Here is a 60,948-nt window from a genome sequence, read left to right on the forward strand (position 1 = left end):
CCCATGAGAATAAGGCAGTTTCTGGTGGATTCAGCACATTTCTTTGCCCTCAGGGTACTCTGGGAAGAGCCTGGGATTCAGGATCAGAAGAGTGGGTAGCATCAACAGATGACTGGGACTTCCCTGGTGGCGCGGTGGTTAAGAATCTGCCTGCCAGTGCAGGGGACACGGGTTCGAGTCCTGGTCCAGGAAGATCCCACATGCCGCGGAGCAACTAAGCCCGTGCGCCACAACTACTGAACCTGCGCTCTAGAGCCCACGAGTCACAGCTACTGAAGCCTGTGTGCCTAGAGCCCGTGCTCCACAACGAGAGAAGCCACCGCACTGAGAAGCCCATGCACCACAATGAAGAGTAGCCCCCGCTTGCCCCAACTAGACAAAGCCCGTGCACAGCAACAAAGACCCAATGCAGCCAAAAATAAAAATAAATAAAAATTTAAAAAAACCAGATGACTGGATAAAGAAGACGTGGCACATATATACAATGGAATATTACTCAGCCATAAAAAGGAACGAAATTGACTTATTTGTAGTGAGGTGGATGGAGTCTGTCATACAGAGCAAAGCAACCCAGAGAGAGAAAAACAAATACCATATGCTAACGCATATATATGGAATCTAAAAAAAATGGTACTGATGAACCCAGTGACAGGGCAAGAATAAAGATGCAGATGTAGAGAACAGACTTGAGGACATGGAGGCGGGCGAAGGGGAAGCTGGGACAAAGTGAGAGAGTAGCATTGACATATTTAAGCTACCAAATGTAAAGTAGATGGCTAGTGGGAAGCTGCTGCATAACACAGGGAGATCAACTGGATGATTGTGTGATGCCTAGAGGGCTGGGATAGGGAGGGTGGGAGGTAGTCACAGGAGGGAGGGGATATGGGGATGTATGTATAAATACAGCTGATTCACTTTGGTGTACAGCAAGAACTGGCACCACTGTGTGAAGCAATTATATTCCCATAAAGAGCTTAAAAAAAAAAAAGACGTGGGCATGACCTTGAACGCTTCTTGTCCCAGGGAAAATTAACCTCTCTGCTCTCCCTGTCAGTTCTGTCCTCTGCAAAAGGAGAATGATGACAATGACAATGACAACAGTGATAACACCAGTGCAGCAGCAGCGGGGCGGACACCTGCTCCTGTCCTGCCTCGCGAGGTGAGGGTGGGGGTGAGCCGAGCACGTGGAGATGCTCTCACCACATAAGCCATAATATTCTGGCAGGTTGTCTTGTTTTCATTCATTCCACAGATATTTATTGAACATCTACCATGCTCTGGGCTCTGAAGTAGTCCCTGAGGATTCAATGATGAAAAAAAAAAACCCGTGGCACCCATGACACGCGTCCCTGTGGGTCTGTCTGCTGTGCCCCTCACTGCCCCTGCTTTGGTCCTGCCAGCCTATGGAGCAGAGCAGGCCATCTCTTTAGGCATCAGGGTCCTTAGCTGATGTGGGAATTAACTGACTTCAGTTACATGAAGCATCTACCTCTAACCCTGTGCCTATCACAGAAGGAACGAACACGCCATAATTGTTTTCTCCAAAAGCACCCTTTAATGTCACATCTCTGTCTGAACAAGAAGATTAGGATTCTTGTGCCCTGAGCTTAGTCACCAGCTAAAAGACTTCCCTTTGCCCACACCACCCCCCAACACCCTCATGCAGATGAAGGCAGCTCTCAGAACTCCGATGCATTTGTTCAGTCTTGGTGGGGGGTGTATGTGTGTGTGTGTGTGTTTCTTCGTTCCTTACTTCTCCAAATAGAACGCAGTTCCTGGGACCCCTCAACCAGCCCCTTCTCCTTCCCCCCTGGGGGAACCACCGGAAGGACGGAAGGACGGACAAGCTGTCCATCTTACCAGGTCAGTGAGAAATCCCTCACAGCTCCAGTGCCATTGATTTTCTTTCCGGCTCATTGAAGAGTGAAGTGTTCTGACAGCACGGCAAGGACGTGTCAGGAAGTGCCTGCGACACTGAAGGCGAAGGCAGGATAATTTAATAATCTAAGGAACACTCGCTACTCTGTTTTCTCAGACACCACCAGTCCAGGGGTAAAAAAGGGCCACAGACACTATAAAATGACCAGTATTTCTCTGGCTCCCTGCTCCCCTGGCCCCGTCCTCCTGGAGTCCCAGTCTATAACCAAGGAGTGTGCCGTCCGCTCACCTGCCCTGGTGCTGGCCCAGGTGTCACCTTCGTGCTAATTAGTACCTCTTGGTCTGGGCAGGCCACGCCCACACCAGCTTAACCTCCCCAGCTGTGCGTGGCTCTCCAGGTTCCTGCCGCGATGGCCGCTGCTCCGTGCTGTTGATGCCGCTGTCTGCAGTGCTACTCTCTGACCTTGACGGCGCCCCTGGCCATCGCAACCTCAGCCACTGATGCTCCCTGCTCTCTTGGTGCCTAGTGTCTCTTTTTGGTGTTATTTTCTTAGTGAGTCAGGCCTCTCTGTATGGGAGCTGGGCCACAGCACAGCCTTGGAAACAGATACTTGCTGGCTTCAGATTTGAAACTTCTCTCTGGCCTTGGCACCTTGTTCTAGAACCTGAGAGATGTGCATGGTTCTATCCTGCCTTAGGAAGAGTTTCCTGCCGGGAGGCTCCTGGCTTCCCTCTGTTAGATCTGGGTCCTGGTGGAGACACCGTCTGGCTACAGGCAAAGCCCGGCCCACAGTCTCTAGGGCTTTATTCTAACTGCCTTCCATGCCTGCAGACCCACCTGTAGTGCCTCTGTTGAATCCCTGCTGTGATAGATAGGCCCTCCTGGGGCCATCCATCTGATCTTTTAAATTGCTTTCACTGCTAGAAAGTTCTTCTTATGTTTATTTGACAAATTTTTATAGAAGCCATTCCTAAATTCCAGACCCAGCCCTGTACTCTGGGGACAGGCCAGATGGGGGTCCCTGCTCACACAGAGCTTCAGCTTAAGTTGGGGGGTAGGGGCAGGTAGAAAACGCGGAGTACTATATACAAATAATAATGAGATGGTTGAGGAAAACTGAGCTTGACAATGAGCTTGCCTCCAGGAGGCAGAGGGTGGTGCCCCTGAGGCTCCTCTGAGGAGGTGATCTTCAGGGTGGAGACCTGGGGACCAGAGGGGTCAGCCATGGGGATCGTGAGGGCAGAGGCTCCAAGGGCAGAAGAGCGAGGCTGGGAAGGATGGCCCGTGGGGCTGGAGCAGGTGCTGGGAATGGACCTTTGCCTCCACTAAACGAAGGAGGTAGGAGAGGGGGAAGGAAAGAAATGGGGATTCAGGCCTCATTTTACAAGGAATCCTTCCTTTTTTAGGGCAAAAACTGCCACCCCCCCACCCCCACCAGCAACACAAACCTTCCATCATCACCCCGACTCCCTCACGTGCAGCCACTTCTCACCTCTCACCTGCTGATCCTTCTGCCCAGCACGCCCTTCACCCCACCCTTCAGGCCCTGGCAAACTCCTCCTTAACCGTTGAGATCCCGCTCAAAATTCCCCTCCTCTGAGAAGCTTTCCCAGACTCCCACCTGCAGGCGGAGGTGACCGCTCTTCCCTGTCCTCCAAGGGGCTTTGTCCCCTCTGCCGGACGCTTCTCCCACTCCCCAAGGTGACACTAAGAGAGTGGGCTCGGGAGGCAGACCCAGCCTGGTTCCACTTCACCAGGTGTGATGTGGGGTATTCATTTTCCAGGGCTGCTCTAACAAAGGACCACAACCTGGTGGCTTAAAACCACAGAAATTTATTGTCTCACAGTTCTGGAGGCCAGAAGTCTGAAATCAGGGTGTTGGCAATGTTGAATCTTTCTGGGGACTCTAGGGAAAACATGGCCATGGCTCTCAACTAGCTTCTGGTGACAGCTGGTGGCCTTGGCCTTCCTTGGCTGGTAGACACATGCCTCCAATCTTTGCCTCTGTCTTCAAGTGCCATCTTTTCCCTGGGTGTCTATCTTCACCTGGTGCTCTCCTCTCTGTCTCTCTCCTCTGCTTAAAAGTATACCAGCCACATGGATGCCCATCCTATTCCAGTGTGAACTCATTTTAACTTACCTAATTACATCTGCAACGACCCTATTTCCAAATAAGTTTGCGTTCTCAGATACTGGGGGTTAGGACTTCAACATATCTTTTTGGGGAACACAATGCAACCCATAACACCTGGGTACGTTTAAACTGTTGCCTCCTCTCTAAAACACATGAAAAAAAAATCTTCCTTCTATCGTGAAAATTAAATGAGCTAATGGGTATCTCAGGCTTGTTGTCATGGTGCATGATAAACCTTCAAAAAAGGTAGCTACCAATGTTAATAATAGCTGGCTGGTCCATTATGAGTTCTTCCAGGGAGACATCACGTCTTATTCCTTTTTCTTTTTAATCCTCAGTGCCTAGCACAGAGTCTGTGCTCAAAACCTTCTGCTGTCTGAATGAGATGCTGCCCTTTTACAGGCAATGTTAAGATCAAAGGAGTGATTTTGAACATCTCTGTCTCCATCAAAGAAAATGGATAGAGAGAGTTAGGCAATGGTTCAAACTTTCTTGGATAAGTTTTTAATGAGCTCTGAATGCCTAAAAGGCATCTCAAAACATTAAATTATTGAATCAAAAAAATGCCTCCAAATTATTCTCTCAAAGTATCTGCAAATTATTCTCAAAAAGCCTTCTTAAAAATTCTATGAGGGGCAGGGAGAAGTATGTTAATTAATCTTTTAATTAATGCTTATCATAAGCTATGTATCAGTCCTAGGGAAAATTTGTGAGGCAGCACAATGCTGTGTTTTTCATGTGCTGCCTGTACCTTTTATGGTTCACTGAGGCCCTTTGTGTAATTGATATAATCGGTACATTTATGTACATTTGTAAAACGCTTTGGAGTAGAATTTTATTATTTTAAGTGATTATAAAGGTTTATGGTTCTTTGCTCTTGTGACATCTTCAGTCATATCTGTATATTTTTAGGCCAAGTCTTTATTTCAGAATATAACCTCCAACTGCAGCGTTATTGGTATGGAGAAAATGTGATCTGCTCTACAATGACTCACTTTATGGTTAGTTTTTCAGGGGCAGAAAGTAGAGAAAAGTGATGAATTGTCTTTCAAAACTTAAGTCCATCCCACCTGCTCTCTCTTACCTTCCTATCCCCCCCATCCCTGCCGTCTCTGGGTGCAGGCTGAATTAACTGAAGTAGGATGCATCTCAGCCCCATCCCAAGTGAGAGCTCTTTTTGAGCGGGATTCAAGGTTTCTGTTATATTCATCTTGAGGTCCAGTTTCTGTCACAGCCTGTGCACATAGTGGGCTTAGTAAATGTTGGATTTTAATTGAGGGCCTGCTATATTATTGACCATCCCAGGCAAAGTCAATCCATAAAAAAACATATATAATATATATGATGCATATTTTACATAATTTAGCTATGATACATATAGCTAATATATTTGTATAGCTAATATATACTTAATGTTTACACACACATATATGTAATATATATTATAGCCAAAACATGTTATTTTTTTTCTTGCAAACATATCTCTGGAAGAATATGAAAGAAAGGAATAGCGTTGGTTGTCTGTGGGGAGGGGGATGAGTGGCGGGGGAGTGGGTGAGAAAAGTAGTCACTCTATTCCATTTAGATTTTTTATTTATTTTATTTTTTAAGCTCTTTATTGAATATAATTGCTTTACACTCTTGTACCAGCTTTTGAGGTACACCAAAGTCAATCAGCTGTATTTATACATATATCCCCATATCCCCTCCCTCCTGCAACTCCCTCCCGCTCTCCCTGTCCCGGCCCTCTAAGGCATCACCCATCATCGAGTTGATCTCCCTTTGTTATACAGCAACTGCCCACTAGCTATCTATTTTACAGTTGGTAGTGTATATATGTCTATGCTACTCTCTCACTTCGTCCCAGCTTCCCCTTCACCCCCCGCCCCCCCCAACCCCATGTCCTCCAGTCCGTTCTCTGTATCTGCATCCTTATTCTTGCCCTGTCACTGGGCTCATCAGTACCATTTTTTTTTTAGATTTCATATATATGAGTTAGCATAGAGTATTTGTTTTTCTCTTTCTGGCTTACTTCACTCTGTATGACAGACTCTAGGTCTATCCACCTCATTACGTATCATTTAGATTTTTTGAATCATGTGAACTGTTACCTATTCCAAAAAATGTTTTTAAGTGCATCTATGTCCAGAATCGATAGCTAGATATGCATTTTTTGCCCTTGCTGATGTGTCTCTTCATAAAGCCATATGTTAAGGGTGCACAGAGGGTTTCCCAGTTATATCATAATCTTCCAAAAGCCTAGGATTACCATTTTCACTCATTCTTTATCTTCCAGGAACCCAACTAAGTGTGATGCTTGCGCTGGTCCCCAGAATTGCTTCAGACAGAAGCCACCACCTTAGGGTGCATCATTTTTTCAATCAGCAAACATTCGTGGAGCCTCTTCTAGGAGCTGGGAGAAGGCAATGAATATAAGGTGACACCCTCCCTCTAAAGCAAGGGCACAGATGGGGGTGTGGGTGGGACAGACTCAGGTGCCACCACTTATCATAGTTTGGCAACAGCCCAAAGGCGGTGTGAATCAAGTGCCACAGGGGAGAAAAACTCAGAACACAGGCTTCACAGATGGGGTGCTTTTGAGCTGAGCCTTGAAGAATAGAGGATGCTCAGGCAGAGACGGCTTTCACTGGAAGGGTGCATCTCTTCCTGCTAGCTGAGCGGAATGGTTAAGAGCGTGTGCAGTTGACTGCTGGGGCTTTGAAGACCAGCACTGCCACTTCCTAGCTGTCTGCCTCTAGGCAAGTTATTAGGGTTGTTTTCTTAAATGTAAAATAGGAAGAAAATGGTTTTTTCCTCACAGGTTTGTTACAAAATATTAGATAAGAGAATGCTTGCAAAGCATTTCAAACATGGCCTGGCACAAAGTAAGTGCTCAGCAAATCTTAGCTATATAATTATAATCGTTAAGCTTACCTGGCACAGGAAGAACACATCTTCAAGGACTGAGTCCTGGATTAGAAGTCTGGGCAGTTCCAGGCTCGCTGACTCTCTGTAGCCAGAGGAGTCCTTCTGTGTTCAACGCCTTATAGTTCCCAAGGAAAACCTTGCTGCCTTGGGGGCATTTTTGGTTTCAAAAGTGAAGAGGATTTCCAGACTTTGTGATGATGGCCGTTCTGATTGGTGTGAGGTGATACCTCATTGTGGCTTTGACTTGCATTTCTCTGATGATTAGTGATGTTGAGCATCTTTTCGTGTGTGTGTTGGCCATCTGTATGTCTTCTTTGGAGAAATGTCTATTTAGGTCTTCTGCCCATTTGTGGATTGGGTTATTTGCTTTTTTGGTATGAAGCTGCATGAGCTGCTTGTATATTTTGGAGGTTAATCCTTTGTCCGTTGTTTCATAGGCAATTATTTTTTCCCATTCTGAGGGTTGCCTTTTAGTCTTGTTTATGGTTTCTTTTGCTGTGCAAAAGCTTTTACGTTTCATGAGGTCCCATTCGTTTATTCTTGATTTTATTTCCATGATTCTAGGAGGTGGGTCAAAAAGGATGTTGCTTTGATGTATGTCATAGAGTGTTCTGCCTATGTTTTCCTCTAGGAGTTTTACAGTGTCTGGCCTTACGTGTAGGTCTTTAATCCATTTTGAGTTTATTTTTGTGTATGGTGTTAGGAAGTGTTCTAATTTCATTCTTTTACATGTTGCTGTCCAATTTTCCCAGCACCACTTATTGAAGAGGTTGTCTTTTTTCCATTGTATACTCGTGCCTCCTTTGTCAAAGATAAGGTGCCCATATGTGTTTGGGCTTACTTCTGAGTTCTCTATTCTATTCCATTGATCTTCCTTTCTATTTTTGTGCCAGTACCATACTGTCTTGATCACTATGGCCTTGTAGTATAGTTTGAAGTCAGGAAGCCTGATTCCACCAACTCCATTTTTCCTTCTCAAGATTGCTTTGGCTATTCAGGGTCTTTTGCATTTCCATACAAATCGTAAGATTTCTTGCTCTAGTTCTGTGAAAAATGCCATTGGTAATTTGATCGGGATTGCATTGAATCTGTAAATTGCTTTGGGTAGTACAGACATTTTCACGATGTTGATTATTCCAATCCAGGAACATTGTATGTCCCTCCATCTGTTTGTGTCGTCTTTGATTTCTTTCATCAATGTGTTGGAGAGGGTGTGGAGAAAAGGGAACTCTCCTGCACTGTTGGTGGGACTGTAAGTTGGTACAGCCACTATGGAAAACAATTTGGAGGTTTCTTAAAAAACTACAAATAGAACTACCCTATGATCCAGTCATCCCACTCCTGGGCATATACCCAAAGAAAAACATAATCCCAAAAGAAACTTGTACCATCATGTTTATTGCAGCACTATTTACAATAGCCAGGACATGGAAGCAACCGAAATGCCCATCAACAAATGAATGGGTACAGAAGATGTGGCATATATATACAATGGAATATTACTCAGCTATAAAAAGGGATGAGATGGAGCTATATGTAATGAGGTGGATAGAACTACAATCTGTCATACAGAGTGAAGTAAGTCAGAAAGAGAAGGACAAATATTGTATGCTAACTCACATATACGGAATCTAAAAATGGTACTGATGAACTCAGTGACAAGAATAAGGATGCAGATACAGAGAATGGACTGGAGAACTCGAGGTATGGGAGGGGGCGGGGGGTGAAGGGGAAACTGAGACGAAGCGAGAGAGTAGCACAGACGTATATATACTACCAACTGTAAAATAGTCAGTGGGAAGTTGTTGTATAACAAAGGGAGTCCAACTCGAGGATGGAAGATGCCTTAGAGGACTGGGGCAGGGAGGGTGGGGGGCACTTGAGGGGGCGGAGTCAAGGAAGGGAGGGAAAATGGGGATATGTATGTAAAAACAGATGATTGAACCTGGTGTACCCCCCCCCAAAAAAAAAAAAGTATAAAAAAGAAAAAGAAAAAGAAAAAAAATATCAAATTGTACACTTTAAATATAAGCAGTTTACTGTATGTGAATTATATCTCAATAAAAATTCTTTAAAAAAAAAAAAGTGAAGAGGAAAATGCTGATGGGTTACTGGAGGAAAATGAGGAGACTGACCTTGGGGGTGGTCCTCAGTGTCAAGGCCTGGGGCTTGGGGATGAGGGGGGATGGGGCAGAAGGGGGAAGCCTAGGAGTCAAGGTCTATGTATTTAGTAGCAGTCGGAACACAGCACTCAGCAGCTGCAGAGACAATGCAGCCTTTTGATCCCATAGGAGGTGACTGCTGTTAGAAAGGCCCCGTTAGTCATTGGAAGGTGACAGGGGATGCTTTTTGTGACAGATGTTCTGACTAACCTTGGGCCCAGGCTTTCCTCTGAAGAATCTGAGCTCTTTTACCCGGTAAGCTCACAGGCTCGGTAGGACTCAGGGGCAAGGACTCCTTGGACACAGTGACTGTGAAAGCCTTCCTGAGAGGTGAGGAAACCTGTGACATTCATTCTCCTGGGGCTTCCTATGAAAGAGAGGGAGAACGCTGTCTCATTCAGAAGGAACTAGGTGTAGTCCTACCTTGGGACAGAGGGACAAACCTCTGGGTCTTTTTTTTAAATACTTTTAATTAATTAATTAATTTATTTATTTATTTATTATTTATTTATTTATTTCTTGGCTGTGTTGGGTCTTCATTGCTGCGCATGGGCTTTTCTCTAGCTGTGGTGAGCGGGGGCTACTCTTCACTGCAGTGCTCAGGCTTCTCATTGCGATGGCTTCTCTTGTATGGAGCACGGGCTCTAGGTGCATGGGCTTCAGTAGTTGCGGCATGCAGGCGCAGTAGTTGTGGTGCACGGGCTTAGTTGCTGCACGGCATGTGGGATCTTCCTGGACCAGGGATCGAACCTGTGTCCCCTGCATTGGCAGGCGATTCTTAACCACTGCACCACCAGCGAAGCACCAACTTCTGGGTCTTGACCGTCACACCCTCCTACACCAGACACTATCTCCAGGTCTAGGAGGTGGACCCAGGGCTCCATTAAAAACAACACAGAAAGTGCATGTATAAACTGTCCCCCAAAAGTTCAAAGGTTTAAAACAATCTTGAGGCGCTCCATGGTATAACATGGAGTTTTCATTCCTGGAGTTAAATGATTCACCCCATCAACCTGTGCAAAGTCCAAGAGAGACTAAGTAAATAATAATAAGGAGTAATAGCTATAAAAAGTGTTGTATTTTTCAAACCTCTTCCATTTTTGCCTCCAGAGTTTTGAAGCATCTCTGAAAAGGAGTTAGGGCTGATATTTCCCCCCATTTTACAGATAAGGAAACTAACACTTCCTGATCAGAGAGTTTCCTGATATCATGAGCTAGTTGCTGATAAAGAATAGAAACACAACTTTTTGTTTTTAAATTATCTCTGGAATTTGATTCGTTTAGCCAACCAGTATTTATTGAGCACCTACTACAGCCAGGCACCGTGCTAGGCCCTGGGATGGAAGAGTGATCACAGAGAGTGGCCCATGGCCTCGTGGAGCTTTGAGTGTAGTTGGGGAATCCAGAACTGCACACAGAGAAATAAATCTAGAAATGCACGAACCATCCCTGCAATGAAGGAAGAGGAGTCAGGAGAGAACTCCTTAAGTGCTAGGATTCTCTGAACCTGGGATTTTATTCAAGCCTCTGAGCTACATGATTGTCAGGATTCTTTCCAATTTGAGCAGAGGGCTTTGCACTGCCTCCCTGCTGCACAGAGGCAGACCCTACAACCCCAGCTGTGTAAGTGTTATCAGAATGCCCTGGTGACAGAGGAAGAACAATGCTTCAGAGGTTGATGAGGTCATGGGAACCTCCAGAACTACATCCCAGCCCCATTCCGTGGCTGTCTTTCAACCTTATCTGGCCGGCTTGTTTATCTTTGCGGGTCTGCAGTCCTGTCCCCATAGTTTTACTCATCTCTTTAGCAAGGAAGAAGGACACCTGGGCTAGATACCTTTCCCCTAAACCTAAGTCCCCCCCAAATGGAGTGTGTCCCCTAAGAGCAGAAGTAATAATAAGATTAAACCTGGGTTTTGTGAATCAAGCTACCAGGAAGAGTGAATAAAAAACTTTAACAAATACCAACCAGTTAAAGCAGTTTGGAAGATCCTTGGGAAAGAGAAAGGGAGAGTTGGGGAGCAGTGGTATAAAAACACTGGGGGTGGGACAGCAATTCTGATTTTTGCAAATGAAGCAACCAGAGAGATGAAGAACCTGGTGATTAAATGAAAAGTTCTTGCACGTGTTTAACTTAAATGGAGTGCGTGGTCTATAGCTCATGTGTATTGTATAATGAGGTTTCAGTAACAGAAAACTGTGAGGCTAAGTCCATGTGCATTTTTGTTTGAGTTGGGTGGGCTTCTCTGGGGATACAGGGAGTCTGGGTTTTGACCAGGGTAGGAAGGATCGTGCGGTGAACAGATCGTTTCCTGAATTGAGAAAAACACTAGTCACCTGTTACGTCTGCATTGTATGTCTTAGATTGCTGCTGGGGCAGATATTTCATCTTAACCGTGTTTATGCGACACAGCAGGCAAAATTACAGTACAATGAGTGTCACCCTTCATTCACGTGTCATACACTCTCCGAAAGTGCAGTGATTTTAGGAGTCAGGCTGCTGGATCTGAATCCTGACTCTACTGCTTAATAGCTGTGTGATCTTAGGCCAGTTACTTAATTTCCATGAACACAGTTTCCTTATCAATAAAATGGGATACATAACACCGCCTCACGAGGCTGTTGAAAAGACTAACTGGGGCTATGCATGTGAACCCCTAGCTCAGTGCCGGCACATGCGGTAAGGGTCCACAAACTCTACATATTACATTGTTTTTATCATCAAAAGCCCACTTCAACCATGCTGAGTATAGAACTGACACACAAATAAAATGAGGTTCTTGCCCTCAAAGAAAGAACTCATGGTGTATATGTATATAACTAACAAAAGACATGTGAAATCAGACAGGGAATTAAGGTACTAACGCCAGGCAAGAGGAACGGAGAGGAGGAGGTGATTATGACCTGAGAGGCGGAGGCCGGATCTGAATCGCCTGCATCAAATCTGAGCCTTCAATCACCGAGAGGTGGAAAGTAGGTTAATTCCAGGCACAAGGAGAAGCAAAGGCAAAGACTTGAGCGTGAAAGTGTCAGAGTTGAATCTAAAGAGCCTTCTCCCTCTCTGTGGGAGAAGATGGAAAGGTTCGTTGGGGCCAGAATTTGGAGGCCTTGAATGCCAGGTTTGGGAATTTGGGCAACACGAAAGCAGATGAGAGCTTGAACAGGTGAGGGACAGGTTCTATCACATCTGATTCTATGGATAACACTCTGGTGGCAGGTGGAGGGATGGCAGGAGAGGAGGGAGGAGACAAGATGCTGAATCGGGACCCACCAAGGGTACAAAGCTGAACCAGACACAGCTTCTCCCTCAAGGAGCTCGGGGCTTAGGGGAAAATTAGACACACACAAGTCAACATCCTAAGAGGAGGGACATGAAACAAAGCAACATCTACCTTCAGGTGGATGCAGGGAAATAAGAGTTTATTTCCTCATCTGTAAACTGGATTAATGGTCATACATTTACCTCTCCGGGTTGTATGAGGATTAAACCATTTGAGGAAAGTAGTGTTCAGCACATGCCCAGAATACGGGCAAAGCTCCATGCCGTCCTACTGGAGCATACATTCTGGCCCTGGTCAGCCTCCAGGTGGAAGAAGCCAACTGGGTGCTGTTTTATGGCGCCAGGCAGAGGAATTAGCGGGAGGGCGAAGGATGGTCAGGGGCTAAGGGAGATGAGACGGGAAAGCAGGTTGGCCACACAGATCAGGAAGATTGAGCCAAAGGCCATGTCCTGGGCTGCTTTTATTTCAACTTAATTAGGAATTGATTCTTGTCTCCCTCCTCCAGCCCCATCTCCAGGGCACATCTCCTTTCGTTCCTGCCGTGGCACCTGTGGTTTTTTGACCCAACTGCACAAACGTGGATAATTCACGCCTAGGCCATGGGCCACGTTAGAACAGTGGCTGGAGTTCGAGACAGGATCTGGAACCAATGCTGTTTACCAGCTGTGTGAGCAGCGACACGTGAGCTCAACTTTCCAGAACTCAGTTTCCTTCCTATGTGATGAGGGTGTTCGGCCCATGACCTCTAACATCTACCGAGCCCCAGGCTCTCTCTGAATCTGAGGTGTCTGGGAATCCTGAAGATCATGGTTAGGGAGTAGGCCCTGGCTGAGTGTCCTCGTACAAGCAGTTCCATTGCACTTGATGAGGAGAGACAGCCTGATTTTGCAACCCACAGCCCTGGCCTGCATAGAGGCAGCCATAGTGGGAAAACCTGCCGTTCTGGGGCACAACCTGTTTTTCTGACCCAGAACCAGGGCTTCTTAGAGGGGAAATGCCTGCTGCAGAGTTGCAACAGGAAAGAGCACAGAGTAATTGTCCTGTTGCCCCTGCTCCTCACAGGAGAGGTGGGCAGTGGAGCGGTTCTTTTGTTGACAAAAGAATAAGACCCTCCGTGTGTTGAGTGTCAACTAGGCATTGTGCACTCCCTCACGTTCTCACAGTGATTCTGCAAGATTCATGCGATTATTTATTTTACAGAGGAAGAGGCTCTGGCTCAGAGAGGTTAAGTAAAAGCCCAAGGTCACACAGCTATTAAATCACAGAACAAAGATTCAAATTCCAGCTGACTCACTCCAAGGCCATTCCTCACCTGCCGTGACAGAGAGCATCCCAATCCCACAGCTTCAGCGACAAAGTTCTTCTGTCCTTCCATCTCTGCTTCACATCCCATTTCCTGTAACTTCTCCCTTTCAACTGGCTTCTTTCCCTCCGCTCACACTCCTGGATGCCTCTCCAATTTTACAATGAACCAATACATACAAACCTTTCCCTCGACCTCCGCTTTCCCTCCTTCTTTTCACACCCACATTCAATGCCTCTGTCTCCTCATCTCCATACACTCCCCCAAATTACTGCACATCATTAAAATCACTCTGGGTATAATTCCCAGTGACCCTCTCATTGCCAGATTCAATCAGTAGATTTCAGTTTCTGCAGCAGGTGACACTAGACCACCTCCTTCTTACTAAAACATCCTCCTCCCTCTGTTTCCATGGCACCCTTCTCTCTTGGTTACCTCCTCATTCTCCATCTCCACTTCCTCAGCCCGTTCTGTGAATGTTGAAAGGCTCTGCCTCCAGCCTATTCTCACTGCAGAGCACCCAGGCTGGTCATCCACCACCATGGCTACACCCCTGCCCCCACACGGATGGCTCTCCAATCTCTATTTCCTGCCCTGACCTCAGATCTGAGCTTCAAAGTCACAGATACAGCTTCTAGACATGGCCCCTGCGTGCCCCATGGGTCTTCAGAGTCAACATGTTCAAAGTGGGACTCATCATTTTCTACTCCCAAACTTGCTTCTGTGTTCTCCATCTCATTTAGTGACATTCAACGCTGGCACTCAGATAATTCACCCAGTCACCCAAGTGGGAAGCCTAGACTCCTAGACTCCTTCCATGGCCCATGCCCTCAACACACCACACACACCACATGACACACCATGTCCACATCCAAAGTATCACTAAGTCCTATCAATTCTGACCCCCAAATGCCTCTTGTATCAGGCCCTGTAACCGAACATAGGTTTGGCAGCTTGCCCCTCAACAGCCAATAAATACAGGGGCAAGCTTCGCAGAGAAGAAAGATGCTTTATTCGGAAAAGGCAGCAATCTGGGGAGAAAGTGGACTTGTATCCAGAGACCAACTCCGAAGATTCTGCTCAGCCATGACAATTTTTAAAGGGAAAAGGAGGAAACAATCTCAGTTAATCATTAAGGCAGGAGGTCAGATTCTCTGTCATCTTTCCACTGCGTGCGGGCCTGCTGACTTCTCCCCATCTTCCTTGGACGCTGTCTTGCTCGCACGATCCTCCTGCAATTGGATGTTCTCTTGCCCTCGTGGTCCATCTGCAAATTTACTAAGGGGAAGCTGGGGGTAGAGAGCCAGTCATTCTTTAACTACATAATTCTTCATTCTTATTCCTTCTAAGCCAGGAAAGGAATCGACTGGTTAGGTAAGGCGTTGTGTATATTTAGAAAAGCAGAAATCAGGAACTAAATTAAATGTTGCCTAACAACCTCATCTTCATGATTAAGGTCTAAGGAAGATAGGGATGAACAAACAGAAAAGAGGCAAAGGAGTTGCTTACAGCCCCTCCTCTTCTTTCTCACTGCCGCTGTCTGAGCGCAGGCTCTTTAGCCTCCCAAAGCACTGTGCTCACCTCCAGTCTCGCAGCTGCACCCCCCCCCCCCCCCACCCCGCCCGCCAGGAGTCTTCAGTCCACTGCGGCTAGAAGGATCTTGCTCACTGGAAAGCTGGTCTTGTCTCCTCCAGTTTATGACCCTTCGGGAATTCTCCATTGTCTAAGGATCTCACCCCACCCACCTCTCCAGCCTCATTTTCCATCCCTGACCACACACTCTGCACTCTACTTATGGCAAAACACATGCCTACAGTTCTCAGGTCCCCTCTTTACCTTCACATGTTGCACCACCTGCCCAAAGTGCTTTTGTTTTTATTCTTCCCCTGTGAAGTCCTACTCCTTCCCTGTTCACTCCTCACCAGACATCCCTGACCTCCCCAGGCAAAGCTGAGCCTGTCCTGCTCTCTGCTTCCCACGTGTCTGCTCACGACACTCCTTACAGCCTCCGCTACACCTCAGCTATGTTTGTGTACAGGTGTTGCTTCTCCCTTGAGAGGGCGGAGGCGGAACCATCCCCGTTTGCATTCTCAGCACTGTGCGCAGAGCCTGGCATTCTATGCTGTCAGGGTAGATGGTATTGAATAATAATAGGTAAGTGTATGACTTTAGGGAGAGGTGCCCCATTTGAACCTCAGCTGATATTCATAAAATCACAAAACCTGGCAGTCAGAGATAAAGCCTAGGCTTGGAGATAAAATCCAACCACTTCTTTATTCCGCCTTTGGCTACTGAGCACCTCCTTGGGGATGGGCATCACTGTACTGTGCACTGAGATTCCAAGATGAATGAAATACCATTCTGGGCCCCCAAGGAACTCAGAGCTCAGGGGTTAGAAAACCAAAGTAAGCAAATTCATGGCACCTTATGAACAGTGATGTGTCTCCAGGATGCATACGTGTGCTTTTATTTTTTATTGGGGGTTGTGGTGGCTGGAGGCTCTGTCCCACCCCTAGATGCAGGTGTTGTGGTTGGAGATTAAAGTTATTTAGGATGAGGATCAGGAGAACTTTATCAAACCTGCATTTAAGGATGAGGTTAGCAACATCACCAAACTGCACGTGGGGCCAAGTATCATGACCACTAACTTTGACTGACAGTAATCATAGGGAAAACCACTTTAAATCTGTGCCATGGATTCCCGTGTACTATCTACCCGTTGGCATTCATGTTTGCATTCAGTATCTATACCTATATTTATGATGTGATGTGCTGTTCCGGGTGGTCTGAGGAAGTAGGTGAATAAGAGAGACCCCATGTTAAGAAGTTGAAAGCATCTGTTAATGTCGTAAAAGATAAAGAGTGAGGAACTATCACAAACTGGAGAAGAAATTAGATAGGAAAACTAGATGAAATATGGGATCCCGGATAACTTCCTGGGCCAGAAAAAGTACATGAGAAAAAAAGGTTACACATTTGATTGAGGTCTTAAATTAGTAAATCATATTGAATTGATGTTAATTTTTAAATTTTGGTCATTGTGCCATGTTTTCTTTAGAGGCTAACCTGAAAGGAAGCAATGTAAAAAGTATACAGGAATTCTCGTAATCGTCTTGTAACTCTGTAAGTCTAAAATTATTTCAAAGTAATATGTTAATAAATATAATTGTCTAAAGCAAAAAAAAAAAAAGTTGAAAGTCTCCTAGGGGAGCTAAGGCATGCGTACATATAACCAAAATGTCATCAACCCCAGAAGGATTATGGGCTCAAAGCATCTCCAAAGTGCTTTGAGTGTTGGCTATAAACTCAGATGTTCTGGGCCACTGAACGAGCTAGTGGGAGTGCTACATTAAAGGGGGTCCAGGGCGCAGGCCAGGGACCTGGGGCAGTTCTGCTCACTGGCCACAGGTGATCTCTAAGCCTGAGCAGCCTCATTCCAGAAAGCCCCATCTGCATAAGGTGTGTGTGTGGGGGGGTGATGCCTGCGTGCTGCTGGCTACTCAGGAGGGTCCAGCACATTTCTGATTTCGCTAAGTCTTCAGCTACAAAGAGCTGCCCCTTTCCTATGCCTGGATGTCTGCTCTCCTTTTAATTGTGCACGATGCCATAACGGGACCAAGCCCAAATCATGTGAATTTGAAATACACACTCTCCCTTTGCAAAGTTAACATGCTTGTTTCTAGTTTCTAGATATTTAGACCAGTTGATTGCGTGCAAAACACTGTTTAAATCAGAGAGCACACAATACAAAAAAATTTAAATCCCAATTTTTTAACCATATTGCTTGGTTTCAGAAAGAGAAACAAGCCTTTTGTTGGCATGGATATTAGAACAGTACTAAAAAACATCAAAGATAGTCACACACACATACGCACACATCCCACAGTATTTATAGGGAACACACTCTGCCTTTCCTATATGCGGCATGGAAAACGGGGCCAGAATGATCCTGCAGAAACTTCCTGATGAAAACAGGCAAGTCAGCCATTCCCAAGCCTGAGCCTGCTGCCGCGGAACCCCAGCCAGGGCGCTAGCTCTTCCTTCGCTGCAGCAAAGATGCTGTGCCTTTCGGGCAGCGCCTGCGCGTAGCCCACTTGAGGGGCTCAAGGAGTGCACGGTCCCTGGCACCGGACTGGGTCCTGGGGACGCCCCTTCTTCCCCGTCCCGCCCCGCCAGACCCATCTGTCAGAAAGACTCCAAATTATCAACCGAGGAGTCACGTGAGCCAAATCCTAGCGCGCCCCCCTCCCCCGAGTTAATTCCCCCTCCCCTTCTGGGTCTGCTTCCGCTGGCCCCCCACCCCCCGCCCCGGCGCCACCTGTGCGCCTCCTCCGCAGGGGGTTCCAGGATCTGCATCCTTCAAGCAGCTTTTGAAAAAAAAAAACAAAACGCAAAACAGAGGAGTACTCCTTTGTTCTTTCACCGGGTTTTCTCTGTTTATGGAAATCAATTCCCACCCCCATCCCAGGTCTGCAAATTTCTCCTACCAACAGTGGGAGCGCGGATCGCTTCATTCCTGGAGACTTTCTATGACCCTGGCTCTGTGCTAAGCTCTTGTCCTGCATTTTATCTTAGTTAAGTCTCATAGCAACCCTCTGGGTAGGTGTAGTTATCTCTCTTTTACAGATGGAAAGAGCTGAGGTACATGGAGTAACTTGCCCAGGGTTTTACAACCGATAGATGGGCACAGCTAGGTTTTGAGCTCAAGTCGGTTTTGATCCGGAAGCCCTAAATCTTTATTGTTATTGTTGTTCTTGATCGAGCAAGGGTAAGAACAATACTTATTACTGAGCAGTTACTATATACCAGGCACTGCGCAAAGTATTTCTTCAAACTATTGACACTGTCAGAAGCAGGCCTGACAGTTACCAGTTATGTGATCTCGAGCAAGTTTCTTAAACCTCTTTTTCAGTCAATTCCCTGACTGCAAAATGAAGCCGAAAACATGGCTATTGCGAAGAGTAAAGGAATGAATATATGCAAAGCACTTAGAACACAAAGTGGCACATATTAATCCCTCAAAACTTTGTGTTTTTTTTTTTCTTTTACCACCTCCATTCACTGGTGAGGTCGGTTTGGAGAGGTTAACCAACTAATTAGTCCGGATTGCAGGGTGCAGACCCAACAGCGCAGACCTGCTCAGATGTCCTGGGGGATGCGGGCCCGCCCGCAGGTGAGTTGCACCTGGCAAGTGGGAAACGTGCTTCTCAGGCTTTGCAGCAAAACGCGCTGTAGCCGGGAGGCCTGGAATGCTCCTTAGCGACAACACAGGCTTGGGGGCCTCCTATCTCCCGATCTGGACGAAGAGGACCCCGGCTGTGTGGGGGGTCCCGCCAGACCCCCTCAGAAGCACCGGGGGCGACACCTGCGCTTCTGGGCCGGCGGCCCCGCGGGCAGGGGGCAGTCCGGCACCGGGAGCTCCCCTCCTCCTCCTCCTCCTCCTCCCCCCCCCCCCCCCCCCCGCATCCCGCCTCCCGGCGCTCACATCGCCGCCCGCCGCGCGCCAGGGCGGAGTTTCCTCCTCTGCTTATTGTTCGCCCAGCGCCGCCCTGCCCGGCCCCGCCGCCCCGCCCGCGCGCTCCCGGGGGGGGGAGGGGAGGGGGCGGGGGCCGGCGCGGACGGGACCGGAGTCGCCGCAGCCGCCGGCCCGGCCGCAGCCGCGCAGACACCGCCCGCGACGCAGCCGTGCGCCGCTCCTCTGCCGCCTGGCTCGGCGCTTCGGCCCGGCTCTGCCGCAGCGGCTGCGAGGAGGAGCCGCCGGAGCGCGATTCGGGAGTCCCGGGTCACGGCCCGGCCGCCGGAGCCACCGCCAGGCCTCCCCAAGAGGCGCCCGCGCTCCTGCTGCCGGCCGCCCCGACCCTCCGCCACGTCCGCAGCCACCTGCCGCGGGCCCGACGCCAGGACACGATGCTCTCCGCGCTGGTGCTCTCGGCGTTGCTGCTGCTGCTGCGGTGCCCCGCTTGTGGTGAGTCGTGGCTCGGGCTCCGCCGGGACCCTCCTCGTGCCTGTGCGCCCCCGGCCGGGCCCGCTGCTGGGAAGCCCGCCGCGCCTTGTGGCGGGACCCGGAGCAGCCCCCAGCTGGGGCCACCCGCGGAGCCCTGACCTTGCACCATCCAAGCCCCTTCCCACCCCGAGGACGCCGCAGGTGCCGGGCTCCGAGCGTGGGTCTTCCGGGTCTCCGTGCGGGTGGAGTGGCGGTGGACTGTGTTGGGGCAAACGGGGGCGCGCCGGAGCTAAATGGGTTTGCGGTCCTAGAGCGGGGTCTTAGGGCACCGCGAGGCTCCACGCTTCCGCTGGATCCCAGGGTCTGATCACCCTTTCTCTCTGGGTTGGAGCGGATGAGGGACGGTATTGTGTCGTCGTTAATTCCAGGCAAAGCGGCAGGCTGGAAGTTCATGAGGAAGTCCCCGAAGCAGGTGACAAGCGTCCAGTAACGGCCCTCGTGGCTATGTGTTTCGTGCTCGCAGAGAGGTTTCTCCAATCATTGCGTGCCGGCTCAGCTCACCTGAGCCTGCACTGGGGCAAGTGAAGAGGGGGAGGGAGTAAGTGGATCTTCTACAGTCCCAGATTCACCTGAGTGTGGTCCCTGCCTCCGTGTCACCAAAGGAACAGCTCCCTTCTCAGTGCATGGCCAGGAAGGTGAGATTTCCTCCAACCCCTGTGTAGAAACAAGAACTTCTTTCTTATGAAACAGCCTTGGGCTGTGCCTCAGAAACACTTCCCATATTTCTTCTAAAGGTGAAAATCTGGGGGAACAGGTAGCGTCCCAAAGCCCCTAGGAACAGCTGGAGTCTCAGCCGCAAGAAAGAGATTCATTTCTGTTTTGCTCACCTGAGCAGGTGTCTGCAGGGAGAAAGAGTGATGTTTCTACTCTAGGGTCAGGAGGACTGTGGTTGCAGCCCAGACAGGGAAGGGACCTGGCTGCTGGTAGGTGCTGGTTTTGGGGAATAAAGTCTTAGGGGCAGGGTGGGGTGGAATGACAGTACAGTCTCTTTTCTGCATCACAGGGAACTTTGCTAGTGGGAAGGGGCTGGCACTCAGAGAGCGAGTAGGTTTGGGCATCCTTTGGTGGGCAGCCCTGATACTTCACAGCCTGGTCTGAAAGGGATGGGCAGAGCCAGTGGGTGAAGGGTGTGCACTCCTAGAGGAGGGGCTGCAGTGTGAGGAATGGTCAGGACAGCTCTTAGGATGGCAGCCACCGCAGACCTGCACAACTTGCAGGGCTGGGAAGATGCTGGGTTGTGGCCGCTCTTCTCAGCCCTGCTCTCAGGAGGGGCAGAGAGCACCCTTTCTGCATGGAGCCTCTTAGCACCATCCAGAAGGGAGGTGGGCTGTGTCAGCAAGGACGGGCTAGTTCCTAGTGCTTCTGAGCTTCAAGAGGCTGAGCTTGGAGGAGAGGGTGTGGGCTGTGGGATGAGACCCCTGCTGTTCTGTCCTGAGAGGAGAGGCTCTGGAGCCACCCATGGGAAGAGCTCCAAGCCCGGCTCCCTGCTGGCTTCAAGGCTGGGACTGTCGTCCCTGGCATCTTGCACTGCCCAGAAACCCAATCTCTTCCAAGAATCCATCCTCAAGACTAGCACGGGGCGTGGCTCATGGTGGGAGCTTGGTATGTGGTAAACAAATGTGGTGCAGAAAAAAGGAACCATAACCCTGCTTCTTCCCCCACCAGCAAGTCACCTGGCCTTTCTGAGCCCAGGTGCCCAATTCCTCAAATGCTATTACAATATGCAGTGATAAAGGGAAGTGCTTTGAAGAGTGTAAACCAGCAAGGGAGTATTACTATTATTATTATTATTTGCATATGTTGAGGCCAGAAAAGGCTGAAGGGCGCAGGCTTGGTGTTTAAAAGCTATGGTGGTTTACTCTCCTGTAGGGACTCCGTAAGGACTGTTCCATCTCTGCCCTTCTGCAGGTATGGCCGCCTGGGTTGCAGTCATCCGGGATGGTGAACCCCCAAACTGCTGGACTCCTGTAATTTAGTTCTAAGCAAGGTTTATAGTGGAACAAAGGAATTATCCCTGACAGGGCCCCGGGAGCTTACCTTCTCATAGGTGGATCACATAGCCTACATTATCAGCAGCATTCAGCCCAGGGCCGACAACCCATTAGACCCCTTTCCAGTGCTTTTTGGTTTGATGTTCATTTGGTTAAACCATATGGCAAGTCGTACCTTTGAACGTGTTTCCTTATCTGTAAGCTAGAAAGAGCAGAGGAACCTCTTGTTTCACTGTTAGAATATTTCTGGGCTTTTGCTGAAAGGACTGGCTGACTGAGTACTCTATCTTCTGTGGGTCTGATCAAGTCATTCGATGGATGAATCCTAGGCAAGGGAAAGACAGCTTGAGGTGGTGGAAAACACTCATACTTTGGATCAAACAGAGCTGCATGACTGTAGACCAGAGAGTGAACCTCTTTGAGTCTGTAAAAATGACAACAAATCTCCATCTTGCAGGTTGCTCTGAAAATGAGAGATAACATATTGTTTGCCATTGTGCCCAACTCATAGAGCTCAAAAAATCCTGGTGATTATGATTAATAAAGCATACATGTCGAGCACTTGAGCAGTTTAAGGTGCCCCCGGCATCAGGATTCTGCTAATGTTTGTGGGTATAGTAATAAAAACTGAAGCTTAAGTGCCACATGGTGTGGGAAAGGGAGGCATATGTGAAAAAGCGGTAAGATCTGGGAAGGAGTGGTCTGGGCAGAGTGAGGTGGGTGTTATACAGGGATTTTAAAATAAAAGCGTCAGCGTGGGGTAGGAGACCCTTCCTAGGGGGGCGGAGGCAGAATAAATTGCAGGGTATAGCAAAGACACAGATCAGAAGCTGGGGGCGTGAGGGGGGTTCTTGAGATGGGGTCAGCAAGCTGCAGGGAGGCTTCAGGGAGGAGGTGAACTTTCAGAGCCCGGAAGGAACATTCCATGGGGTGGAGTTAGGGGGCGGTGGGTTTTCCTAGCCTGGTGCTGCTTGGGCATGGCTTTGAGGCAGGAGTGAGTAAGACATAGTGGGGCAGTACTGGGAGGAGACTGGTTTAAGCAGGCTGAGAAGAGGAGGAGGAGAGGATGGGCTGGGAGGGATGAGGGCCACCAGGTGGCAGCTTGGCCACCCAGGGATGGGCAGAGGAGTGGAGCTGGACGAGGCCAGGAGGGTCCTCTGGGGGTTGCCCTGGGCCTAGAGAAGGCAGGGCACAGAGGTGGGGGGAGAGGCAGGCCCCGCATCTGCTTTTTTCTCTGGAACGCAGGTTTGAAGGGAGAGGAGGGGCTCTTGCTGAGTGTGGTTTTGATATCTCTGCTCTTTGGAAGCAGAGAGAGGAAGGGGACTGCACCTGGTTTGAATTCCCCTGAGCTGAGAGGGCTGGAGAGTTAACCCCGTCCGTTCTCAGGTATCATCTCTGCTGAGAAGCCGTCCCAGGTTTCCTAGATGGAACCCAGTGACGTTCCACTGTTTGTGTGGGTGTCTCCCCAGCACCGTGTGGTAAGCCCCTCAGGGTAGGGCCAGCGCAGCACTGGGCACTGAACAGTTGCTTGAGAAATGTGATCTGGACTGTCATTGTGTGGGGAACTGGCCCTAGCCCCTGGCTTCAGGCTCTCCGGAAGGGGGGCATGAGGCCAGCTCACACCCTGGCAGTGATGCTGCCACTGGGCTCTTTCTGCAGCAGCCAAGAGCTTGTGGGAGCGACTGCAGAGGGTCGGGGTTTCTGGGCTTGGGAATCCGGACCAGACGGCAGCTGCTATGAGGACAGCTCAGCTCGATGCCCTCTGCTCCTAAGGGAAGTGGGAGGAACCCTCCAGACAGCTCTCTGCACTTGTTGGGAGGAGCGCTGGGATTTAGATGGCCCCTCCCCTGGCAAGGGCTGGCTTCTTCACACCCGAGGCGGGGGGGGGGGGGGGGGGGGGGGGGGGCTGCAGGTCTGCTGAGTGCAAGCTTGAGCTCCAGCTGGAGTGGACATCCTCCCACATCGCTGGAGGAGAGTGACAGCCCTCTGTCCACCCTCTGCCCAGCAGCCTGAGCCTACCTGGACGCTTCATCAGACTGAGAGGCCGGGAGCTCTGTCCTCAGCTCTGGGCTCATTTCCTGCTTGTGCCCAAGGGTATGATGCAGGGCAGGGAGCTCAGCTGGGTGTGTGTGTCCTGTTTTGTCCCATTTCCAGGAACACCGAGGCAGTTGTGCAGGCCTCTCCTTGTCATGTGTCCTGTCCACGTTATGGGGCTGTTAGAAGATCAGATCAGGTAGCAGATCTGGGATTGTGACTCTTCGGGCCACACCAGCCTCACGGCTGTAGGTATTCTCTTTAAGGCAAGCCTTCAAGAATATATACACACAAGATCCACTATAAGAGTGTCTTTATATTTGCAACAGTGTTGACCATAAGATTCCTTCAAGTAGGCAGCCCACTGGCTGTTCAAGATAGAATTCAATTGATAAAGGGTAGTTTCCACACCACTTCTAAATAACCCAGAAAATCAGAGAACACAGAATTTTAGAGCTGGAAATCATCTCTACACCCCCTTGGTTTTCATTTGAGGGGATGCAGACCATGGGATTCACTTGCTCAAGTTCTTGGGGACGCATGTGCACATGTCCGAAGCCGTAGTACTGGTAACTGGACTCAGCCTCAGGGCTCATTCTTCCCTAGGCATCGAAGAAACTCACTCCAACCCTGTTAAGAAAGGGTTGCGTGATGGTGACAACTCTGTAGTGTGCCCAGACTCTCTCCCCACCCCTCCACCAGTCAGGTAAACTGAGGCTTGGGGCCACTTTGTTACTCAAGGGTGAGGCTTCCCCAAGTACCATGTCAGCGTTGGCCCCACATATGGTCACATGTCGTGACTGTGTGTCTTGTCTCCCATTGCCTGTGAGCCTCTGGTGTCCACTGCATGCAGTCAGAATCTGAAATAAACTGCTGGTAAGAAAAGGTTGTTGGAGGACCGGTGCACAAATGCAGCAGCACCAGCAGATGCAGGGGCGGCCCCTCCCCACGTATCCTCGCCCCACGCCCTCGTCTGGGCGCCGAGCCCCACCCTGGACCACTCCAGCAGCGGCGGGCACACATCCCCTGCTTAGCCCGGCCTCCCAGCCACCCATCCTCCCGCCATCCCCACCCCTTTCCCTGACACGCACCACCACCACCCTCTCTTCCTTTGTAGCCTTATTCCCCTCGGGTCAGCCACCTCCAACTTCCCTAGGGCCAGGGCGCAGGGTGGCACCCTGTCCGCCAATTGTCACGGCCGGAAGGCTGTGGGCCTCAGCCCAGGGCGAGGGGAATGCGGAGCAATGGCTGCGCGGGGCTGGCAGTGCAGCTCTGGGTTGGGGTGCAGGGGGTCCTCCCAGAGCCAGGCCCCTGGAGATGCATCGGCTGACCCAGGAGCCCACAGCTGTCTGACGTCTAACCTTCCAGCTCCCTGACCCAAGTCAGTGTGGAAGGGACAGTGGGAAGGCAAGCAAATACGGACACATTGTAATTCTTCAACTAAGCGTGCGCTAGGTGTGGGGCCGAAGCCACGCCCCCTTCGTAGCGGAAATTCACGCAGCTCTGTCCCAGGGGTCCCTCCATCTCCATCTGGTCTGACTCCTGTGCTAACCTGCTCTGAACGTGCTGACTGGAGCAAGAGTCTCCAGCCAGGGTAGCACAAGGTGGCCTGTGGACAGCCTTTATCTCACAGGCTATTCCAGAGAGGGGAAACAGAGGCCTGGGCAGCAAAGGCCACAGTAGATTAAACGAGCAGCTCCTCTCCCAAATGTCCACATGCCTCACCCCTCATGCCCTTCAGCTCTCTGCTGAAATGCCACCTTCTCAGAGAGGCTTCCTGGGCCTCCACACCCTCGTCCCCTGTCCCCCGATTATTTTCTCCATAGCACGTGTCCCCAGATGGACACTCATTTCTTTGTCTCTCCCGGAGCACACTGTAAGTTCCAGGAGGGCAGCGACTTCTGCTGGTCACTGCTGTAGCCGCAGCACCTAGAACAGCACCCAACACACAGTAGATGTTCCATAAACATTTGCTGAATGAGCGAATGAGCGAGTTAGTGGCAGAGTGAGCTGGTTTAGAATGCGAGGTCTTTTGTCTGCCAGTTCTGGGCTCTCCAACTGCAAGGCTCGTAATCTGATTCTGGAAGAGAGGCATGTGGTAGGGGGCTGGCCCCGTGGGTGGAAGAGTGGACAGAGAGGCACGAGGAGGGTGCTGCCTTGTGGTCCAAGGTGGCTACTCAGGCTCCAGCTGTCAGGGAAAAAAGAACAAGAAGGCTGTGGCTCTTCTTTTGAGGTTACCTGCCAGAAATGACACAGTTACATTTTGTTGAATGGAACTTAGTCCTGTGGGCACACATAGCTGCAAGAGAAGCAGGGAAGAGTACTTTCTTAGGGAAGAGTGGTCTTTATTTCAGGCACCCATATGCCTAACTGAAAGAGTGGTTTGGTTGTGAAGAAGTGAAGGATGAATATTGGTATAGGTCCCTGGTACAAGCTACCATAGTCCTTGTCCCTGGTTTTCTCTGACCTCAGTCCTCCCCTTGCCAATAAGATCAACTTTGCATCTGCATGAGTGAAACCAGCAGTGTCCCCCATGGCCTGAGGCTCTGCCACCTTCCTGCTCTGCCACCTTCCAGCTTGGTCCTTTTTTTTTTTTTTTTTTTTTTTTTTTTTTTGTGGCTCCAGCCTTTTGGTGCCGATGGAGCAGCTCCTTGTGATGCTCAGGGAAACCAGGGTCCCTCCCTCTCTGGTCCTTCAGCAGTGAGCTGCCCCAGTGAGCCATGAGCTGCCCTGGAGACTTCCCTTGAGCAGGGCCTCAGCCAGAGCAGGCATAGGGGTACTTGCTGTCCCCCACTTGTCTCTGGATGGGAAAGAAGGATTTCTGCACCCCATCCTCCTCTTCCCACTTCAGCAGGGCAAGTACAGGGCAGAGGGAGATACTGTTCTTAGGAGTTGGGTCCATGGACACTTGTGAAAGCAGCAGCTGGAGGCCAGTGGCTTTTAAACCCAGTGGAGATGTTCTGTGAGCTGTCTTAGGGGCCACCAAGAGCTTGGGGTGCACACCTGGAGGGGAACACTAAGAGTAGGTCAGTCTGGGAGGGATCCAGTTCACATCCCCTGGACTTAGTGCTGCTCTGCTTTTACCTGTACTGTATGGTAGGTCTCCACAAAAGAATTCCTTTGAGAGAAAAGTTCTTCTGTCAAAGAGGAGAGAAGAAAAACTGAAATGTCTTGGCATGATGCCCCTGGCTTTGAAGTCAGAAGCTTGAGTTTTGGTCTGAGCTTTGTCCCTTACTACCCTTGTGATTTCAGATTTGTTCCCTGGCCTCTGTTTCCCCAGCTATAAAATGGGTATCCTGCCTTCCTCATCAGTGAGGGTTAAATATGAACATGTAGGTAGTATGCCGGACACACTTTAGTGTTATTTCTTTGGTCGGCTTCAGCTCTAGCCCAGTGTGTGATGAAACAGACCCTGCCACTGCCCCTCCCAAGCTGGCGCATCTGCTGTGGCCTTGCTGGCCTGAGCTTTCTCCTCCGTGGCCCTTTCCATTTAGTCAGTGCCCCATAGCCAGGCCACTCGGGATGAGGGCCCCAGTTCTGGGGGGTTAGCTCTACACTGTAGTCCTAGGTGAGGGTGGTTAGGGTGGGCGTAGCTAAGAAGGGGCTCCTATGGGGAGGCCCCCACCTTCCTGCGTCCCATCCAGGTGCTTCTCACCCCATCCCTAAGGGCACCGCCCTTCACTTTGGGGCTTCAAGTCAAAACCCTGATCCTGGCAGCCCCCGAGGTTCTGGCCATCACACTGTGAAGTGGAGTTTCCCATCCCACAGCCCTTTTTCTTTTTCTTTCTTTTTTTTAATTATTTGACTACAGTTGATTTACAAAATTGTGTTAGTTTCAGGTGTACAGCTTCAGATTCTTTTCCATCATAGGTTATTATAAGATACTGAGTATAGTTCCCCGTGCTATGTAGTAAATCCCTGTTGTTTGTTTTATCTGTAGTAGTGTGTATCTGTTAATCCCAAACTCCTAATGTATCCCTTACTCTCCCCCTCCCCTTTGCTTACCATAAGTTTGTTTTTTATGTCTTTGAGTCTGTTTTGCAAATAAGTAGATTTGTATTATTTTTTAGATTCCACATATAAATGGTATCCTACAGTATTTGTCTTTCTCTGAGTTACTGTGCTTAGTATGATAATCTCTAGGTCCATCCAGGTTGCTGCAAATGGCATGATTTCATTCTTTTTTATGGGTGAGTCATACTCCATTGTATATGTGTCCACACCACATCTTCTTTATCCGGTCACCTGTTGAGGGATATGTAGGTTGCTTCCATGTCTTGGTTACTACGAATAGTTCACAGCTCTCTTCTACCTGGATAAGTGCTCCTCTGGCCACAGTGGCTACACTGGCCACCCCTGCTGTGCTACCCCTGTGCAGCATGCGGGTCTGAGTGTCCCCCTCTAAATAGCTTCCTTTCTCCTCCTCCAGCCTCACCCTGACTGCACCACATTTCCAGGGACACCGTCCAAGCCAGGCAGCGAAGCGTGCTGTTGGTCTTTCCATGGCCACCTCTACTTTTTCTTTCTCAGAGAAGGGAGGGAGAGGGGCACGTGAGGTTACAATCCAGCCTCTAATGTAAAGCATGGAACCGAGTGTTTCCTCACGAAGTGAGATGTAGGAGGAAGATAGAAACTCCTCACAGAGCTGCCTTTGGCTTTCTGCACAATAAACATCAGTGGGGCATTGCCCCGTGCCTCAGTTTACCCAAATCTGGGCTAGCACCGTATGGGTTTTTGTTCTCTTACAACTCAGTGACATGAGCTGTGTCCCAAACTATCCAAAGAGAACACTAGTAGTCCCCAAGATATTAATAGTTCTGCTCTCAGTAAATGTTTGATAAACGAGTAAAAAATTGTTTTACGAATAAAAGGGAACTATGATCCAAAAAGCTTGGGAAATGCTGCACACTCTTTTCCCCTTTCTTGGAAAGACAACACATATTAGGATCTTAGATGGTCTGAGAGCCTCATTACCCTGGTCCAACCCCACTTTTCCCAGGTGTGCTTTAACTGCGGAACCTTTTCCTCTTCTCTTTTTGATAGAACAGTCTATTGGGGAGATGCTGCTGTAAAGATAGTGACTAATGGTCCCAGTTTGCCCAGGACTGAGAGATAGTCAGGGATGTTGTGACTTGCAGAGCTAAAACCCAGACAGTCCTATGGAAGGACCTGGACCAGGCTGGAAAAACAGCAAATGTGAAAACACAGCCAGACGCATCTGGGGCGTTGCTAAGCGAGATCTTCCTGACATGGTGATGTACCCAAAGCAGACCCTCCTTCCTTAGGGGCTTTATAGAAAACTGCCTGAAAGGTTGTGGCTGCTAGGAAAGCTGCTCATACCTGAGTCTGGACAGGAATGAGTGACATTCGAGGCTAGTGGCCCCTCCTTAATGATGAAAGTGTTTCTCAGATGGGAGTTGGAGGCATTGTGAGAACGGTGGCTGTGCGTGTTTCTGACAGTCAGTCTTTCTGCTTCAGTGAGGGCAACATGGTTTGCCGGTTGCTTCTGGCCACTTTCCTGTTGTGCCTCTGCCCCTGTTGCTTTGCGTCCCTGATCCTGACAGCATCACGTCTCTCGTCTCAGTTCAGTCTGAGTCTGTCATCCTGTCATCCTGCCCCGGGCCTCAGAGAAGGGGATTCTAGAGCCAGCACCCCACAACGGCTCACCAGAGGCAGTGGTGCTTGGGGCTTGCTCCTCAGTGCTGGATGAGCAGGGCGCACTGAGATACACAGATCTCAGCCACCCTCAGGCTGTCGTTTTCCAGGGATTCAGGGAGCCACATGGCTGAAAGGGGTGCATTTTGTTTGCTGAGTCACCAGCTTGCCTGTCCTTCTCAAGCTGCCATTAGCAGGTAAGGCACCTGCCTTCTCGCAGGCAGGTCCACATGCGGGGGTCCCCTTGCTCAGGTAGACACAGTCCTGCACCCCAGCTCTAGGGGGCACTGCAGAGTAGTGTGGGCTAGGTCCTTGCCTGCCAGCTGCCCTGGGCTGTCCGCCCACTCCTTCACTGGAAGCCCCCCAGAGCACCACACAAGGTTGCTTCCCACCCTGAGGTCACCCTGGTGTCAGCTTCTGTACGGCTACAGTGGGCCAGGGCACTAGAGAGCTTGTGCCACGGACAGCTGGCTCTGGGCAGAGGCAGGTGGGAGCTGGTCTGCAGGCTCTTGCTCCCCCCTTGGCATCCTGGGAGGTTGCAAGTAGATGAAGAAACACTTTGGCTTTGCTCCTGAGCCTGGGGGGAATCTGAAAGTCTGGTCCTGACCACACAGATTCACATCTCTGAATTCCATGGGCACTTCTGGGCAATTGTCTCAACACACCAGCTATAACTGCCCCTGGGGTCTCCTGATAATTAAGTGTGTGTGTGGGGGGGGTGGGGGGGTGGCGGCATGTGTGTGTGTGTGTGTGTGTGTATGGGGGTGGCGGCAAGCTTGGAGCACATGCCCTGGAGGGTCTCTCTGAGTTGGGTGTTGAATAAAGAGCAGGGAGGAAAAGGAAACAGGTTTGCAAGAGGAAGGTGCTCCATCGCCTCGGGGCCAGGCATCCTTCCCGTGGGCCTGTTTTCTCATCTGTGAGTGAGGGGCTGCTACTTAGTATTTCTCAGTGGTCTGAAAGGCCTGACTTGCCTGATGATCTCAGCCCCAGAACTGCTGACATAATGGGAATGGATTCAAGTTTGTGGATCCATCTAGGAGGGCCTGGGGGAGTGGGGGAGACTGAGGGGAGCCTAGACTTGACAGCGTGATGCTTTGAGCCACTGGAGATGGCTGGAGGCGGGCGGAGCTGTTCGCATCATAGCTGGCTGCTGCGGACAGCCAGTGACGCCTTGAATTCCTGGAAAATGTGAGCCCCTTCCCTGTCTAAAGACAAGGAGGAGAAGCAAGAGCTGGAGCCAGGAGCATATGGGCATATGTCCTGCAGGCTAGAGAGCCCGCACTGGAGTTGGACCACAGAGTTCTAGATACCAAAGGAGGTGTGATCTGGTGCCCAGGACGCTGACCATCTGTTTGCCCACCTCTTCCTTGTTGGAGGGGGATCCGTGATGTCTAGGGTCCTTCTGGTTCTGACATTATGACCCAGGGAGGCAGAGGAAAGTCATGGCTGCGTGGCTTCTAGAGCAGGGGACATACCTGGACTAGTCACAGAGGGCTGTGCACTGAGCCACATCGGGCCCGGGCCGCTCCGTAGCTCTCTGCCTCTCTCTGGCCCCTACTTCCCCGGCCTGAGGGCTGGGCATCAGCTCCTCTTCTGGCTGCATCTTTAGGCATGATGCTACCAGTATAAAAGCAAAGACCAGTCTGTAAGGGCCCAGCATCTCTGAAATCCTGTGGCCCTCGGTGTGCCACCTCCAGAGCACTGCACCCACTTTCCAGATGGGAAATCCGAGGGAGAAGGATTGTGGTGGTTTACCCAGAGTCGCGTCTGCCTCTTGAGCACTTCTGCCTTAGTGATCGGGGCAAAGGGGTGGCCAGTACCCTTGGCCCAGACATCTGGGCTTCTGTACCCACTCAGAAGATAGTGAGAAGCAGTGAAGAGAGTGGGGAGAGGTAGGGACAAGAGCATGTGAGGCTGAGGACAGGAGGTGGTACCTCCCCTTCAACAGCCAGAAGGAGCCCTAGGTCTGACTTCAGAATCAATCTGGTGTGATCCAAGCAACCCTGACCCCCTTTCTTGACCTGCACAACCTCAGAGGGAAACGTTTCATTTTGCTTCTAGTTTCTTCTGAAAAGAAGAGCTGTGAAATCACTGCGCACGGGCGGGCGGGCGTGTGTGTGTGTGTGTGTGTGTGTGTGTGTGTGTGTTCACACCTTCCATTCCCCCCTGCTTCTGGTGACATGGAGCCTCCTTGCCTACTTTTAGAGGGTGAATTTTCAGCCGTTTGGACATCTGGCTCCGGCCGGGCTTGGTGCTGGGATTCCTGATTCACTTCCCTAGGCGGAGCCCATAGGAAACTGAGCTTCCTCGACTGGCTCTAAGGTCTCAAACATGAGGACGACTTGGCTTTGTTTAAAAAGAATATCGCTTTTAACTTTCCCTGCAGGCCTTGTCTCCCTTGGGGGACAAGGGAGCCAGCCCTAAGTTGTTTGGCCACATTCATTTGGGATGTTTGTTTGTTCTTTTTAAGCAACACCCCGACCAGACCCCCACTCCCCACCAGCAAGCAGAGCTCCCCTGTCCTCAGATACGAAAGAAATCCAGATTTCGTGCTCTGCAGGGAGTTGTCTGCTTTCCCCCTGCCTTTCGGAGCCAGTTGCAGAGCAGAGTCTTGGGTGACGGAGTTTGGGCTTCATTTAACCCGCTTTGTAGACTAAATGGGGTTTCAAGCAGGGAGCAGACTGACAGTCTCAGCTCCTGCCCCCCTCCCTGAACCGACACACATGTAGTCTGGGGACCGTGCCCTAGCGTGGATTATTCTGCAGCAAGAAGGATGCAGGTGTTATTCCTGGAAGGGGGAACTTCTCTCCAGGACAGATTAAAAAAAAAAGTTTGGAAATTTGGAAAGCTGAGCTTGCAGCCTTAACCTTCAGCTGCCAGCAGGCGGAAACTGGTATTCCCTGGGAAAATCGCGGGCTGCATTTCACAGAGCTTTGTCCCTCCGCTCCCAGCGGCCACCATCCCACCGTCTGTGCGGGACTTCCCTCTGGCTTCTCGCCCTTGTTTGTTTTCGGCCGGGAGTGGCGACTGGTCCCTGGCGGAGGTTTCCAAGGGCAGCTGAGAAACCCGTACACATCTGGTGATTTTCACGGCTTCGGGCCGGGGAAGGTGGCGTGGGAATGACAATGGGCGCCCGCGGGAAAACATTTACCGAGGTTGTTTTTGAACTGGCTGCGAAGGGAAGAGCTGGAGGCCAAGTGTGCTCCCGCCTTGGCTGCAGTGTGCGCGTCCCGGAACGTCGCGAGCAGCGAGTGCACCTAGGGGAGGGATGGGGCCGGGGAGCCACCTCCACCCACAGCCGCCCCTCCCCGACTAAAGTCCTGCTCCCCAGTCTGTGCCTGTGTCTCCCTAGCCAGCATCTCCCCTACGAGGAGCATCGAGAGGGCACCTCCCCGCCCAGAGGATGTGGGAGACCCACATGGGATCCCAGCTCAAGCTGGCAGCGCCGTGTCTGGCTGATGGGACAGGCCTCAGGAGCGCTACTTACAAGCTTAAGAGTAATGAGGATAAACTGTTTCTGATGGGGGGTTGGTAGAAAACGGCCCCGTGAGAAGAGAGAGGAAGCACGTATCTACCTGTGCCCTTGGCCTCAGACCTGGCACAGGCGCAGCAGGACGCCAGCGCCCGCCCTCCTTTCCAGAGCTCTCGGCCCAGACATTTGTGTCTCCAGTGCACCACGGGGTGCTGGCAAGGTTGTCAGCCTTCCTTCCCGTGCCTCCAGACCTGCCCCTCTGAAGATCTGGAGTATTTTGACATCTTCCCCCAACACTTACACATGTTTAAAAATGTCCATTTTGTTCCAAGGTAGATATTTCTCCCTCCCCTGGCTGAGAGGGAGACCAAGGCCTCAGGAGGCCCCAGGCTCACGCAGGACCCGGGTCTCCCACCCCCGAAGTGCGTTCTTCCTGTGGGGCCTGCGTGTACATCACACACGTGGTCCTTGACACAGATCTTAAAGATGAGCGGAAGGCTCTCGCCTCCTCCCCAGGGTGCCGTCCTGTTGTCCTGACCTTTGTCTGGGAGCCCTTCCTGGCGCGCGAGGTGAGTGCCGTCCGCTGGGCATCGCCCCGCCCGCAGGCGGGGGGTTGGCGGCTGCTGGGCTCGCCGCCCGCTCAGACAGATCAGGGTTCCCGTGGTCAGCAGCAGGCGGAGGGATTAGGAGGCCCGGGAAGGGGGTTGTTTGAAGGGGGTCCGTCCGTCTTTGCGGCACAGGAGGAGCCGCAGCCCCTGCACGAAGCCTGGCGCCCCTGTCCCCAGCCTCGCTCGTGTCCGCGTGTGCACACGCCTCTCGGTAGGCGCAGCAGCCACAGGCGGCTCAGCGGCGGGAGGCTGGCCCAGGGAGGCAGCCCTGGGTGGGTGCTGGGGAGGAACCACGGCGCGGGCCGCGGGGCTCAGGGAGCGGCGGCGCCGGCATCCTGGCTGCAGCAGTGGATGAATTCCCAGCTCTCCTCTCACCCCTCTGCCTTCAGCAACAGAGTTATGAACACAAGGAATCCAAAGAGTGTATGTAGAAGCTTCCTGTTACAGGGTGGGGGTGGGGTTCTGCCCTCTGACCCCACCTGGAGAGCTTCTGGTGGGGGCGGGGCGGGGTGCGCAGCCACCTCTGGCCCACGTCCCTCACTCAGCGGGGTCGCAGGGCTGGTCGGAGGCCCCTCTGTGAAGGCCCCCTATGCTGGCGTGGGGGTGGGGGAGATGGGGGTGGGGGGCCCTGAGAGCAGGGCTGCCCTACAGCAGGCCTCCTGGAGGTCTCCCCGCTCTGCTCCTGCCCCTCCACCTCTTCCAGGCCCCTAGCACTGAAAGCCCACACGTGAGTGACAGCCAAACAGCTGGGGTGTGTGTCTGGGACAACAGAGCTGAGCGGAGTGGCCCGTGTGGGGAGACCCTGAGTGTCTGTCTGGGGGGGGGACCTGGGCAGCGAGGGGGGTTCTCAGGAGGTGGGCCTGGGGCAGCCCTCCCGTCCTCTCCCTCCCCACGCTCGGTGGGACACGTCCCTGCAGCTCAGCCTCCACGTGGACCTGCCTGATGCATGGCCCGTGTACCAGGGCCTGCGCTCGGGCCACCGCAGTGCCCCTCGACGGTGGGTTGGGTGGATACGCGTGGCACCTGCACACAGTACACACTGCAGTGAGCGGATGACACACCTGCACACCGCAGTGAATCACACACAATGCCGAGGAAGTGCAGCCAGACCCGAACGTCATACTGTGTGATGTCATCGATACAAAATTCCAAACCAGGCAAAACTAACCTGTGATGGTGAAGTCAGAAGAGAGCTTACCTTGGGGATGAGAGTGACTGGAAGGGACCACAGGGAAGGCTTTGAGATGAGGTGTCCTGTCCTCCATCTGGGTGCTGGTGACGAGGCTGTGCTCCATCCTCACCTGTGAGGTGTGCAGTTCTCTGTATGTAACTCTTCAGTGAGACAGTGTGAAAATAAGGGGAAGGGGCTGTTCTCGGAGACCTCCTGATGGAACCCAGTGGGAGCTGTGGGAACCCACGGCAGCCGGAGCTCAGTAACCAAAGCCCCGGGCCTCAGCCGGACCGTTCTGGGGGCCGCCCCAGAAGAGAGGCTCTGTGAACAGGAGTGGTCCGCCCCCGAGCAGAGGAAGGGAGCCAAGCTGGGTGCACTGACCTGGCCGTCTGGCGGTCGGCTTTGACCCCAGCCCCGCCCCTGCCCCCGGCTGTCACTGGCCGTTCCCGTGAGGGTCAGAGGGAGTCCAGCACCGGGCAGCCCCATCCGTGGGAACAGGCTTAGCAGGCGTTCCCGGTGCTGTGCAGGTTCCGGGACGCGAGAGGAATGGCCACCATCCCTCCCACGACACTGCTACTATATGGTAACTGCCGTGGGAAGAGGGGAGGGCACCTCTGTGGCGACCACCACCCGTCCTCACCCCTCTAATGTCTGTTATTGGATTGCGGTGCCTTAAACGTTTTAACATGTATTCTTACTTTTTCATTTGTTTTTTGAATAGGTAACAGTGTAGGCTTTTCCCCTTGTTTGTGACCTGAGTAGCAAATACTTCTCCCGGTTTGCTGTCTCCTGGCTGGGTTTCTAATAGCAGGCCTGTACCAGGGACTCTTGTTGGGGTCTTCAGGGACGTCAGCGGGGAGGCTCCACAGCTGGATAAAAAGCTAGGCTTCTAGTGCTGGACCCAGGAGAGACCGTGTCCGTCAGGGGTCTGCAAACTGCAGCCCAGCCACCTGTATTTGTAAATACAGTTTTACTGGAGAGCAGCCACGTCTGTTTATTTATACACTGCCTGTGGTTGCTCTCGGGCTACGATGAAGTGGAGTATTTGGGACAGAGACTGTATGGCTGGCAAGGTCTAAAATACTCTGGCCCTTTACAGAAAAAGTCTGCCAACCTCTGTCATACTTCACCACGTCTCAATGTCATTATCCTATGAATGGGAGGCAAGGCCCAGGAAACATAAAACCCTTGCTGGAACAGTAGCCCCTGTAGCGGAATAGCAGCCCCTGTAGCCCCTGGTCGAGAGCCAGCCTCTGACTCCTAGCCAGCTGTTCTTCCTCAGCCCCACGCCCTGCAAAGGAGGGCTAAGCCTCCTGCCCGCCCATGTGCTGTGGCGTTGCGCTGCGGCGTTGAACAGGTCAGATACCGTTCGCCTCCTCAGTTTCTTAAGAACAGAAACTTTTGGAATGTTTACATAAGAGCCCTGGTCCTCAGTTGATGGTCAGTATGTTTTATTTCATTTATTTATTTTTATTGAAGTATAGTTGAGTTACAATATTGTGTTAAGTTTTGCTGTACGGCAGAATGATTCACTTACACATATATATACATTCTTTTTTTTATAGGTTCCACTTAGAAATGCTGGTGTATGATATTTATCTTTCTCTTTCTGACTTACTCCACTTAGTATGATAATCTCTAGGTCCATCCATGTTGCTGAAAATGGCATTATTTCATTCTTTTTTTTATGGCTAATTGTCCATTGTATATATATGTACCACATCTTTAGCCATTCCTCTGTGGATGGACATTTAGGTTGCTTCCATGTCCTGGCTATTGTGAATAGTGCTGCAGTGAATATTGGGGTGCATGTATTTTTTTGAATTATAGTTTTGTTTGGATATATGCCCAGAAGTGGGATTGCTGGGTAATATGGCAACTCTATGTTTGGCTTTTTGAGGAACCTCCATACTCTTCTCCATAGTGGCTGCACCAACTTACATTCCCCTCAACAGTGTCAGAGGGTTCCTTTTCTTCATACCATCTCCAGCATTTGTTATTTGTAGACTTTTAAATGATGGCCATGGTGTGAGGTGGCATCTCATTTGTAGTTTTGATTTGCATTTCTCTAATAATTAGTGACGTTGAGCATCTTTTCAAGTGCCTGTTGGCCATCCGTATGTCTTCTTTGGAGAAATATTTAGGCCTTCTGGTCAGTACATCTTAATACATGAGTTTTCCTGCCGTTACCCAGAGTCAGACACCTAATCAGACTCTTTCATCTTCTCCCACACCCCTCAGGGTGGGGTGGGGTAGGAGGCAGACGTGAGGTAGCTTTGTTTCACTGAGGAGGAAGCCCAGGCCAAGAGGGAGGGGTGCGCCCGGCATACCTTCCCCGGTCCTCCGCCCACACCCCTGCCGTATGGTCCCTGACACCAGGCCCTGGTCCCAGAGTTCACCTGGCCTGAAACAGCTCTCACGGAAGGGAGACGCCGCCTGCCCAGGCCTTCCCAGCCGGCACTGAGGTCTGGGGTTGCCGGGCTGCCAGCAGGAAAGCTCCTCCCTCTCTCCTTCCCTCCTCTCTGCGGCTCTCCCCCACCTCTCCCCCAGGCTTCTCAAGAGTTGATGAGGAAGCACGTCCTGGAGCCAGGCCCCACCCAGGCCTCCGGTTCCTCTTCCTTCCCCAGGAAGATTCTGGGCTACCCTGTCGTCTGGGAATTTGCTTGCCCACAGCTACCCCACCCTCCCCTACACAACCGTGCCTCACTGGGAAACCCAGGAAGAGCCTCGTGTCCCTCTTCCCTTGCATGAAGGCCTCTACAGACATGAGCACCCCAGAGGAAGAGGCGCGTTTCTGCATGGCTCTGTGATGGGGAAGATGCGGCAGGGACCGGGCTGGCACGGAGGCGCCCTTCCCCTCTCCCTTTGAGTGCAGTCGTGGGTGGTGGTACCTGAGCACTTTCTGTCTGTGCGCACTGCTCTGAGAGCTTAAAGGCGTGAGGTAGTTACTGTTAGCACCCTCCTCTTCGCTTTTCACAGAAGCAGAAACTCAGGTATAGAGTGAAGATGCTTGCCTGGCACGTGACCAGTGCACAGTGGAATGGGGCTTGAACCCAGGTGGTCGGGCTCCCCACCCTGTTCTGCTTTCTTGGAGGGAGGCGGGGCGGGGCGGGAGAAGGGGTCACATGTGGGACTGGGCAGGGATGCGTGTGCATCAGAGCTGCGTACTGTGGGCTCGGGGCCACACTGCAGTATAGGGCAGGAAAGAAGGAAGAGTTGCTGGCCTGGAGACGAAGAGGTGGGGTGAAGTCCTCTGGCCGCAGTGCTCTCCCCTGTGGGGAAGAAGGTGCCCAAGTGAAGCCTGCCTTTTTCTCTGTGGCCAGGAGATTCCCTCTCCTGCCCAGGGAAACCGCCAGACAGGACCCCACCCTGGGAGCAAGGGTCGGGCAGGCGAGCTGAAACAGGCTGATAAGGGCAGAACAATTCCAGATCTGAAGCATGCCCGGACGATCTCCCCCGAGGGGGCAGCTCTGGGCTCCTCTGGGAGAGCCCATGCTGAGGAGTCGGGCCTGATAACCCCCCTGGGTGCTGTTCAGCTGTCCGGAGGCACCAGGTGGGCAGAGCTGCCAGGCCCTGGTGAAGGGACAGGGTGGCTGGAGCATGACCAGAACCTGTGGCCACACTTGACTGCCTGACCCCTTGGCCTGATGGGGGGTGGTAAGGGCAGGTTGGGACCCTGCCCCTCCGCAGACGCTGGAGCTGTCTGTCCTTCCTGCCTTTTCTCTTCTCATTATTAACCTCCACCCAGTTCCCTTGTCTCAGCTCGAGCCACTACAACGAAATACCACAGATGGGGTGGCCTGAACAGCAGACGTTCTTGTCTCACAGTTCCGGGTGCTGGGAGTTCTGAGATCAGGGCGGCAGCAGGGTCGGGTTCTGGTGAGGGAGGTCCCTCTGCCATTTTCCGGCGTGTCCTCACGTGGCAGGGAGAGAGGAAGCACTGATGACTCTTCCTTTTCTTCTAAGGACACTAATCCCATCATGGGGCCCCACCTCCTAATACTGTCACACTGGGGGTAAGGGCTTCAACGTTTGAACTGGGGGGAGGTACAAACCTTCAGTCCATAACACCCCTTAGGCCAGGAAAGTGGACCAGGCACGTCTTTGGGGCCCTCAGCCCAAGCAGGGGGCTGTTTGGAGGGGTATAGAGAGCAGTCCCAGAGGTCATCGTCCCATTTTTCAGATGGGGACCATGGCAGGCTGAAAAATCCAACCTCAGAGATGCGTACATCAAATCCCTGAAACTGATTCTCACCCTTATTTGGACAAAGGGTCTTTGCCGATGTAATGACTAAACTAAGGATCTTGAGATGAGGTCCTCCTGGATTATCTGGATGGGCCGTAAATTCAGTACGTTTCCTCATGAGAGACACAGAGAGGAGGAGGCAGCAGTGTGGCCCCGGTGCCAGAGGTTGGGGGGATGCTGCTGTCAGCTGAGGACGGCCAGCAGCTACCAGAGGCCGGGAGAGGCAAGGAAGGGTTCCCCGTAGAGCCTCCAAACAGGGTGGAGTCCCGCCCACACTTTGATTTCAGACTTCTGGCCTCCAGAACTGTGCGAGAATCCATTTCTGCTGTTGTAAGCCACCCAGTTTTTGTTAGGGCAGCCTGAGGACATAGGACACAGGACCCAAGGCACAGAGAGGGTCCAGGCTTTACCCAAGCCCAGGGCAGCCCTGGGAGAGTTGGTAGAGGTGAGGCGAGTCGGCCTCCCTGTTCCTCTCCCCAGGCTCCCAACCCAGAGCCCTGGCCCCCTTTCCCAGCTGCTGTCCTCCGTCCACGCCGCAGAACTGATGCTGTTCACCCAGGTCAGACTCCCCTGCCCTCCCTGCCCCACACCAGTGCCTGTTTAGGACCTTTGGCAGGGGGCGGGGGAGGGTGGCACTGGCTTTCTTAAAGCCACAGAGGACAAGCATTTATAAGGGGTGGCTATAGGAAGGATGAGATAGGCAGGGCAGAACACTAGAGCAAACAGCCTCCAAGGACAGGACCCACATTGAGGCCGAGGGGGGTGGGGTCCAGAAAGGCCTCTTGGTGGAAGGCACGGAGTGCTCAGCTGTGCAAGAGGGAGGTGGCCGGGGAGGATGGCCAGACTCTGCAGAGTATGGGACCTGTAAAGACCCACCTTGGAATGAGGGGTGCGGCTCTGCTCCTGGGAGGAGAAGAGGCTCAAGAATCAGATGTCACATGCTGGGAAAATGAGTTTCAAGGTCGGACGGCCGATTTATTTAATAAAACTCAAGAAGATGGAGGTGGGAACATTACATGGTGGGGGCGTGGCATCAGATCTTTCAAAATGAGAGGAAGAGGAAGAGTGAGGGGGGCTGAATGCAGGGTAAAGAGAGGACATCTGATATACTGGCCCTGGGGAAAGCTCTGGCCAGGCCAGCAGTGGGCCTGCAGCCCCCTTCTGCTCCAAGGGCAGCCCCAGGTCCCTTGCTAACCCAGAAGTCTGTGGCCTGCATCCTTCCAAAGCTCCCTCATCCTGCCCTGCCCCACTGTACTTAATTCCCAGCTGCCACCCAGAAGCCTGGCCATAAATGGGCCAATTTGAGATGGTAGCAGGATTTGGGGGCTGAGAAGGGTGACCTGGGAGGGGCTCAGATTTCCACCAGGCTGAACCTGAGGCCGCGTTACCCTGCACCCTTCCCCATCACACGCAGAGCCTGCTCTTGGGAGGGAAGAGGCTCTTGAAGCGGGTGTCACATGCTGGGAGAATGCATTTCAAGGTCCATCAGCTCTTGAAAAGCAGGCCCAGAGCAAGGCCCCTGAAGTGGCTGTTGTCCCAGCAAAAGCAGACTGACCTTTGTTCACAGCGTCATGCTTGGGCAAGTGCCAGTACACCCTCGGGGACCTTAAAAGTCACCTAGCCCATTTCACAGATGTTTCAAGAGGGCGGAAGACTTGCTTGAGCCCTGGGGGATCAGAGGCAGAACCAGGACTAGAAGGCTCCGATCTCTCTTTGCACCTTCCTTTATCACACCCACCCATGAAGACGTCAGTTCATCCTGCCTGGTTTCTGCCCTTTCACTGGACCCCTACCCGTTGGGCTTTTTGGTTTTCGCTACACTTGAGAGGGGTGAGCTGGGGCTAACAAAGGAAGAAGAGGTGGACCCTGGTGTCCAGCCCTGGATCCTCCCATCTTGTGGCCTTCCTTCCACACACCCTCTTCCTGGGGCATTCTTTAGAATTTCCTTTCCCGCTATTAATAGTCAAGAGTCGATTCCAGGCCTGAAAACAGCCGGGAGCAGGAGGAAGGAGGCCCTCACTGAAGGCTGAGAGCAGTGTTCTTGTCATCCCAGGGGAGAAGAGTGAAGTCAATCTTCTCCTCTCGCTGCCCCCCAGCCCCCCAGCTGGAGGTCAGCGTGTGGAGGAACTGGTACCTTGCTGGTGCGGCCCCTGCACCAGCTCCCTTCAGCACAGCCCGCCAGACCAGCTTCAGTCTCACCTCCTCACTGTGCTATCTGCTCACCTCTTCACCCCCATTGCTCACTGAAGGACTCCTTCCTTCCTCACCGTCTCGGATCCCATCCTCATTCTTGGTGAGCTCAGTACCCATTTGGATAAACAGTTAAATACCCTGAGCTTCCATTTTCTTGACCTTTTCCCATCTCTTCCCTCATTCAGTTATTCCTATTTCACCCACATACCATGCACCACCTCTGCAATCTAAGTATGTCATTCTTTGATCACTGTTTCTCCACCTTTCAAATGATTTGCTCGAGTACACTTAGACCGTACTGCTTGAACGCAACACAGCCAGTCTAATGACTCATCACTTCAGTGTTGCCTGTCAGCTCCCATCTGTTTTATCCACCTTGTACTTCACTCTCTATCCCTATAATCCCGACCTTACAAATATCCTCAGGTCTCTTGCACCCTTTCCCGCTATCATAACTCACCTAGCAAAACCGCTCCCTCAGGTGAACCCTGCTTCCACTTTTCCCATGTCTACCCACAAGCAGCAGAAAGGAAGACTGCTAGGGTAAAATCACACACTGGCTGATTGGGTTAACTTTAAATTCATGATTTCTGGCCCAATTTGGCACCCAATACTACTTGGCAGTCATCCTTTATTTCTCTAGCAGAGTGGTTCTGAAAGCACGGGCCTCAGACCAACAGCATCAGTCATTTGGGAACTTGTTAGAAATGCAAATTCTCATGCTGCATCCCAGACCTGCTAAATCCGAAACTTGGGCTGAGCTCATAAACTGGTGTTTCAACAAACCCCCCAGGTGATTCCAATGCTTGCTAGAGTTTGAGAACCACTTTTCTAGTAGGCTCCCTTTCCCGTTTCCAAGATGCGTATTTCCTACTTTTTCCTTCCATATAACTCCTCCTCCTCTCTTATTTCGTCTCCGTCAGGATAGCTGATTTCATCTAGACTCGGCTGAGAGAACCGAGGCCGTCAGATGGAAGCTTGTCTTCCTATTACCAGTCTTACCAATGTCCTGATGCCTGCGTCCGTCTTCTTCGTCTCAGTTTCAAAGGCAGAAGTATCCTACCATCTAACAGACTGGGATCTCCCCCTGCATCTTAAGGAGAGGGGACAAAACAAAAGGAGTGTTCTTATCAGCTCTAGCATCTCCCACCTTCAAAAAGAAAAGCAAAACTTTCTTGACTAGGTAGGTCCCTTCAGCGACTGCCATCTTTCTCTGCTCCTTTTAATACGTAACATTTGATAAAGTTATGTACACACACAAGCTCACTTCCAGACCATTCACTCATCTTCTGTCAGCCCAAGTTAGGCTTCCACCTGCACTGTTCCCATGGAAACTGCAAGTTGAGGTTGCTAGGGACTTCCTTGTTGCCCATCTCATCATCCAGCACCTTCAGCCACTCACTGCTTGGGGGAAAAAAATCAGAAGTCGCTGTTGCATCTCCTGTTTCCCCCTGGGAGTAGCTGTTATCCTAAACTTAGTGTTAAATTCTCTATATAATGTAAATAATATTATCTGTGTTTCTAGCTCTAAAACTATATTGTTTAGTTTTGTAGATTTTTAAACCCTGTAAATAAAACCATATACATTTTTAGTTTTGTTTTTAGTGTTCAGTATTCTTTTTAGGTTAATTCATGTTAGTACATTTATTATAATAAATATAACCATATAAAACATGTTCACTGATTTTCAGTGCTGTGTGGTATTCTAGTATATAAACATACCATAACTTATTTATCACACCAATGTTAACAAACATTTCCTTGTTACCTGTATGGGGCCAATATAAAAATCTTGTTGGGGCATTTTTACGAGTGCATCCTGATGTATGTGTCTCCCCAGGGAAAATGAGTTGTGGTACAACTGAAAATGGTAGCTTGAAAGATTTGTGATGTTCTACTTTACTTGACAGTGTCATACTAATTTCTGACGTTGTTGGGACCAATTTACTCCATATTCTTGCTGCCACTTGTTATTGTCTGACTTCAAAAATCTTGCCAATCTGGCGGATATGAAAGAATTCTTATTTGATTTTGCATTTCCCTAATTACCAGCATTTTCAGATTTTTGTTTTTTAAATTTAATTATTTATTTATTTTATTGGCTGTGTTGGGTCTTTGTTGCTGCACCCGGGCTTTCTCTAGTTATGCACAGGCTTCTCATTGCAGTGGCCTCTCATTGCAGAGCATGGGCTCTAGGCGCATGGGCTTCAGTAGTTGCGGCACATGGGCTCAGTAGTTGTGGCACACGGGCTTACTTGCTTTGCGGCATATGGGATCTTCCTGGGGCAGGGATCAAACCCTTGTCCCCTGAACTGGCAGGCAGATTCTTACCCACTGTGCCACCTAGGAAGTCCCCATTTTCAAATGTTCATGGGCTATTTGTGCTACTTTTTTGGTGAAGCACCTGTTTAATTCTTTTGTCTATTTTTCTGTTGGGGTATTGTTTTCTCATATATAGAAGTTTTTAAAATGTGTATTTAGTTACTGATCGTTTGGCTACATACATTGCAGCTGTCTTTTTCATTTTCCTTTAGGTTTCTTTTTTAAAAAAAAACTTTTATTTTAAAAGAATGTAGATATATAGAAAAGTTGGAGAGTTGATGCAGAGTGCCGTATACCTTTCTTTTATCTTCCCCTAATATTAACATCTCATATAACCACGGTACATTTATCACAACTAAGAAATTAACACTGGTACAACTACAGACTTCAGTCATATTTTACCAGTGTTTCTACTAATGGTCTTTTTTGTTCCAGAATTTGGCACTGCATTTAATCATCATGTCTGCCCCTTTTCTTTCAAATTGTGGCAGTTTCTCAGTCTTACCTTATATTGTTCGTAACCTTGATGATTTTTAAGAGTACTAGCTGAAGATTTTGTAGAATACCCTTCAATTTGGGTATGTGTGATTTTTTTTTCTTGGTTAGATTGGGGTTATGTATTTTTAGAAAGAGGATGACGGAGGTGAAGGGCCCTTCTCATTACATCTTATCAGGGGACGTGATGACTTATCACTGGTCATGACTTATCATCGTGATGCTAGCCTTGATCATTTGGTTAAGATGATGTGTCTACTAGGTTTCTCCACTGTAAAGTTACCCTTTTTCTCTTTGCATCCGAAGAGAGTCACTAACACCAGCCCAGACTCAGATGGGGGTGGGAGAGAATACCTTCCTCCTGGAGGTGGGAAGGTTGTCTACAATTTTTTGAAATTCTTCTGTAAGGATGATTTGTTCCTCTTCCCCATTTATTTATGTATTTAATCATTTACCAGCATGGACTCATGGATGTTTGTTTTATTCTTTAAGTTTCAATCCAATATTTTTTTGTATTTTGTTGCTCAAAGTGTTCCAGATTTGGACTGGGAGTTCTTTCAGGTTGGTTCCTGTGTCTTTTAGACTTGCCCACTTTTTTGTTTTTCCTTTTCTTTTTTTTAAATAAAAAAAATTTTTTTAAGCATTTCCTTAGTTTCTGGCGTTACAAGATGTTCCAAGCTCATCTTGTGTTTTCCCTATGTCAGCCCTGGAATCAAGCCATTTCTCCAGAGAGCCTTGGTTCATTTTATTGGAGGATGGCTGGGTACACTTGATGCTACTGGTGTGTCACTGCTTCTAGACCCTCTCAGTGGACAGAACTAGGAAATATATGTTTGTGCCCTAACCCATGTATACACACACACACACACACACACACACACACACGAATTCATACTGATATCTCTTTCTTTCCTTTTCTTTTTTTTTTTTTCCACAGAGGAGAAAGTCCTTTATGATGTCTCTTTCTAATCAAGCATCACAGGGTTCATTTAGCCTCCTCCCCACACACTATGTTTATTTGTAACTTCTTTCTCCAGCAGTGAGAACTCTGGCTCATGTTATTTATAATTTATTTACTTATTTGACCAACCCTAGTACACAAGTAAAGTAGATTTAAAATTGATAACCCACACCTTTGTGAGAAACAAATTTACCACTTAGAGTCCACTGTTTATTATATATAGTTCTTTTTGTTGTTGTTACCTTCACAGTATCCAGTCAAAAAACTCTTTTCCAGTTACTTTGGTCAGCTTCTTTCCCCCACCCCTCCGGTGAGGTTATGTTATACATTTGTAGCATAGTTTATTTTCATAGTCCCTGTTACATCCTGGGATTTTCTGAACATCGCGGTTGCTTTTTTTCTTTTCCTTCTAAGTTTGCACAAAATAAAGTTTATTCTTTGGGGGACGGGTGTACTGTGGGTTTCAACGAATGCAGAGTCTTGTATCCATGACCCCAGCACCATTGTCCTAAAAGTCAGTTCTTTCTCCTTACCCCTGGTAACCACCGATCTATTTTCTATCCCTATAGTTTTGCCTTTGTCATAAAGTCATGTGAATGAAATGAAATACTATGTATAGCCTCTTGGCTTTTTTTCACTTAAAATGTCTTTAAGATTCATCCATGTTACATGAATCAGTAGTTTGTTCCTTTTTATTTCTGTGTGGGCATTGTATGGCTGTGTAACACTGTTTCTCCATGCACTTGTTGAAGGATATCTTGGTTGGTTTCAGTTTTGGGTGATTAGGAAGAAAGCTGCTATAGACATTTGCATATAGGTTTTTGTGTGACCGCAAGTTTTCAGTTCTTTTGGGTAGATGCACAAGAATGGAATGGTTGGGTCATATGATAATTGTGATGCTTAACTTTAAAAGAATCCGCTAAGCTGTTTTCCAAAGTAAAGTGGCTGTACTAGTTTGCATTCCCACAAGCAGTGTAGGAGAATTTCTGTTTAGCATTTGCTATTGCAGGTGGTTTCTGGCCATTCTAATAGGTGTGTCTTGATATTCTGTTGTAGCTTTAATTTGCATTTGCCTAATGACTGAAAATGTTGAGCATCTTCTCACATGCTTTTTAGCCATCTCTATATCTTTTGGCAATTTTTCCTTGTAGATCTTTGCCTGTTTTAACAAATTAGGTTATCTTTTTATTGCTTTAAGAAATGTTCCCCCCTCCTTAATGAACTGGCTAGAATTTCTAGTACAGTGTTCAATAGGAGGTGAGAGAGGACTTCCTTGCTATGTTCTCAAATTTAAGGGCAACACATTCAATCTCTATTAAGTTTGATGTTAGCTGTAGGTTTATTTGGAGATATTTGTTAGGTTAGGAAACTTCCCTTTATTCTAAGTTTGTTGAGAATATTTTTTAAATCATGAATGAATGATGAATTTTGTCAAGTGATTTTTCTGCATATGTTGAGATGATTGTCCGTTTTTTCTTATTTCATTGTTAAGATGAATTGCATTGATTGATTTTCAAATGCTGAACTAGCCATGAGATGAACCTCACTTGACCATGATGTTATCACTCTCTTTTATATTTTATATGCGTATATTTCATTAGTCATTAGGGAAATGTAAATTAAACCCCAGTGAGATAATTCATGCCCACTAAACAACTGCAGTGAAAAAGACAATAACCAGTTATTGGTGAGGATGTAGAGAAATCGGAACCCTCATGCATGCTGGTAGGCTTGTAATATGGTACAGCCACTTTGGAAAACAGTTTCGGGATTCCTCAAAATGCTAAATATAGAGCTACCATGTGACCCAGAAATTCCACTCCTAGGTATATACCCAAGAGAAATGAAAGATATTCGCAGAAAAACTTGTACACAAATGTTCATAGCAGCACTATTTATAGTAGTTAAAAACTGGAAACAACCTGATTGTTCATCAACTGATGCATGGATAAATAAAATGTGGTCTGTCTCTACAATGGAATACCATTCAGCAATAAAAAGAAATAATGACATGGGCCACAACACGGATGGACCTTAAAAACATTTAAATAAGTGAAAGAAGCCACACATTATACAATTCCATTTATGTGAAATGTCCAGAACAGGCAAAATCCATATTGAGACAGAGAGTAGATCAGTGGTTGCCTAAAGCATGGCTTTTCTTCTGCTGTGTCTTCAGTGTGAGGATTTGTGTTAATCTGGTCAGGAGTTGGGCTGGGTTTAAAACTTGACGTTGTACCAGGGGCTGCAAATTCCTCAGGTGAGAGCTTTGCTTGTGTCCCTGCCTGCCTGTAGGTCTTCCCTTTCTGCTGCTCCCAGCAGAGCCAGTCTCTGGCAGCCCCCTCCAGCTATAGTCCTTATTTTTCCATCACGCGTGCTAGCATTTGGAGTTCATGGCAGGGTAGAAGGACATTCTCTGATGTTTTGCACTGGAACCTGCGGCTTGAGGGTGTGGCCTTCACTAGTATTCCTGTCTCTTTTCTAGAAGTTATGCTGGACTTAGCATGTATTCCTGCCCTCTCCCAGGGGTAAAGAGCTTTTTTATTTTTCTTGTTCCCTTTCCCAGCTGCAGTGGATTTCCAGCACTTCCTTCAGGCTATCCTTTTTTACCTTTCTCCTGCAGCTCAGTGCTTTCGTTTCCTAGCAGAAATAGGGGAGAGCAGATTTGGGCAGCATTTCACTGGTGTTTCATTGGTGGCTGTCGTTTTCCTTCCCCAGGTATGGTGGGGTTTCCACCAGTGCCCTCAGACTATAGATTTTGTTGACTTCCACTGAAAAGTCAGGCTTTGTTTTTTCCATGGGATGGGGGCTATGTAGAGTTTCAGCAGTCACCACTGCTTCCTTCCCGCAGCTGGCCCCATGGGGTGGGGAGCTTTCTCAAAGTTCTCCCCAGACATCCTTACAAACCACAGGTGGGGTTCCCGGAGGCGGGGTGGGGGTGGAAGTCTACACAAGGGTCTGAACCTTTCAATTTCCAAAGTTCTCAGGTCTCCATACTTTCACACTAGCCCATGCTCAGCCTTTAGTCATTCATGGAACATTTTAACTTTAATCTTACTGAACTCTGTCCTGTGTAAGCAAATGCTTGAGTCCAGTTTCTCCTTGTTGTAGACTGTCTCCAGTTTTCAGGGTAGCTGTTTGCCCATGACCTCAGTTCCCCAGTGGGTTCAAGAAAAGGCATCAGTTTTCTGTTTCTCCAGCTTTTTCTTGTTCTAAGGGTAGGAGAAATAGCCTTTCCAGCTCTTTATTCTCATTGGCTGAAACTAGAAGTCCTGTCGTTTCTTTTGATAAACATAGGTTCTTAATTTTGATGAAACCAAATCTATCAGTCTTTTTCTTTGGCTTGTACTTTTCATGTTTTGCTGTTTGACAATTGCATATGAACTAACAAGTCTTTTTACAGACACACATATTACAGCAGAACAGACTGCTGTAGAAAGTTCATGTAAAGCTAGAATTATTTGATCCTTGAATCCACGTTTGGATTTTCTTTATGAGAAAAGTATTAACTACCAGTTCAGTTTCTTTATGAATGTGGGGCATATTATTATTTCTGTTTCTTCTTGAGTCACTCTGTTAAGTTGTATTTTCTTAGGAATTTGTCCATCTCATCAGCTTCAGATTTATTAGCATTTGCTCATAATGGCCTATATTACAAGTATCTGTTATTGTTTTCGTACCTCATTTTACATTTATGGCTTCTGGGTTATTTTTGCCTTTGGTCATCCTCATTAAAGACTTTACTATTAGCCTTTTCAAAATATCAATTTTTGACTTTGTTAATACTTGCTAGTGTCCTTTAGTTTCTAGTTCATTGCTTTCTGCTTTTATCTTTATTATTTCATTTCTCCTAGTTTTCTTTGGGTTTATTTCACAGCTTTCCATTATCACATTGAAGAGTATATAGAGGATCAGATCTGAGCTGGTCCTAAAGAGAGATGCACGTCCATTGCAGTATGGCTCACATCCTCAGCACGCCACACTACCACCTTCCACCCAGCTCATACCTAAAGGACTCCAGGAGAGTTCTTTGTGATCAGTTGTCTGAGGAATGAAAAAGCCAGGTTATGCTCACGTATATAACATGCTGGAGCCAGGCCAGAGTAGACAGACTGCTGTGGGATAATTGCCCTTTTTAGGGGAGACCCTGAAGGATAGTGTGGAAGGAAAGTTCTTCCAATGGGCAGAGCTTTGAACAGTACCTTTCATAGTCTTCTTTGTGTGTGTGTGTGTGGCGGGGGGAAGGTGAGCTACACAGAGGTGAGGCTCTGATCAGATTCTTAGGCAGTAGCTAATGATTTTTAGGAACTTAGAAGGAACAAACTTGGAGAATCAGTGCAAGGAATTTTATGGAAGAGGCATGTGGCTGGGCTTCTTGGGATGATCTGGAGTTTGAGAATTTTTGTCTCACTCATTAACCATGTGGTCCAGATGACGCACTGTGCCCCTCAGTTAGTTTCTCTCTCCATCCACCTGGTGACCATCTGCGGGTTCATGAGCAAGTGGCTGTAGGTGTAGGGAGGCAGCTGAAACAGACACACTCTGGGTCTGAATGTGTTTTCACAGCTGCCATGATCTGCCAGCAACACTATTTATGGGCTTAGAAAACACACTGTTCACCATGGTATTCCACAGAGCACAGGGCTGCACCAAGGAACTCACTCGAAGGCAAAATAAGCACAGCGTTAACCTTATAAGATTTACTCGTCTTACTGGGATGCCTACGTGCTGCTGCTTAATGGCAGGGAGGAAGATGGGTGGAACCTGGGGATTCTCTTATGTCCTGTCATAAAAGTAGGTGGAAGGACCTCTCACTGACAGCATCCCTAAAGACTCAGATCTGTCAGAAAGGAAATCCAATATCCAGGACTCATGGTGTCAGTGGTGCACAGTGAAACAACCCTTGCTCAATGGTGGTGGAAATGATGTACTCTTCAGAGAAGTTCAGGAGAAGGGTTCTGGGTGCTGTTTCCGACTTAAGCCTGATTCTCTAGCTGTCTCAAGTGATTTTATTAGCTAACTGATTATTTTTTTTAATAAGTTCATTTCCTATTTTAAAGCAGAGAGGGTTGGTTTCTAGTATTTGAGAAGAACCCTGGTTTTAATAGTGGAATAAGTGAAGGCGGGGGAACAGATTAGGAGGTTGAGTTGTGTCCTCCTCGAAAGATGTGTTCACGTCTTAATCCCCAATACCTGGTACTCGTGGGTGTGACCTTATTTGGAAATAGGGTCTTTGCAGATGTAATCAAGTTGAGATTTATACTGGATTAGAGTAGGCCCTAAATCCAGGGACTGGTGTCCTTATAAGAGGAGAGACACAGAGGGAAGAAGGCCATGTAATGATGAAGTCAGAGACCAGTGATTATAACTACAAGCCGAGGAGCACTGACGATTGCTAGGAAGACGCAAAGAAAGATTCTTCCTTAGTAGCTTCAGGGGGAGTGTGGCTCTGCTGATTTCAGATTTCTAGCCTCTAGAGCCACGAGAGAATAACGCATTTATGTTGTGTGAAGCCACGCAGTCCGTGGTCCTCTGTTACAGCCACCTTGGGAAACTAATACACACTTCATGCAAGGTACCCTGAGTCTGAAAAGATTTAGTCCCGGGAATTGGATGACTGTGTCCTCTACTGGTGATTCAACCCAGGTCTCAGTTTGCTGGGCTTAGCGGTAGAACGTGAGTGGACCTCCTATCCATTTCTATCCTAAACACACACATGATTATTAGCCACTGTCCAGAATTACCCCTGTTAGACTATTCTGATTACCATGCTGGTCCTGCCACCTAGGGTATCACACCCACCTTTTATTCCTGGAAATGAAATTCTGCTCATGCCCTACTACCCAACGAACCTGCTGTCTGTTCCCACTGAAATCAGCAGCATCTCCTCCTACCTGCACACCTGGCTGATGAAGAAGAGCCAGAGCAATCGTTTAGAACATGCCCCTAGTCCCCTCCACGACATACCAAATGTAATCAAAATCCCAAACACCACCAATGATAAGATGCACTATTATTTTATGAACCACTTGGGGGGAAAAATACCACTGTCAAAGTGTGACTTATGATAATTTATAATACATCCTCATCCCAGAGACATGAAAAGATGTGCATCTTCGAACTCATGAAATAAAGTCTTTCCCAAAGCCTTGGTGAAGGGAGTGTCCCTTGAGCTTTCTTAAGGAACAAAGAGTGTGAACAAGCAGATGATACGTGATAAACACTCGAGAGAACACTTCTATCTCTCTAAGACTTTGGATGTCTTCCAAGGAATTTCTGGCAACTTTATTTAAGATGTGGACTACCATCGAGTCCAGGTTTCCGTCAACCAACCAAGAAAACAATTAGAACTACTTCTAGCTGCTTGAGTCAGCATATTGATCCAGATCCCTGATATGCATACCCATGTTGATAAATTCAACCTGATATAAAATTGTGATTCTCTCTGATTCAGCACCCTCATATTCTATTAACATATTTGCTGGAGTTTTTGCAGATATTTTTTAGGATGGAAGCCGCCTTCTGGGTCTTTCATGGGCATCTGACTGTTATTACAGGTTTGAAAAAAATGAAGAGTAGTGGAGACGATGAAGGGATATGGCTTTCTGTGTCACCCAGCTCAATCAAGTGAGGCTGTTAAGAGTTTTCAGACAAGGGGGGACCTGCGTCATCAGACAGGAGAAGAGTGATTGAGTCTTCCGACAAGCGAGTTCCTTTGCAGATTGAGCTTTGTGGATACTCTGGCTCATCTGCACCCCCTCACATGTAACCATTACACTCGTCAAGGTCCTGTTTTCACATAAGACACCTGGTGAGGCTATGAATTGTCTTTTGGTCTTCTCAGCATTTCAGCTGCAAGCAATAAGAAATTCCTTTACTGTAGTCTTAGAAAATCTCTGGGGACATCCCTGGTGCCACAGTGGTTAAGAATCTGCCTGCCAACGCAGGGGACATGGTTTCAATCCCTGGTCCAGGAAGATCCCACATGCCACGGAGCAACTAAGCCTGTGCACCACAGCTGCTGAGCTTGCACGCCTAGAAGCCATGCTCTGCAGCAAGAGAAGCCACTGCAGTGAGAAGCCCGTGCACCATAACAAAGAGTAGTCCCCGCCTCCACCACAACTAGAGAAAGTCTGTGCGCAGCAACTAAGACCCAGCACAGCCAATCAATCAATCAATCAGTAAACATTTTTTAAAAATGTCAATGTCTGGGACTTCCCTGGTGGCGCAGTGGATAGGACTCCATGCTCCCAGTGCAGGGGGCCCAGGTTCGATCCCTGGTTGGGGAACTAGAACCCACATGCATGCCACAAGTAAGAGTTCCCATGCCACAACTAAGGAGCTGGTGAGCCACAACTAAGGAGGCTGCCTGCCGCAGTAAGACCCCAGTGCAACCAAATTAATTAATTAATTAAAAAAAGTCAATGTCAAAGGTTGAAACAAGTTTAAAAAAAAAAAAAAGAGAAAATCTCTGATTTTCCAGTCTCTTTGATGAGAAGATTTAGGAATTCGAATTTGTTATTCTCTCCCTTTAAGCCAATAGTTTTCACTGGTAGTCATTTTTGTCTCCTCAGGGGACATTTGGCAATATCTGGAGACATTTTTGGTTGTCACAACTGGGAGGGATGTACATGTCTTACTTGCATCTAGTGGATGTAAACCAGGCATGTTGTTAAACGTCCCATAATGCATAGGACAATCTCCCACAACAAAGAAGTATCCAGCCCAAAATGTCAGCAGTTTTGGGGTTGGGAAACCATGTTTTCACCCCACATCCCTTAATTTTTCAAATATGCTGATATTCCCCTCAGCAGTCTCATTTTTTGTCAAAAAAGATACTCTGACATGATCAGTTATAAGAAGCACCATTATTTTATAAACTACTAAGAAGGAAAAACCAGTCAAATCATGACACTGCATTGACTTTTTTTTTTAATAAATTTATTTATTTATTGGCTGTGTTTGGTCTTTGTTGCTGCACACAGGCTTTCCCCAGTTGTGGCGAGCAGGGGTGGGGTGGAGGCCTACTCCTTATTGTGGTGCATGGGCCTCTCATTGTGGTGCCTTCTCTTGTTGCAGAGCTCGGGCTCTAGGTGCGTGGGCTTCAGTAGTTGTGGCACATGGGCTCAATAGTTGTGGCTCACTGGCTCTGGAGCACAGGCTCAATAGTTGTGGCACATGGGCTTAGTTACATGTGGGATTTTCTTGGGGCAGGGGTCAAACCCATGTCCCATGCATTGGCAGGTGGATTCTTAACCACTGCGCCACCTAGGAAGTCCCTGCATTGACTTTTTTTTCTTAAATTTATTTATTTATTTATTGGCTGCGTTGGGTCTTTGTTGCTGCACACAGGCTTTCTCTAATTGCAGTGGGGAGGGGGGCCACTCTTCATTGTGCTGTGTGGGCTCCTCATTGTGGTGGCTTCTCTTGTTGTGGAACATGGGCTGTAGGTGCATGGGCTGCTTCCCACACACAACGGGACTAGCTGCTTAGTCTTTCTCTTGAGCAGAATTTCCCTAGACTTCCTCTGCTTCCCTCTCAGTCTCTCTCTCAGAGGCTTCTTGAACCCCAGAAAAATCTGGGCATATCAAGGACCCAGACCCTTCAGCCAAGACAAATGGCAAGGATGAAAGCAAGGCCTCTGGATCCTGAGGAAGAGTTGGAGAAATGGGGAGAGAGAGACTTCCAGCTAATACCCTAGTTGATTCTGTGTTGTCTTTGTAAACAGAAATCCTGCTCAGTGAGGGCACAACTGCCTCAATCAAGCCAACATCTACTGCTTCAACCACAGAAAAACAAACCATAGCCTCATTAGCCACCAGTAAAGCTGTGACTTCATTGGCGGGCAAGCAAATCACAACTACAACACCTAACACCTTAAGCCAAACGTCACTCTCAGCCCAGCCAAGCACAACTCTAACAGCTAGTGACAGAAAGACGCCATCCTCAGGCAGTCCTACTCTACTTCCTAAAGACCGAAAGGATTCTACAACCACATCAACCACTGTCTCGACAAAGCCTGGAACCACAAGCATCCAGAGTGGAACTAAACACAGTACAGCATCACCTGGAACCCACAGTGGCCACAGCGTGACCACAAACACAGTGACCTCTGAGAAAGGAAATCAGGCAGCCTCTGAACCTCGAAATCTGACCTCAGGCATCACTGTTGTGCATCCTTCCTTGACCACCCCAGCAAGCCCTCACCAGCCTGCCACAGTGCCTGGGACTACAGTCCCTACTACAGTCTCTACTACAGTCCCTGGGAGTTCAGAGCCCACACAGCATTCCCCCAAGGGACCAAACGAAAGTACTGCAGCTACAGGTTTCAGCACGATGATGACGACGGTGGGTCCCACCTTCACGACTCTGAGTCTGACTCCGACTCCGGGGATACCGACCACACCATCTGCAGTATGTAAGTGATGCCTTTCTTTTTTTCAAGCGAAAAGAAACTTTCAAATGCTTTTGTTCTATACAGTTGCTCAGCTGGAAGATGGAGATTCATGCTGCGGGTTAAATACCAAGACTGTGCGCCACCTTCACTCAGCCCATTTCCCATTTCAGTGATGAGCAGTGGCCAGTAGAGCTGTGTGTTCTGATGAGAGCTCAGGGTTTTGACCTGCCCAGTGGAGCATTTACCTTTGTTTGTTTGTTTAAAGTGCTGGTCTTAATCCAGTAAATTAATTTCAAAACTCACTGATGGATTGTGAGCCTTGAGAACATGACCCACGTCAGAGCTATTGCATCTGAGTTTCTAGGCGTGAACCTGGGCATTTGCACTTTGAGGAACTCCCCCTTCCCCTCCCCCGCCCCCCCAGGTAATTTGGGCGCGTGGTGAAGTTACTAGATAGTCATCCAAGAGCTCGGTCGTGTCCTGTGTAAGAGCAAGGACTCTGAGTTGGATAAACCTGGATTCCAGTCCCTGCTCTGCCACTGGTTAGCATGTGACATTGGGCAATTCATTGAGCTTCTCTGAGCCTCAGTTTCCTTGTTTACAAAATAGGGATAATTATGGTACCTTCCTCATAGAGTTGTGAGGATTGAGAAAAAAAAAAGACCTTGAAGCACTTAGGACCCTCATGCAAAGTAAGTGCTCCGTGAATGTTAGCTTTGCTGCTGGTCTTATCACTGCTGTTGATACTTCTTCTGTTGGGTTCCTACACCGGCTCACCCATCTGTTCATTCTGTAATAAGTTCTGGGAATTGACATCATCTGTCTGCCTCTTATTCCTCATAGTCTGTGTCCTTCTATTTGTGGTCTAGGTGGGGGATAAGACCAAAGAACCTCAGAAAACTAGGAACAAAGACTTTTTCTGTTAAAGTTACCACTCAGCTTTTCTCATAAACTTTGTTTTCCCAATTATAGCACCAGGAACTCCGCACACCCCCGCTGAGACGCCAGCTGTTACTAGCACCTCTGAGCCTCTGCAGCCTACAGGCACTTCATTGGGATCCAGGACCACGTCTCCTGTCAGGCGACCCACAAGCTCCATTGCTCAGTGGGCGTCAACTGCCCCCCAAGACTCCAGCATCCCTTCTCCCACCTTCTCAGTAATTCAAGCAGATGTGGGACAGGTAAGAGAGCCCAGACTTGGAGAGAAGGGACTCCAGGAAGAGTGTGTCTCCTTTTCCCTTCCCAGGGCCGCTAGTGGGGTTGTGAGGAGCCGCCACCATTCACCCGTTCTCTCTGGCTTTGCTGGACTCTGGCTTAGACAGAGGGAGAGCCAGTAACACACCTGGCTCTCCAACTCCAGCCAGCCATGTTCCCAGCTTGCCCCGAATTCCTTATTTGGTGTCACCCACCCCAGGGAGGGAGAGAAGAGTCAAAGATGAGATTGCGTCAGGCTCAGCCTGACCCTTAATCCCAGTGGCTTCTTCCAGATACGTTGCTATTCTCCTGAAAAGCCGAATGAGAAGATGCTCATCCTGAATGTCTCGAAAACTGACATCTCGAAAACCGACATCTGTGTGAGTACCTTGCTCATCTGAGCCCCCCAGCCTGATCTATGTTCCCCAAATGCGGTTTAGCAGCAAGGTCACAGAATGTGGAAGGGAATGACCTGTTCCTTCTAGAAAGGAGCTGAGAGATGTGTTCGTTTTTCCTGCTCTTGGTTTTTCCTAGTAGGATGTGGTCTCTTCCCATCTTATGGAGGGTCAGAGCCAGGTTCAGACTGCTCTAAGGGAAGCCCAGCCCACAGGGCTGCAGCAGGGCCAGAAGTCTGGGCTTTCACTTCTGAGAGTCTGGAGACCCCAATTCTTGTTCCTGTTTGTTTCTAGTTTAGGATGTGACTTTGTTAAGTTGATCTCTTTGGGCTTCAGAGGTCTCAGTTGAAAATGAGAGGCTTAGTGTGCCTAACTCTCTGCATTCTAATCGTCTGTAGTTTTATATTTCCCAGTCCACGTATTATCTGATGGCCTCCCTCTAACCCAGGGGGAACTGTTGCCAACAGCTGTGCTTCCACTCAGGGTGGTGTGTGTATGTGTGTGTTGTTTCGGGGAGACGGTGTCAGCACGTGTGTGAGTGCATTTGCATGAAAGAGAGAGTGTAGCAGTGTGTCCACTGCTTTCAGACTGCCAGCTCCCTAGGGGTTAAGGGCTTTAGTCTGGGGATGTCTACCACAGTAGCTTACTTAGTAAGTAGCGGAGGCCTGAGTGAGTGCTGGTAATGGATGGCTCGCTGCTGCCCTCTCCTGGTCAGTGGCTATTTTGGCAAACACCCCTAGGAACTAGAATAGGATGGAAAAATTGGGTTTACAGTACTTTTATACCACCTATTTTCTGCAGTTGTTTTCTTTCCACTTTGCTGGAATTTTCCAAGTAAACTATGAAAAAGCTGGAGTTTTAAAAGGCAGCAGTGTTCCCCTGGCTTTGGCTTATTGAACAAGGCAAGAATCACACTGACGCTTACCCAGCCTCTCCTCCAGTTCTCTTTTTGGCTGAAACTTGGCAGGGGTGTGTTTGGTGGTGAGAAGCATTCTTTCCCTTTGCTATGAATGGAAAGAGGAAAGCCCTGTATCTTTACCTGGTAGCAGGCTGGGGCATTAGTCAGCCTAAGGAAATCCAGGTAGAAACCCAAGGGATGGTTTGTGGGACAAGTCACATCAAGAGTCCTTTTCTTCATCTTGGTACCCTTATTCCAAACTCTGGGCAGAGAAACATCAGTTTGGGGTGCCTCTGGATGATGTGACAGGACTGGGTAAAAGCTGCCCACACTTTGCTTCCTCAGCCTCAGCCCTAAAGCCATGCCAGCCGTGCTCTTTCTGCTTAGAAATATAGAAGACTCCCTTCTGAGATGTCCTCGTGCATCTTCAAGATACTCCCAAGTTCCCCTGTGCAGTGACAGCCACGCCTTTATCCTGCCAGCCTGTTGATGGTTTCAGAGTCTTAGCCTAGGGAATGGGCACATGTGTTTCACCTTCGGGATGGATGCTGAGAGCCGGGGCTTCCCCTCCTGAGGTTTTTGAACTCAGCGTCAAGGGCTGACGGATGGCAGGTTCAAAGAGGATTGATGTCTTCCCCACTGGCAGTGCCTCCTCACGTCCTTCTGGGGAGAGAGATGCTGAAGCGCAGCAGGTTGTGATCCTTAAAGAGCTCCGAGAGAGAAAGGGGCACTAGGGCGAAAGGTGTCGTCCAGCCACCGATGATATAAACAGGATAAGGAGACCAGGGGGAGAGATGCACGTGAGGCAGAGAAGGCAGGGGCCAGCCCAGGAGGGGCAGCCCCACAAGCCTAGGCTGCTGTCATGATCCCTGAGGAATCACCTGTGGTCTCCCCACAACAGAATGCAGTCGCTTCGAATGACAAACTGGTCACACTTCTGTGCCGAGCAGCAAAAGCCTCCTTCAACCCAGCTCACGATGAGTGCCATGTACAGCTGGCACCCTTTCCAGGAACCCAGGAAGTGGCAGTCAAACAAATCAGTATCCTCAGTGAGTTGAGGGCAAGGGGGGGGTGAGGCCTATGTGGGGTGGGAATGGGGCAGGGGGTGACAGGAGCCACAAGGATGGGTCAGTTGTCAACCCCTGGCCACCCGAGAGACACACCACTCAGGAGACTGAGATACAGGATGGCCCCTCTGTCGCTTCCCATGTCACTCTGAGCTAGACCACTGAAGTGGCATCTCTCCCCCTCTCCCTCAGCAAATCTCCTTCCCACGGATGTTTATGAATTCCTGAAAGACAAGCGGGATGAGCTGAAAGAGGTAAGTGGACGCCCCCCATGTGCTGGGACAGACTGGGTCACGAGCTTGTCCCTTGGAAGTCCGCAGTTCCCTGGCTCCACTGCCTCCCTTTGTCGAGGAACCTCTGATTTGCAAGCATCTAGAAGATAGGAGGATAAGAGGGGACAGCAGGGCGGTGGAATGGGCCCCCCCCAAACCCCAAGCAGAAGAGCTCACAAGTGAATGGGAGTTCTGAGAGAGGGTGACCCAGAACCTGTTTTTTGCCACATAACTTTCTCCTTCCTGGCCAGATGGGAGTTAGTGACATGCAGTTTCACGGTCAAGGACCACCAGAAGAGCCTGAGGACCGCTTCAGCATGCCTCTCATCATCACTATTGTCTGCATGGCATCCTTCTTGCTCCTGGTTGCAGCTCTCTATGGCTGCTGCCACCAGCGCCTCTCCCAGAGGAAGGACCAGGTGAGGACTTCATTCCTCCAGCCAGGAAGCAGTCCAGTTCACTGGATGACTCTCACCTTGTTATTCCCATATTAGAGAAAAGCAAGGGGGCTGTGGGACCTTTCTGATAGGCAGAGGTCATCCCTTATAGGAAATGGAAACTTGCCTGGAAAATTAAACAGGCAGCATGGTGGAAGGGAAGAACATGGGCTTTGGAGTCAAGAAGACTTTGGTTAAGCCCTAGCTCTGCCTCCTATTCCCTGGGTGACCTTGATCATGTCATCATCTCTGAGCTTCAGGTTTCTCATCTGCGTGGTGGCAATAATATCTACCTTGCAGAGTTGCTCTGAGGACCCATTGCTATAAATGGGCTGAGGCATACCTGTCTAAGCAGAAGTCCTTTCATTGACCTTACTAAAATTCTCTTATTACAGTTCCACCCAGACCTGTGGTTCTCAGCCCCGGCTGCACACTGTGGAGAGCTTTAAAAAAAATTCCCCATGCTTAGCTTCCTCATACTCCAAGTGAAACAGCATTTCTGGATCAGTATATTTGTTAAAAGCTTCCTGGGGGACTGTCCTATGCCGCCTAGGTTGTATCTTAGGTAAAGATGGAGAGAAAGCACTATCTCCAGATGGTTCCCATCTGCAGCAGAGATGGCTAGAGGTTGTGCTGTACCCATCTTGCTCAGGCTTAGAGAGGTCCTCGGTCACTCCGCCTGATAAAAGTGATTTTCTTACAGTTTGTCCCAGTTCAGTGCAGTGGGGTGAGGAGGGGCCTGGAGAGGAAGGTTTGGTGGGGAAGGAATGGAGGAAAGAGGAGACTGAAGACTCTGGAGAGAAAAGTCCATCTCCACTGATGTCATGGATTTGCCACCAGGACAAAGGTGAAACGAGCTGAGAATTTTAGGATGCCAGGCAAGTTCTTACCTCAGACTAGCCCTGGGGCAGGCCAGTAGTCAGGAAGGCCTCCAGGACCACGTATTGTTCACATTAGCCAAATTGGGGCTCCTGGATTATAGGGGGTACTGGTGTATTAAGGCTAGAGCGAGGCTAATAGTCCTCAAAAATTACCCTTTTGTCTTGGGTCATCTCCCTCACTCTAGCAACGACTAACAGAGGAGCTACAGACGGTGGAGAATGGTTACCATGACAATCCAACACTGGAAGTGATGGAGACCTCATCAGAGATGCAGGAGAAAAAGGTGGTCAACCTTAATGGGGAGCTGGGGGACAGCTGGATCGTCCCTCTGGACAACCTGACCAAGGATGACCTAGATGAGGAGGAAGACACACACCTCTAATCAGGTCTGCTGGCGGCCTCTGGCGGTGCACAGAACTCCAGCCCAACCACCTCAAGTGCCATTTGGACAGGGGAGGAAAATCCTTCCCCTTTGAGGGAAAGACTGCGGAGGGAGAGCAGACTCGGAGGGTTCCCTCCTCCCAATCCCCACAGGCCTTAATTTTTCCCTTTTCAAGCTGAACAAATCACCTGAACAAATCATCCTCTTGTAAAATAACCCACTAGTGCCTGAGCTCAGTGCTGCTGGGTGATCAGGAAAGAGCCATATAAGGGACTTTAGAGACCATCTAATAGAATCCCTTCATTTCATAGACGAGATGACTGAGGCCTAAAGAGGGTAAAGTCAAGGTCACACAGCCACTGGGTGACAGAGTCAGGATGAAAACAGAGATCCTTCATGAAGTGCAGTGCCCACTCCCACCATGCCACATCGCTGTGCTCACCTTTGCGCCCTCTCCAGAGCTGCCCTGGGCAGGGGGTGAAGCTGCCAGTGGCTGAGATGGAGAGGAGAGCAGGGCAGACCCTGTCTCAGTGGGATCTGATTACTTGAAAGGATAGGTCCTGTTTTCTGTCTCCTATGCCAGCCTTGTCTGCCAGTGTTCCTGTCCTCTTTGCCCCCCCCCCCCCCCCCCCCCACCTTGGTTTTCATTCCCACTCTGTCCCAGGGCCCCTGGGACTAACAGAGGTCATTCACAATCTTGAAACCCTTGTTCTGGAGTCTATAGTTTCCTGGCATTTGCTTATGAGATTGGGACTGACACAGCATACAAGGCTCCCAAGGTGAACAGGTGAAGAGAGAAGGGGATGGGTCCCAGCCCACCCCCAGGGCACTCTTTGCAGAGGCTTCCCGAGTGCTGCTTTGGCCTCCCATTCCCACCAGGGAGTAATCCACAGCAGCTGCTGGAGACAAGGTGATCCTATTTCATTGTCACTGCTCAGCCGATATGATGCGGTGAAGACCCCAGTTCGATCATCCCCCTGAGATCCAGCGTGAAAGAGCAGCTTTAGGACAGAGCATCCTGGTACCCAGTCAGCAGAGAGGTGTCTGAATAGACAATCGATTGAAGCTGCAGGAAGGATAGGCTTTGCTTTCCATACTATAGGAAACTCAGGGGCTTTTCATGTTGCTGAGAGTTTTGTCTTTGTTTTTTAATCCAGAACTCTACTGCCAAAGGCCAAAGCTCAA

At 49.4% G+C, this 60,948-nt stretch overlaps 1 protein-coding gene across 1 annotated transcript; it reads left to right on the top strand.

The window, feature by feature from the left end:
• Positions 1-17,612: 17,612 nt before the first annotated feature.
• On the top strand, positions 17,613-60,546 carry PODXL (podocalyxin like). The gene is made up of 8 exons (XM_057732548.1): positions 17,613-17,662; positions 19,282-19,652; positions 55,209-55,417; positions 55,724-55,810; positions 57,625-57,772; positions 57,983-58,044; positions 58,314-58,481; positions 59,566-60,546. The coding sequence occupies exons 1-8, from the start codon at positions 17,613-17,615 to the stop codon at positions 59,761-59,763; spliced, it is 1,293 nt and encodes a 430-aa protein (XP_057588531.1). The 3' UTR covers positions 59,764-60,546.
• The last annotated feature ends 402 nt before the right edge of the window (positions 60,547-60,948 follow it).

This window comes from Hippopotamus amphibius, chromosome 4 (genome assembly GCF_030028045.1).
Source record: "Hippopotamus amphibius kiboko isolate mHipAmp2 chromosome 4, mHipAmp2.hap2, whole genome shotgun sequence".
Lineage (NCBI taxonomy): Eukaryota > Metazoa > Chordata > Mammalia > Artiodactyla > Hippopotamidae > Hippopotamus > Hippopotamus amphibius.

Excerpts from the sequence above, each read along its gene's own strand:
- PODXL (XM_057732548.1), top strand. The coding sequence starts at position 17,613 with ATGGAAAACGGGGCCAGAATGATCCTGCAGAAACTTCCTGATGAAAAC. Across the intron at positions 17,663-19,281 it reads AAACTTCCTGATGAAAACAG|GGGAGGGGGCGGGGGCCGGC; the intron begins GCAAGTCAGCCA and ends CGGGGGGGGGAG. Across the intron at positions 55,418-55,723 it reads TTCAAGCAGATGTGGGACAG|ATACGTTGCTATTCTCCTGA; the intron begins GTAAGAGAGCCC and ends GGCTTCTTCCAG.